This window comes from Arachis hypogaea, chromosome 7 (genome assembly GCF_003086295.3).
Source record: "Arachis hypogaea cultivar Tifrunner chromosome 7, arahy.Tifrunner.gnm2.J5K5, whole genome shotgun sequence".
NCBI lineage: Eukaryota > Viridiplantae > Streptophyta > Magnoliopsida > Fabales > Fabaceae > Arachis > Arachis hypogaea.
Window position 1 is genome coordinate 916,877 of NC_092042.1, and position 70,416 is coordinate 987,292.

The window sequence follows — 70,416 nt, forward strand, 5'->3', positions numbered from 1 at the left end:
ACAAATTTTTAAAGATTAATTCAAAAATTAAGCATTTCATTCATTCATTTGAGAAATGAGAATAATATAAAATTTTAAAATAATTTTTGAGAAAAACTTTATTTCCATACTTAAAAAAATACAAAGCTATAATATTTGTTAATAAAACTAATAATAATGTTTCGTTCATTATTTTCAAGAGAGAATAAAACAATATTTATTAACCCTAATATAAATAAATACTAAATAGTGTTACTTTCTAGCGCCGGAAAATTGAAAGTCTAGATAGAGATAAGGTGGCTGTAAATTTAATTAAATCAAAACCCAAATCTTAGGAAGAAAAAGAGATAAAACCCCACCATTCATTTTAAAGGATCCATATGATCTATCAAAAGAAAGTAGCTATAGCCAGAAGGAAAAAAAGAAATTCCAATCATCAAAGTATAAACAATTAAACATACATTACATGGTTTAAAATTATGTAGGGCCATGCTTCATTGTAATCCACTTTGATATAATAACATTTTGGAAGCATTGTTATTTTCCTCTTCCCAACTTTTCTTTTCACTTCTTGCTGTGGAAACTAAACTACCATGCTATAACTATATGATTATTTAATATTAATATTAATATTTAGGAAGCACAAAACACTTTACTAACTTATCGTACATGTTTTTGGGACATAACGTATTTTTATGTCTAATTATATTTTAATAAAAAATTAAAAAATAATTTTCAAAAATATTTAGATATATCCAAATAATATTACATGATAGTGTATTTAATCTTATTTTTAATATGTATTTTTAAAATAAATTTAAAAATTATATATATTATTATTTATTAAAAAAATATGTTAAATATTTTATATAATAAAAAATATTAAAATAGTTAAAAAATTAATTTATCTTTTAATATAAATAAAATATTAAAATATTATTACAATTTATTTAAAAATTATTTCATATTTTATATATATCGTGTCTTTGAATTTTATAGAAATTAAAAATTTGTGTGTTTATATGTTTCATATCATGTTTGGAGGTTTAGTACTATGTTCATGTGGGAAGTGCATAGGATTACTGTATGGGGCACATCAAGTAACATTGTAACCTCAATAATTACAAAATCCAGTTGGACATAGACCCACCACTATGTCTATTATATTATTCTCCCTAGGAAGATTTCTCTTCAAGAATATGCATTCCATTCGTAATTATTCCACCTACATAAATGATATGATTTCCTTCCTTTTTCTTCTACACAATCTATTAATTTAATCAACTAATAAACACCATGAATTTATGATTTTTTTTTTTTTACGACTACTCCTTTTATATTTATTTTTCTAGGAACATCTTTTCTAGCTTGTTTATATAAGTTTTTTTTTTTTCTGTTTTTTCCTTATATGATATATTATTTGTAATTGATGAAATCATCTATTGGACAAGAAAAAATCTTTAGATTCTTATAATTTTCCCAATTAAAAAAAGAAGGGGGATCGACAGCCTATTTTTAGTTATATTCTTAATTCTTAAATAAGATAAAATTCTAATAGCTTACTTTTTCTTGTTAAATATATTCCCCAATTATATGGGCTTTTCTGGAATAATATGAAGTTTTCAGAACTAAATACTTATGAAAAAGTCTAAATTTTCTAAAATTTAGAGTGATCATCAGCATAATTATTTCGCAAATAAAATATTTTGGATTCAAATTTTTGAAAAATGCAGAAAATTTATAATATTATTTTAAAATTAAACAAACTTGTGTTGATTCAAAATAGATGATTGAGTTATTTATTTATTTAAATTTATAATTATTTTTGTAATTTTAATTTTACTATCTTTAATAAAAAAAAATTAAAACTCATATATATCTTCCACATGTTTACAAAAAATAATTTTATAGTGAAAGTCAGAAGTCAGAATCTCTAAAGAACAATGAATTAGGTGTACAAAGCTCTTTAGGTTCAAATATTTGTACAATATTGCTGTTCATATGCATGCCAGCATTTTAAAAGGGATCATATATGCCTAGCTTAATAATTTAATGAATTTTAATCTATAGGAATAGGATGGCCAATTTTTTCCTCTTAGATATAATGTAATTCCCCAAATGGTTGAGTAATAGTTTAATCTGAAATTAAGGACCTTGATTGAAAAGTTAAGTCAACTTGCCAATGTTAAATTAAAGTAATTGAAAAGTAATTGAAGAAACTTAAGTTTATCAAAATTACATAACATTAATTTTCTATTTGACTAGTATATATTTACTTTTCTTATTTTTTTATATATTACCCTAGTTGCACATCTAAATAATACATTTAAACTTCTTAGTTGTAAATGTAACTAGTATATACCTCTCTCTATATATATATGTATTTGTTATCCATGTATATTAACAATTTTTTTTCTATTTTATTTTATTTTATTCTTCAATTGAAATAATGATAAAAATATCTTTCACATAAATGTTAATGATCAACTAAAAAAAGTAGTATGTGTTCCAAATATAATCCATTATTAAATTAGGAGAGTAATAATCAAGTTGCAAAATTTGATGACATCAGTTTATAGAAATTAAGAGCAACTAATAATCCTTTTTTGGATTTTCATTTTATATATATTCAACAGTTTGTTCCAAATAGCAGTAACTACTTATCATGTAGAATCCCATCATAAAATTCAAAGCCAAAAGAGCTTCATGGAAATTTTGTAAGGAAGAGTTTTTAGTATATTTAAAACACTAATATTCTAGTTATTTTAACCGTTGATATGAATTATAAAGAATATATATAATATATATTAATTAAAATTAATAATTAAAACAATTAAAATACTAATATTTCAGATACACTTAAAATTTTTTCTATAAGAATATAAATTACTTCTTAAGTTCTTAGATTCTCTTTCCAACTAACAACAATGGAAAATAAAAAATAACAAAAAAAAGTTGTGAGAGGATAGAAAGTAAATTAGGTAAGATTAATTGTGTGAAGCATGACCCACCTAATTAAACAATCACACTAAAAAATAAGGGAAAAAATGTAAAGAAATAAACAAGTAATATATAAGTAGGGTATAGTATATAAATAATATATAAGCATGTAAGTTGTATAAATGTAACATCACACGTTTGATGCAAAGGCAGTACCTAACAAGAGTTATGCTTGCGTTGAGCCAAGATCTGTTTGCAGCCACCATGTGTTCTTTGTCTCCATGGAACAATAACTGCTCTTTCACTCCCTTTCTAACTTCGTTTAGTAAAAATTTAGATGCAATTAACTTCATATAAAATTAATAATTAAAAATTATTAAATAATAATTTAATTAAATTTATCAACATATTTAACGACTTTTAATTATAATTTCATAAAAAATTAACTGCACATAAATTTTTACCGTAAAATTTGGTATGAATCTACCACATGCACCAACCTAGCTACCCGGCTACAAGACAAAGTGACAAACATAGATTGTGTGTTATACTAATAACAAGCTATCATATTTTTACGTAAAAATAATAACTGATGGATGAATTAACATATTTAGTATAGTATTAGTTAATTAGTTAATATTTTAGCTATTATTATTTTCATATAAAAATATTTTCACGTAAATAACTACATAATAATAATATTTAGACTAAACTAAAAATGTTTGTCGGTATCATTTGTGACATCAATTTGGTCATTTGAAAAATTACATATGATGTCAATTTATTTTTTTTATTAAATATGTATGTGACATTTATTTAGTCTATAAAAAGATATTCAACATTATTTTGTATCTCATATAAGATGCACATATATAACATATACTTAATGTTTTCTTTCTATGGGCTTACTTGATATTACAAAGCACATTTCAAGAATTAAAATCATATATGAGTATGACACATATTTTTTGGCAACTAATTAAATTAATGTCAAAATTCTTTGAAGGACTAATTATTAATTCATATCATGTGTATCTGTATCTTTTAAGGGATCAAATTGCTCATTTAGTACAATATTTATGGTGTAAAATGTAATTCAAGATGATTGTTTCATATTATATGATTGTCCAATCTATCTGTAAATCTATATATAAATACTACTAAATGTCATCTTTATCATAATTCTCTTTAATAAAGAAAGACAACTGTAACTTTTACACAAATGGTTTGAAGTTGACAAGTTAATCAAAATAGAGACAAAAGTGATAAGAAGACAAGGGACATTATAAATAAATTAGCTCACCCATCTATTTTTTCCTGACACACAAACCCCTTGTCTTGACCAAAGTTTTGATAGCAACCCTTTCTCTAACTCATATTTGTATATGCAAGACATGTGTTGCAACCCTTTTCTTGTGAACATTATTATTCCTGTAACAAGCCTTCATATAGTCAGCAAAATTTGAAACTTCATCACAAAATGTTTGTTATGTGTTGGTATTATTTTATAATAGGTGTGTGAAGCGGATATGGTGATGCAAAATGACTTTATAAATAAGAGCATGAAAGATTGTAATCTCCAAACTTGTCTCTAAATGGTTTATCACATATTGACTCTTGGTCAAATTAAAGTTTTTTAACTTTTTTTTATTTATTATTTGAGTAAAGTATCGTTTTTGTCCCCAACGTTTGAGATAAATCCTATTTGTGTCCCTAACGTTTAAATCGTCCTATTTGTATCCCTAACGTTTGTAAAAGTGATTCAATGTTATCCTCCCATCAATTACACATCATGAACGCTTTAGTTTGAGTTTTAAAAATCTCTTATTGAAGTTAAAATTCAAATATCTGGGATAGAATCGATGATCCACTCCGAAAAATAGCTCATTTTAAAATTAATTCCTACAACATTTACATAATTCACTTTTCTAGGAACATAATTGAATCTAAACACAAATAGTGGGTATAATATTAAAATCGAACACATCCAAGTGAGACTTAATTGAGAATGAATACATCCAAGTAAGAATAATTGAAAAATATAATCTGATTTGTTAGTATAATTGATAGTAGAATAACATTGAATCACTTTTATAAACGTTAGAGATACAAATAGGACGATTTAAACGTTAGGAACACAAATAGGACTTACTCCAAACGTTAGGGACAAAAATAATACTTTATTCTTATTATTTTTTGGTTTAGGTATATAGGACTTAGGAGCTAGCTATTTGGGTAAAGGGGTGTCCCCTACCTTTTTGTGGTGAAACGGCCACCACTACATCAAAGTGTCAATTCAAGTTTTTTTTTCAACAATTGAATCAATTTTAGAGCATAATAATTGAATTGACCCTTTAAGTTAGACAATAAAATGGAAAAACTAGGCCAAAAATGTTGAATTCAACTACAAGATAAAATTCATGTTAATTTTAAATGATTTAATATAAAAAAAAATTCAAATGAACAATTATATTTTAAAAGAATTCATAAACTGCTACCTAATACCCTACTAATTGCAATATACTAATAATTTTTGTTCTTATTTAAGAGCTGCTTCTTTTGCAGACCTATAATATAATAGCCTGATATTTTTGACATTAATGAATTACTCTCATCAGTCATTACCTCACTAACTAAGAAATTCCACATTTGTTAGTTGTTCACAACTTTTTTATAGGTTTTGATACTTGAGACTATAGAAAATGGAAACTTTTGAAACAAAAATAGATGACTTTTTCTTTCTCCAAAAAGAACAACACACTTCATTTCATTTGTTGATGATTTCATTATGTTAAATATTTATTTAAATGTTGTACATAACATTTGATTTATGTATATAATCTTCAAATTTTATCCATTTTACTCAAATTCTGAATCAATCCAATCCTGCTTAGTGAATTAGTGGGATTATGTTCAGGGTGGTCCAAGTTCAAAAATTTAAGCAAACCAAATGATCAACCCCATAATGGTAAATGAGGAAATGTGTATATCATGAATATACAGAAGGAAGATTCATGATTAGATTAAGTGGGAATTTCAGGTTAAAGTCATAATGATCACTCTTTTGATCTTACCATTGACGTGAAAAGAGTAAAAGATACATATGCAATGATAATAGATTATGCATGCATGCATGGAGGCTCTACTTTCAGGATTATTAACAAAATGGCTTCATTATTATTGCTTTTCTCAACCTATTTCAAAGCACAGTTTCAGCTTTTAGTGCTAATAACTAAAAAATCATTATTATACTCTGCTTTTTGTTCTGTTCAAAAGAGATAAGAGCACCTCTTCATGCACAACCAGCTTACCACCTACAAAGGGTTAAAAGGTGTGTGGCAAAATAGGTGTGAGTTATTATTAACAAGGCTATAAATACCTAAGAAAGTGAGACTTCACTGCATTCCATTTATTAACACAAACTGAAAGCATTGAAGCATAACTGCTTCATCTTTTGACCCCAATGGCTATCTGGCTTGTGGTCTTTATTACCCTATTCACAGTTGGTGAATCTCAGCCCACGCCGCCTTTCAACCAAACTGATTTGCAGGAAGCCATGGCTGACATGAGAAGTAAGTCTTACTATGGATTTGTGATCCTCCTCAAAATCCTCAACAGCCAACCAAACTCACTGCAGACCAATGATCTGACATTCCTAATGCCAAGTGATGAAGAACTATCTCAGTACACAATAACTCCAGACCAGCTTCATGATTTCATATTCAGTCATTCTATTCCAACATCACTGGTGCTCAATCATCTATTGCATTTCCCAAATGGCTCTGTGGTTCCCTCAAGTCTTCCAAGCAGGGTGATCAGCATAACCAATAGTGGGAGAGCAGGTTTGTTTGTCAACAATGCAAAAGTAGTCACACCAAATGTGTGCCAAACCTCTTTCATAAGGTGCCATGGAATCAGTGCAGCTTTGACATTCGAGAATGATGCACCTTTTCGCCGAGTTCAAGATCCTAAGAATCCCCCAAAGGGTAGTGATGTACCAGTCCCAAATCATTCTGTCAAAAAGATGAGCATTCCGCCTCTCTATTAAGGCAGAAGATAACCCCTTTAGAGTAATCTTGTGCACTTGTGTTCTTTATCAATAATAACATTTTACTTTCACGTACAATCTATCTCATCAATTCAGAGGACACATAAAAAACAGCAGTAACTAATTTCAGATGCATAACATAAAAAAGGGATCCCAGATTTCACAAAGGAAGCAAACGATCAAACTCATCCAAGTTTGTCAAAGCATATTTATATATATACTACATAAAACAAGCCAGTTTCAAACTGATTTAGAGCCTTTACTAGTACCTCTCATCCACAAAGGCTTTGGCGTCTTGAATCTTAATGGAATTAGACTGACTTTTCATCAATTGTTTAACAAAACATTGCTACAATTATAATTATCTAATATATTACGACATACACATCTTAGTACTCTCATGGATTTGTTCGGAAAGGGTGGCACTCATTAGATTGACTGTCTGCCTTGGGAGGAACACTGTACAGAAGATCATGGATTTTGGAATACATCAGCATTGAAGAGGGATCACCGCCGCTACTGCTCTGTGATACTCGAGAACTTTCCTGCAATTTGATCTTCTCATACAGATATTGCTTCTCAGCCTCAGCCTCACTTAATTTTTGTTTTAAATAATTGCTAGTATATTCCTCCTCTGATTTGTCTGACTTGGCAAGAGCAATCCTCTGGAGCTTCTCAGCCTCCCTTTTAGCTTCATTAGCTTTCAGTTGGAACATATCAGATTCTGCCGTTTTAAGCCGCACAATTCTCTCAAGCTCTTCAATCTGAACCTTCTTTTTCTGCCTGTCCATCTTGAGCTCTGCTGCTTCTCTGGCCTTATCGGCTAATTCACGATCACAAGCCTCAAGAGCCAAGCGAGCCTTCTTGAACATCCTCATCTTCTCATCAGCGACTATTTCCATCTTTCTTATAGCCTCCTGCACCACTTCAGCAATTCTATTGCATGCCTCTTGAGGAGCAATCAGCCTTCCACCTTCTGAATTTTCCAGGCTCTTAGGAGAGTCCATCTCAAGCTCTTCAATTAGGAAAGGCATTGGTTATAACAAGGAATGGGATAAATAATTAGAAGTAACATCTAAATATCCAACTAAAATTATATATCATTAACTCCATTTTCTTAATGACAACACCCCATCCATACTAACTTCGCATGTAACGAAAAGCATCCATCAGGGAAGAAATATCAAGACTAGATTTTGCAGGTAAATTATAAAATATGTACCTTGGAAAACCATCAAAATTGCTCTGCATGCTGCCTTAGCATCCACCTTTCCAGTCTTAAGTTTTTCCTTGAGATCATCACACTTCCAAAATAGTTTCCTTCCTCGCTGATCCTTACTGCCATGGAAAATCCTACTAACAAAATCAAGTTCTCGCATTAAGGCTTCCCCATCCCATGATGGTGCACAATGTTGGAAGACATCTTTAACCCAACCCAACAGTTCTGAAGTCCTGTTACAGGCTTGACACCTGAAAACCATTTCACTAGCTCCTGCTCCACTCTTCACAGAAGGGCCCATGCAAATAAGCTGCTCACGAATGGCACAATCCGTGTGAGTCCAGTGAGAACACAAGTCACATCCAATCCAGCGGCATGTATTTACTTCAAAGTCAAACTTGCTGCAGACTACACACATGCAAAGATTGCAGAAACCATTGCTGTTAGTGCATGTTTCACAGGTACAATCTTCAGCTGGAAGCTGGCTTTGGCAAGCTATGTTTCTACATCTCTTGTACACAAATATCTCAATCAGGGAAGTCTGTGATAGGCTGATGCTTGGATGTAAGAATCCCTGAATTCCAGTATTTATGGCAACAAGGATTTCAAGCTGCACTCGATGTGCTCTAATCAATGTCTTGGCTGTTAAATCAGATCTGCTCTGAACAAGCTTCTGCAAAATGAAAAATTCTTCCCGATGCTGTGAGCCATTACCTCCCTCAAGGATGACTCTAAGTCCGTTTTTTAGCTCCTCTAGAAATTCTTCGGGTAGATGATGCATTTTTTCACATATTACATCAACTCTTTCTCTTGCAATGTCCTGAAGACTAATTTTGTCTGCACTAGAAACACGGTGAATAACAGACTGCTCAGGACAATCAATCTCAGCTTTACCATTCTCAATCTTCTTTGATGCGATTGCATCAGCTGTAGGCCAAGTTTCTCGAGAACTGGCACTTTCAGTAGGAGATTCACGGAGGTTGTCAGAGTTTGATCTAGGTTCCTCCGGAGAAAGACGAGTATCCAATGGAACTAGAGACAGGGATGTTTGTGGTCCACCAGCCCGGGATTGCTGTCGTGGAGGAAGCATCTTTCTTCCAAGGCTTCAGGTTGATGTTAGAGACCGGCTTGCCATACCCATGACAAGATTTATTATGTCAGAAACTCAAAAGAGATGCTTTATATATACACACCAAATAAAACCAAACAAGTTAAATGAAGGAGAAACGTAGTTTTAAGCAAGGGATTTCAGTGTTCAACTCAAAAAACTATCTTTAGCTTTGTATCATAGGAAAGAAGCACAGAAGTTACATATGCAAAATCTGACTAAAATTCTTATATTAAAGAAGTTAACTCATCAAGTCAAAAAGCAGATCAAGTGATAAAATATGCAACTTGAATAATACTCATATGAAGTTGACCTAGAAATTCAGCACTTAAGAACCAAAAGTGAAAAGAACAGTGCAGCAGATTCACAGAGCAAAACAGAAGCTAAAAATGAAGTATCAAGTGTTTGCACAGCTCAATTTGAAAATTATGCAATCACAGAAAAAGTCTCAGTTTTCCAAAGTAGATAATTGAAATTCAAAGGAGAAGAAGCTCACCAAAGGAGAAGAACGCAGAAGAGAAGCCCCGATTGAAGTATCTTCGACTTCGATTGAAATGGGATCGAAAAAGAAAGAGAGAAATGATTTAGGTCAAAATAAGAACCAACAATGTTCCCATTTTGCCCCTAATCGGTGGTATACGGTTCAGACCGGTAGAATGAGCGAACCGGCGAAAGATGACAAGAAAGATGGAATATAATAAGTTAATAACAAATTCTTCAATGTATTTTTTCAATAATACTTACGTGAATTCTTCAATGTATTTTTTAACAAATTCAATGTTTTAAAAAACTTACAAATTTTATCATTTTATTAGAAGTTTTCTACTTTTCGTTAGCAAATTTTATTTCGGTATTTATATATATAGAAAAAATCAGTTGAGAGGGTCGTCATTTTCAACGCCTGAGTCACGAGTGACCGGTTCAGCAGGCTGACTAGCTATTGCTTAACGCGTTCGCTCTTTGACTTCTGCAATTTTCTCGTTTTTCTATTTCACCGGAAGAGTGTAAGACCGTTAGGCTTTCTGTTATGGTTACCGTTTCCGTGGAATTATGCGGATTCACTGTAACGCTAATGACTGTTTCCGTTTAAATTACAGGATAATGTGACCACTTCAGTCTGAATATTTTGATAAGAATAAAATCCCATAACACTAGAGAGCATGATATATACATGCTTATAATACCCGCCAGTTATATAACATTATAACCTTTCCAACAAACAATAAAAATCATTGAAATGTTGAAACAGAATTACTTGGAGACGGTGTGCTATTGACTACTTATAATAGCATATCACCAAGAAAGGACGAACTCAGTATCCGTTACATTGAAAATCGCTCATTGTATTTGTATGTGAAGTGTACTACTCACTACTATTACTACTCAGTTGATGCTGTCAACAATACTAACTTGGCCCATAAGGAAAAGCTAAAATGGAAAAATTATAGAGCGCATTGGGGGAAGAAAGAGCAAAAATCTTGATCATTTCTGAGTGCCTGCCTCAGCAGGTTCAACCACCTCAGCTTCTACGGTTTCAGGGACATGGGGCTGGGTTCCAGTGGGATGAAACTGACCAGAAGAGGCGGACCATTTACCGGTCAGAGCCATACCCATCATCTCGTATATCTTCCCTCCAAGCTGTGCTGGATTATCAGGCTGCGCGCAGACACGCACACCAAGAAATAATGTCACACGTAAAGTTAAAATAGCCAATATATGCAGATCAAAACAATAGTATTAACCGAGCCAATGAACTTACCGTAAATCCACTGGAAACCAAAGCTGCATCATAGAGAAGGTCAATAGCTCTGAGGGCATCTTGATCATCAGGGTTTGTTTTGAATGCAGCCTGAAAATTACACAAGATAGATTTGCATTTAACATTATTGGACCTATTTATTGATGATAAAAAAAAAAGAAAGTAAAAACACTATTTTATCATACATCTAAGTTCCTGATAATAGGGTGGTCAGGATTGATCTCAAACACCCTTCTGCTTCTCATGAAATCCAAGCTAGAGGCATCGCCCATAGATTGTGCCTTCATTAGCCTACAGTGAATTCAATTACATAGAGCACATTGTTAATTTGTTATGTAAAATCCTCAAAATTCGTCATTAAGTACATGATAGAAAGGAAGACCCACCTTTCCATGTTTGCAGACCAACCAAATTTTCCTGACACCAGAACACAGGGTGAAGAGCTTAGTCTGTTTGAAATTTGCACACTTGCAACTTTATCCCCCAAATGTTTCTTAATCCAGTCACAAGTTTGGCCAAATTCCTGTTTCATCTCCTTTTCCCTTTCTTCATTCTTATCACCTGTAGAAACAACAAATCAAATTTAACTAAGCTATAAAGGACCAAGCCATGATGAATCCACCGAAATATTAAGATTGCCTCTACAAACAAGGACTACTAAATATTTGGTTGACGAAAATGCTGATACCATTGACTAAATGAGCATTTTCCCAAAACATGAAGTATATCAAGCATTCGGGATATGTTATTCCCGTACACAATGTAATAGGAACATACCTAGATCCAAGTCTTCCTTGCTAATATCAACAAAATTCTTTTCCTTATATGACTTGAGGTTTTGAATAGCAACCTCATCAATTGGATCCACCAGAAACAGTACCTAAAAGAAAAAATCGCAAACACCAATATTAATAAATGATATAATTAATAGGTACAAAATTATAAACTTAGGAAGGAAAACAAGCTTATACTTCAAGATCCTTCTCTGCAAGTCTCTCCAAGAAAGGTGTGTTCTTAGCACTATTCACACTATCGGCTGCAATGTAATAAATATCTTTCTGATCAGGCTTCATGTTCTCAACATATTCATCCAAGCTGATCAGTTCTTCTTCACTTTGGGATGAGAAAAACCTAAGCAATGGAGCGATGCGTTTGTGATTCTCACGATCTTCAATACAACCCAGTTTCAAATGTTTGCCAAAATTCTCCCAAAACTTCCCATAGTCCTGCATACAGAGCAAGACATCTAGTCAAATACTAATGAATAAACATATATAGTCATCCGGATAATATTAGTGAATCTAAGATGAAGCTACCACAATTTATCCTATGTAGAGTGGAATAATGGCAGAATGTGTACAACTAAAATTCGTCAAAATATGAACATACCTCCCTGTTATCACTCATAGATATCCCCAAAATCATGTCAAAAGCTTTCCGAACTAAACGTTTCCTCATAATCCGCACCTTCATGAAACATGGAAAAAAGGACAAGCAAGATGAAACTAGTTATGAATTCTGCATATCCAAAACAGAGTGATAGGTTTAAACTTTATACACGCATAACCTCCTACTACTTACTACGCGACTTTCTTGGAGAATTTCACGTGACACATTGAGTGGAAGGTCATTTGAGTCAACCACACCCTTGACAAAGCTTAAGTATCGGGGGAACTGTCAAAGAAAACAAGAAATTAGCACAGGAAAAAAAGTTATGATCAGACGGTCAGACCCACCAAGTTGCTATTACTCATGGTGATGGACAGTAAAGGGACTATACCAGCTCTCCATCAAAGTCATCCGAAATGAATACTCTCTTAACATATAGTCTTATATTCTTTGTCTTGGGATTGATTATGTCATCCTTCCCCGTAGGAGCAAAGGCAGGAACATATAGTATAGACCTAAATTCTACTTCACCCTGCAATAGCAAATACCACCACCACAAATGTCAACAAAAACAACTGTCCAGGACATCAGATTCCAAATTAGTATTAAAATCTCATCATTATATGTTTGGAAGTCGCAGAGTATGCTTTACTGCAGAACTAAGAATTTAATGTTTATGAACAGGTGAACATTACACATACATATATAAACTTACCTCTGTGGTAAAGTGTGATGATGCTAATGGTTCCAAATACTCATTAAAAGTTTTCTTGTAAAACTCATTGTAATCCTCCTTAGTGACTTCTTTTGGGTTACGAAGCTGCACAAGCAGACTGGCATTTAATCTCCATTCAAACAACAATTTTCAATTAAAGTAGAAAACATGCAAATTAAGATCATAAGACTCACCCAAATTGGTTGTGTCTCATTTATGAGCTCCCAATCCCAGTAGCGCTCAACAACAGTCTTAGTCTTCTTCTTCTTCTGCCATAATAAGGTTTCAAAGTCATAATTGAGTGAGTAAACATGCAGAAGCCATACGACCTCACACATAAGAGGTGAGAACAAATACTTGGTTCACGTAACAAGCAGAAGATTACCTCAGTCTTCCCATCTTCTTCGTCTTTTTTTGCTTCAGCTGGATCCTCATCAACCTCGACCTGGAATAAGCATATATTTTAATAAATGCAGAAAACATTCATGTTTTCTATCAAATTAATCCAGGAGGAGGCAAAACCAACCCAAGTATACATACAGTGCCATCATATCAAACAAAAAAAGATTTGTGGAAAATAATGACATACTTCTTTGGTATATCCTTTTTCCTGCCAAGTGTATATTGGGAACGAGACAAATTGTGAATAGTTTTTCACAAGCTTTTCAATTCGCTCTGGATGAGCAAAACCTTTATCATCCCTCTGAAATGAAGTCACAGATAATACCACTCCGTAAGATCAGGCCAAAAAAAAAACATTGTTACCCCGGAAAAAATAAAAGACTATCAATAATCAACATGCCTTAAGATGCAGTGTAAGACGAGTTCCCCTTGGAATCAACTTCTCAGGATCTGTCTCTTCCCTAATGGTATATGAGCTAGCATTTGCCTCTCCTTCCCAAACATATTGTTTATCAGATTTCGGGCTCTTGGTCGAGACAGTTACCTTCAGAGTTCAAACATCAGAAAATTAATAACTTGAGATACCAAAAATGGACACACTTATTTTTGTTAAAATGCATACCTTATCAGAAACCAGAAAAGCAGAATAGAACCCAACACCAAATTGACCAATTAAGTTGTTGTCACCAGCAGCATCCTTGCTATCCTTTTAAATGATAAACATTTGTCAGCCTATAAGATATATAACTGTAAAAGAAATAAAGATAATAAAATCATAAAACATCTAAAATCATAAAGCATCCTTCAGAAGATGTAAGACCTTCAATGCCTTCAAAAATTTTGCAGTACCACTCTGTGCAATAGTTCCAAGACAATCAACCAGTTCTTGTCTTGTCATACCAATACCTGTATCACTGCATAAAGCAAAAAATTGCATTACCAACCGAAAATAGGAAAATATTAGTCAAAAACAAATTAAAAAAGCCATTTATCTTACGTGATAGTGATAACCCCATTATCTTTATCAGCTTGGATTCTGATATCAAAATCAACAGCATCCTTCAAAAGTTCAGGCTCTGTAACACCCAGAAACCGCAGCTTATCCAAGGCATCACTTGCATTGCTGTATGTAAAACAGTAAACAATCAAGAGCTATACATAAAAGTGAAGATTAAATGTTACTCATATATAAGCAGAAGTGGAAGAACAAACCTGATAAGTTCCCTAAGGAACACTTCCTTGTTACTATACAAGCTGTTAACAATGAGGTCCATGAGCCGGCTAACCTGCAAAACGATGCATACATACAAAATTATGATCACGATATGATATATTATTCACACTATAAGGATAGGAAACATGGACATGAAAAAAGAGCCATATACCTCAGCTTGGTACTCATATCTCTCAGATGGTGTGGAGTTGGATTCAGCAGACTCTGCAGCAGTAGACTCATATCGCTTCCCCAAAAACAAATCTTTCTTCAAGTTTTGATAATTCCTAGATTTCTCTGAACTTAAGACGGAATACCATCTAGCTTTAGCATCTTCCTCACCTACCTGCTTCCAACCCAGGGAAAAAAAGGTATTGGTAACACACAACTACCTCAAAAAACGCCACACTTCTAAAGCAACAGAACAAAGAAAGGTAAAGCAGCTGGTTCAATGCTTCTACCATAATATCAAAATCTCAAACTACAATTAAAATTGCAATTTCTAACAGAAAAAACAGAACTGAAGAGAAACGGATGGAACTTGAAAAAATTGATAGGAAGTAGATAGTGAAGCTAACATGGAATTGTAGGAGAGACAATTAGTTCAATCAAATGAATTCAACGCGAGAAACACACAAAAGCGATGGATTATACCGAAGAAATGGAAGATAGAAGTGGAACAGCGAGGTGACGGCGAGGAGCGGCGGCATGGCGGAGGACGGCGGATAGAGAGGAGCAGCGCCTTGATAGCCGGTGCATTTTGACGGTTACGATTGAGTGAGTAAGTGAGTGATAGAAATGGTAGGGTTTTAGAAGGGCTTTGTGATATTAGCTCAAATAGTGGGGGTTTCCGTCTTCAGAAGCTTCTCGATGCTCCTCGTTTCCTCACTTCGCTATTTGCACGTGACGTAAAGATTTTGCAGTCAAAGAAAAACTAGGAGTGGTAATTATTTGAAAACCTCCCCTGTAATAATAATGATTCAAGAGTTTAGTTATAAAATGTAAAAGGAAATTGTTATTTTAATAACTAAATATCATAATACAGCCATAACTTTGAGCTGTTTTAAATAACAATCCCGTAAGATTATGCAAATTAAAATTCTACTGCCTTGAAGACACCACGTATTTCGTTTTCTGTCGCTAATTTTATTGTTTATGGACCATTTGGGCTTTGGGGTTTGTAGTTTGGCCCATATCCACTAAATCCTTTTTCACATCCAAAAATAAAGATCCATTTTACATAGCTACCAATTATAAAAGACCTTCCTCCATGTCAAAAAAAAAAAAAAAACCCTTCTCCCTGTAACAAAAAACAGCACCCCTTCCCTTCCCCACATATAAAAACTAGTTGCCAATAAGCCATAACTCACACTGTATTTTGTCCCCTCCCTATCTTAAAAGTTTCGAGCTCAAGTCCTATCAATTATAACCGAAAAGAAAAAATTGGTAAGTATATAAGGAGTGTGTAGATGTGTATTGTGTACTTAAGATTGGAAGTTGTCCAATCCATCGAAATACCTAAAATTGGGAGTTGGGAGTTGTGAAATCCACCAACAAAAAAAAGCTAGTTTAAGGTGCATGCACAATTTTAATTGAATAATTTTTATTCTGAATTGAAGAGAGCATAAACCTCATTTTCAACAACAAACTCAACTATAATAATTTTTAGCAACAAAAGATTTAGTTACAGCAACAACAAAAATTTAGCTAAGCCATTATTTCAGCAACACAATCAATTATTTAATAGCTATTTCATGGATACTGAATACCAGTTTTATTCAGTGTTGATTTTCCTTCTTTTCCCCTTTCTTACAGGTTTAGAAGATTTTCACTATTAACCTTCTTCTAAGCAGCATTGAAATTTGGGCATTTGAGGACCTTTCTAGCTCTAACTGCACTAACTCTGGTTATACTAAGCATGGTTGCTGAACCTTTACTAACTATAGAATGAAAAAGAAGGGGTTCAAAGTATCAGCACTAGTCACTTTTCATTCCATGTGTTATGGAAGTGCTGTTTTCACAGGGTATCTTAGATTAAGTTTCAGTATCCAAACATTATGCTCGAAAAATTTTTATAAGGTGAAAAAGGCGTCAGGAATTGAATAATGGAATCTATTTCATGTAGTGTAATTTATATGGGTCCAGGTTAATAATTGAGTTCATTGATAGATCACTCTTTCTTTGTGTATTGTTATCAGAAAGTATGTTCTTTGATGGGGACTAATTGAACTGCTAATGATAACTTTCCTCTATTTTTTTAATTTACTTTGTGGCATTTCTGATTTTTTCTTTTCTTCACTGATGAGTGATGAGAAGGCTATACTTTTAGGACAATTGAGCCCCTAAAAGTTGACTATATGAGAATATTTTAACCACCAGGAAAAAGGAACAGATGAAGTTTTATCCTTCTTTATGTCAAATGTTTCCATTTTCCATGTTATTTGTCCTTGGAACTTGGAAGTGTTTATTTATGATGATAACTTGAATGCCTTTCATTTTTGATTGTCACACAACATTGCAAATGCTAACTTGATGCACTCTTTATGTTCATTGGCATGACATGTGTTAGAAATAAGAGACCAAACTAAAGAAAATGTTTTGTGTATATTCAGTCTGATGAAAAGTACAATATACAAGGGGTATTTATAGGTGCTAAATGAATCAAAATAATAAAGACATAGAATCCTATAAATAATATACATATATGCTATATAAATATAAACGATACTGATTGATCTAAATTGTTTTCTAACGATTCTCTAACAACATGAATCTAATAAGGGTACCTCTTCATGTATGTTAATCAATTACTTAGTTCTCTAACAACTGAAAAGCTTCTTTGACTCTATGTTTCTCAAAAGCATAAAGAACATTATCATTGATGTGAAAGAGGATGCTGAAAAGAGAACAATGTTGTATGATGGTGATGAAGGAATACATAGTAGTGGGACCCAATTGAACATATTAGATAAACTTCCAGTATATTAGATTAAGTTATAGAGATAAGATTGAGTGATTGACAACAAATCATAGAAAATAGTGATGTGTATGAAGTTGGCTCGTGACCCTTTTTTTTTTACCCTATGCATATACCAAAATGAATGCGAAAGATCCAAACTATAACAAACAAGTTTACAATTAATACTGGCAAGTAGAAACAACTATGCTGCTAGTGCAATAGGAGAATGAAAACAAGAGACCATTTTATCAATGGATATAACTATTGATTTGTCAATTCTACAAAACACAGAAGCCTAGGTCAAGCAAGCCTGCATAACTAAACAAGAATGGTAATCATGACAATGTGGGTTACATACAGCTGTTAAAGTAGTTTTATGTTTGACCAAAGCTCAAGCAAGCCTGCATAACCACTGTTAGTGTAATATATGAAGTTTAGTTTCTCACAAACAAGTCCTTAACCACGTTCTGTTTCTAACATCTATGTTCTGTACTAAACATTGAAAGTCATGTAGAATGAGGTTCATTGGAACATTGCTAATGTAACGAAGAGCAAAGGTAAATTTAAAGCCCCCAATAGTGAAATTCATGGGAAGAGGGAACCTCACTTACCACATAAGAATTCCAAAGTGACACATTTTTTATTATATATATCATTTTTTTAGACATGTGTCTATTTTTTTCAAATTATAATTTTTAATTGATATACACAACATTAAGTGCACCAAAACAAAATTTAATAGCAATCAATAAAGAAATAAAATTGAGTAAGGACAAACATACTCTAAAAAAATTGAAATAAAGGCTTCCAATTAAGATCATTCATCATAATCATATATATTTATTTCAAGATTATTTATACTTAAAAAATTTAAAGTATTAATATCTTGTATTTTTTATTTTTTTATTTTAGACTATCATAAATATTAGTGGCTATTTAATAATGATAATCCTTTTAAAAAAATAAATATAATTAAACGATCTTAAAAATATACAATAATTTTTAAAATAACAAAAAAATGTATAATTACCTAAAAGATAATATTTGTGCAATATATTTATTTGCTAATATAAAAATTATATATAATATCATATTCTAATCAAATGATTGTTTATTAAAAAATTTAATATTTATAAGTCGTATTTTATTTTAAAAAATTTTATTTATATTTTTAAAATTTTTTTCAAAATAAAATAGGACTTATAATTTAAAAAATCTTTGTTAAATATGCTTTATTCCGGTGTACTTATATATTTCTGGAGACGATAATAATGGTTGTCATTGTTAAATGACTTATTTTTTAATTTATAATTAAAAAATTCTTGAAGAAGCTATACTTATTGTTTGTGTATTTTTGTATACTCCTATATACTATTTATAGATCTATATACTATTTGGAGATAATGATAATATTTTAAAAATGCGGGATTGAAAAAAATTAAAGGAAATTCGTCGAGTTAAACAAACTCTATAATTTTTATAGAATTCGACTGAAATTGATAATATAATTTTTATTAACGGTGAACTTGCTTTAAATAAAAAAATATATTTAGAGAATTAAAGTTTTAAAATAGTTTTGGGAGAAATATAAATATTTTTTATTTTTTAAAAAAAACCCGTTAATTGTGTGATATGTCCAGTATTCAGAGTCAGAACAAAATGTGTTGGTAACGTACTTGAGATATATCTAACATGGAGACATAGAAAGCTTTATCATGTGTAAGAAATAGATCCTATAAATTAAATATTTAGCACCAAATATTTTTAAGTGCAACGCGTTTAACTAAGTACAATTTTTGGAGAATACATGATATTTCAATTCTACTGTATGATGACATAATTTATTTATTGGTTTGACCTTTTGTTTTTTAATTAGCTATGAAACATATAAAAAGATATATGACAAACTATAAAAAAAATATCAACAATGCTAAGGAATCAACTCCATATAAGCCAAGAATCAGTCAACTGGTAATCGAATATTGCTACTAAGAGGTATACGGATGTTTCTTTTTCTTGTAAATTGGATGGTTTTGGATATAATTTCTATGTTTCATGTGTTACGCGTTAATAAAACATAATTAATTATATAGAATCAACTAATGAATGATCAAAGCATCTGTTCCGTGATTCTCTCCTAACACTAACGTGGTCAATAATAATTTAACAAACAAATTAAATTATAAATTAATAAAACTAATTATAATTAATTATATTGTTCTATTCTTGGCTGATTAGTAGTTGGTTCCATATACTTTTCCAAAAAATATATTTAAGGAACAGAACAAAAAGCATAGTATAATAATGATTTTTTAGTTATTAGCAATAAAAGCTGAAACTGTGCTTTGAAATAGGTTGAGAAAAGCAATAATAATGAAGCCATTTTGTTAATAATCCTGAAAGTAGAGCCTCCATGCATGCATGCATAATCTATTATCATTGCATATGTAAAGATTATGTACTGATATACTATGAAAGAATGAGAAAAGAAAAGATGAAAAAATTTTATTGCTAATTGATTGAATTGAATTATAATTTATATAAGTAAAATTAAATATATATAGTTATATCTAAATATAATTAATAAATAAAAAAATATTTTTATATAAATTATCTAAACATAAAATTATTTTTTTTTAAGATATTTAAAAAAAAATAACTTGAAAATATATCTTTTTTAAAAATTTATCCAAATAAATTCTAAGTCATTTTATGAATCAAGTCTAATCAAGTTAAACAATAAGATTTAGAATAATGCTAGTTATAACTGATTTTTGTTATGTTAGACTAACTATCAGAAACACGGTAGTTTACCACGGAAAAATACTCACGAACAAGAAACAGTGGCAAATTTCCATGATCGTCGTAATCACTTGCAACGTTTTGCTTTTCCGTGGTTAAATTGTGCGAAAGTTTCCCACGTTCTTGTTTGTCTGTGGCCAATTTGAATTGGATTCTCTCAATTGCCACAAAACCAATGCTCACTGTGGCGAAATCAAACGATGTTTACTTTCAAATTACGCGCTTCTAGTGTTTCTTTCCATCCCTTTCAAAAATTTTATATGCAGTTCCTCCTTTTTCCAAATTTAAACCTTAATAATAAATTTTAATTTTTAAGGGTGCAAACTTATCTAGTTTGTCGATAATTTTTTCTCTCTCATTCCAGCCATTTTCAATTGATAAGATATGTATTAGTTGGAATAATATAAAAAGAGTACATACTTATAACTCTAATTAATTGAGAATGAATGATAAAAGTATAAAATTCATGATAAAAAAAGTATATTTTTTTGTTCCTAATTTATAATATGTATTAATTTTTTAAATTTTATTTTTTTATTTTTTTATTTTTTTAATTAACTTAATAAAAAAATATCCGACATAAGCTAACGTAGGTTTATTTTTGAAATAGTTACAAAATTTTAATTTTTTTTCTCCGGCAATTTTTTTTATTTTTTTAAATTCGAGTCAAAATTCATAATCTTAATTAGTATATACTGTCTTTGAAATATGATATATAATTATAATTTTATATTTTTTATTATAGTTAATCATTAATTTAAATTAAAAATTTCAATTAAGTGACTGAAATAAATTCAAATGAACGTTTACAATAACACAAGTGAAATTTTGGGCGAAAAAAAATAACTTTCACTTAGCACTAAAGTAAAGCACACTCACTAAAAAATTGGAAGAACTCTTTCACATGTTCAGACTATTGTTCAGTTTTTCCGTATCTTTAGTAAATTTAGCATTGAGTAACCGAAGATGCATTAGTTTTTTTTGTGACCGGAAGATGCATTAGTTGAAATAGCATAAAAAGAGTACATATTTATTGCTTTAATTAATTGAGAATAAATGTTAAAAGTATATATAAAATTCATGATAAAAAAGAGTACTCTTTTTTTTTTTGTCTCTAATTCACAATATGCATTAGTTTTTCTAAATTTTATTTTTTATTTTTTTATTATCTTTTTATCAATTTAGTAAAAAAATATCCAACATAAATTAACGTAAGTTTATTTTTGAAACAATAGGTAGTATGTACCGTCTTTGAAATATGGTATATATTATAATTTATATTTTTTTATAGTTAACTATTAATTTAAATTAAAAATCTAATTGCTGAAATAAATTCAAATGAACTTTTACAATAATACAAGTGAAATTTTGGGCGGAAAACTTAAAAGTAATTTTCACTCAACATCAAAGTAAAGCCCACTCACTAGAAAATCGGAAGAACTCCCTCACAGGTTCATACTATTGTTCAGTTTCTCTGTATCTTTAGTAAATTCAGCGTTGAGTCACCAAAGAAGTTTCCAAAATAACGGAAATCAAGATTTTGCAAGCAATTCTGAATTACAAAGAAGAATAGAAGGAACCCTAAGCAGCCCCTTTTTATGTTTATTTAATATTCTCTCGAATCTTTATTCTTTTTTTATTTAAAAGACTATTTTTTTGACTATTCACTAAATTTTCTCCAATATTCCTGTATAGGAACTAGATCTAGATCTGCGTGTATCAATGCTGCAACTTTGATTCTTGTCCATGCTGAAATCTCCATATAAGTTTGTGTTTTCTTTTAAATTGTTCAAACTCCCGAGTACATAGTATCTAATTATCTATTTCTTTGTATTATCAATAGCATTTTTGTTTTAGTGTTTGTTTCAATATTTAAGCTGCTAATGGATAAATATGTTAATAATGGTAACTTAGAGTAACAGATGCATGTTGCCGGGGAACAAGGTACACTTCCCTAGGAGGTCCGCATGAAAGTTTTATTCGATAGTTACCTGGTAAGCTCAACTTTCTACTTTAAAATATTGACCTTGGTAATTTCTAACACATTTTTATTTTTACTTTAAGTTCTTTGTTTCTAAATGATTTTGATTGCAATTCAATATCTGGTTAATAGTATTCTTTTGTCTCGTTAAATAATACTATAGTTAGGTTTTAATATGAGAAAATATCATTAATATCACTCTCTATTTTACCTTTATTCTTGACAGGCTTGCTTATTTACTTACATGAAGCAATTGAATTGAAAGTTGTTCACCAGGATATTCTAGTATATATATTGATTGATGACGAGTTCAATAAGATGTTTTATGTTGTGAAAATGAAAACTCAGCATTATTGGGTATGCATTCCTACTTTTTTATTTAAGTACATTAAAATATTATTTTAAATAATGTCTTGGGACTTTTTTTTCATGAATTAAGAGATAACACAATCTTATTTGAATGTTTTTGCAGGTATTCCAATGAAGATGTTAGAGATCTAATAATGATACATTCTGATACTTGATTTTGTAATAGTTTAAACTCATTTAGTTCAGAATATTTGCTTTTTAACATTGTTACTTAAATTTCATATTTTTATTACTAAAAATACTACTTATATGGATATGGCTAATCTTTTTAATTTTGTATGATATAATTTTGTTCTAAGTATTATTATTATTATTATTATTATTATTATTATTATTATTATTATTATTATTATTATTATTATTATTATTATTATTATTATTATTATTATTATTATTATTATTATTATTATTATTATTATTATTATTATTATTATTTTTTAATTTATCTTTTATGATTAGCCACGGAAAAACCGTGGCTAAATAACCCAACAATGTTTAGCCATAGAAAAAATGTGGCAAAAAAGCCCAACTTACTAATATTAGCCACGGAAAAATTGTGGCAAAGCTATACTTGTTGGTTACCATGTTGTCATTTAGCCACGGTTTAGAGTGTGGCCAATAACGTAAAAACCGTGGCTAGTCAGATGTCTCCACGGATCATAAAACTGTGGCTAACCGGCCGAAAACCGTGGCTAACTGAAAAGGCGTCGCCCTTGTTAGCCACAGAAATATATTCGTTGCTAAAGCTTAATTGCCACGGAATTTCTTGATTTTAGCCACGATTTTTTCCGTGGCTAATCACCGCATTTCTGGTAGTATTGATTGGAGTTGATTAACAAAAAGACTTGAATGTATAATATTATTATTTTTTTATATTATATATTGCATGAATTTACAAAAAAAATAAATGGTATATTAAAATTGGAGTGATAATATCTATTTTCTAAATTTAAAACTAAAGAAGATAAATAGATATTCTTTATTTGAGAGTGAACACAAATATAAATAACAAAGAATCTTCACAAATATAAAAAACAATTATAACTTATTTAATATTTATTAATTATTATGATAATTAATAAATATTAAATAAAATAAATTTTAGTTATTTTTTTATTTTTTTATCATTATAAAAAAATTTTCAAAATACAATAAAGGATGAGATGAAAACGAAAATTTTGTATTGTTTGAAGAGTATAATGAAATAGCATTTTGTCTTTTTCTTTACTCACATAATAAAAGATAAAATTACAGTTTTATCCTCTAATGTTTAACTAATTTATATTGGAAAGGGCTTAAAGAGTGAAAGTTGTGATGAACTAACATAAGTAAATCTTTTTTCAACTAGCATTTTTGTTACATGAGCTCATGGTGGGGTTGAGACTGGTTGTATACTTGAGAAGTATTGATGATTTTTGCATTGTCTTTATGAGCCAAGTTGAAAGCTTATTTAGACTAGGTTGCTTTGTGTAGATGTGTTAAAAATGGGCCTAGTCATTTTTTTGGTAATTATGGAAGAAATTCATTTTCGTTAATAATGGTTTTGATGAGAAAAAAATTAAGGTAAGTTATGGTAAAATAGAATGGGTGTAGTTTAATATCATATTTGGGTTAGTTTGTTTTATTGTCCATTATGGATTCATTATTTATTTATAGGGATAAAATTGAAATATTTTAATATATCTGTATACGTAATATAAATTAAATGAAAATTTTTTAAGTTATGTAATATCATGCAACAGTTGTATATAGAGGCCACACATGGATCTTCAATACACTTTTTAATTTAGATATGAAAAAAAGAAAGGTATAGAACACAGTTATGCAGTGTATAAGTATTTTATGTAGTTATGATGTCAAGAGTAAATTGAACGGTTTGATTTATGTTTAAAAAATTAAAAAAAATTGTAGTACACAAATCAGACCGTTCGATTTGTATTTTAAACAATTAAAAAAAATTAATATTAAAATCGGACCATCCGATTTTTGTTTTCAAAATAAAAAAAAAATTTAAAAGTATAAATCGGATCCTCCGATTTTTCCTCCCACACAAATCGAATGGTTCGATTTGTGTTCAAAATTTTTTTAACAAAGAAATTGTACAATTCAATTTTTTTACTCCATGATTCAACAAAAATTATCTCACATTCATCTTTAGCATCACTCACCTCTATATCTGTACACAACACACATACAAAATTTACATATCCAAAAAAATTAGCCTAGTAAATGAGAGGAGATTAATATTATTGGAAAATATATCTCTGAAAACTCATAATCAAATTAGTTTGGTGTTTACGCCTTTACGGTAATGAATAATTAAATTGACCATGTGATATGAAATTTGTTTTTATTAATGTAATTTTGAAAACGGTAAAATAAAAATGTGTCGCTGTCGTGTATTTAAGATATATCTAAACATGGAAACATAGAAAGCATCATCATGTGTAAAAAATATACGTATACATTAAAATATCAAAAATATTTAATAACAAAAAAAAATCAACTAAAAACAGTCATAATTTACTTTATTTAACATTTATTAATTATTACGATAATTAATAAATATTAAATAAAATAAATTTTGACTTTTTTTTTTATCTACCTAGTATTATCGTAAAATATTTAACAGCAATATTTTAGAGGGCAACGCGCTTAACTAAGGTCAAAAGAGGATATTACAACTTTTGGGGAATACATGATGTGAGAGTGAGAAAGTGCATTTTCTTCTCCACATGTTAATTAATTCCTCGGATGGTATCTCCAAGAGGGCATTATCTACATTTTCTTTATTATTTTTCATTTTTTCTGTATTTATCTGTTATTTTTATATCAAAATTTAATTACTTTTTCGAAAAAAAAAAAAAGAGAGGAAGAATTGGTTGGTTTGATTCCTAGTATAACCAAATTTGGTTTGTGTTGTTTCATCAATTTTCCATTACGTCTTAGGAGGACTAGCCACTAAAACTCTGTTCATGACTTCATGTCTATCTATTTCTTAACTTATTTAGTTATTTATACACACTGATGCATTGCCAAGATTTATTTTTCAAAATTAAAGTTGATACGGGTAAACGAAAAAATACTCGTAAAAATGCGTTTCAAATTTTTTTTCTTGCTCAAAGAATATTTTGTAGTATGTAATCTGTAAAGATTTTCATCAAGGTTTATTTGACAATATTGACTTGGGTGAATTTTTATATAAAACGAAAATTTTAAGTGATTTAAAAAAATAAAAAAATAAAAAAATTTATGTTTAAATATTTTATGTAAAAATATTCTTTTTATTTAATAATTATATTTAGATATAATAATATAAAAATATTTTTTTATTTATTATGTGAAAAAATACAATAATGATATTTGATTTTTTTATTTATCATGTGAAAAAACACATTAATTTAGCATTTTTTTTTAAAAAAAATTGTATTTTCTTTTGTTAATATCCTCTTAATTCATCCGAAAATCGAACTTGTTAACTAAAAAAATTTAATTGACAAATACACGTATTTATATTGCATGTATTTAAATAGCATGTTTGTTTAATTTCTATATATTCATAATGTCTTATTAATTTATAATATCATCTAAGAAATAAATTTAATTAAATACTAATATAATTTTTTATATAATTAGTGAATAAAAAACAAAACTAGATTTTGTTTTAGACGTCGCTCTATTCACTTTTTGGTGATTGTGGCAAGTTGGAAACCTTTGGCCGTGAAAAAGATAAGAGATACGTACAATCAGCTTAAGTTTATTAGTGTTACTTTCATTATATAAATGGTATAAATATATCATTAATTTTTTATTTTTTTTAGAGATATAATTATTAGTGTTATTTTTTTTATTAGTTTAAACTCTTAGAATGAGTGGTATCATGAATTGAGTCAAATAACTCATTATATACATTATATAAATATATAAAATACACTATTTTTATAAATTATAGAATTATAGAAATACGCGTACGTGCCTAAGTAAAGGATAATAGTAACCGGAAAAAGAAAAAAGGGGACCAAAAAGCCTATGCAAGTAACTAAGTAAAATAAAGCCACTCTATAAAAACTAAAATAAAATAATAAATTTGTGAGAGTTTGATATATATTTCTGAGAAGAGTAAACTTTGTCACCATTTGTGCCAAATGTGTTTTTACACTGGTCAATTTGGGAGGTGATACAGCTTTTCTCAAAGTAAATTTTTTCACTACATTTAACGTTTTATATATTTCTAGATTTAATTGCATAATGTCTCATTTTTATTTAAAATATCACCTAAAAAATTTAATTAAATGCTGATTAATATAAAATGTTTATCATAATGAATTTATTAATTTTTTGTTAAATAATGTCTACATTTACTGGGTTATGCTATGTCTAGTTGTCTACATGTGGTAGGTGGAAGGAAGCCATGCTTTATTACTTATTAGTTTATTAACATAGTTTCCTTATTTTACAACATGATTATCATTTTCATTTTCTTTTTCCTTTTGTGGTAATAAATAAGTAAAATGTTAATTTTTATTCACCGAAAATATCCTTGGAGTGCAAAAGAGAGTCACCTCCATAATGGTGAAGTTTCAATCAGCAATTGATATAAGGTGTTGTCTATGGTACCTAGTTGTGTTCTGTGGCTATGGTGGCTATTCTGATGAAAAAATAATTAAAAAACTAGATGAAAAAAGAAAATGAGAAAATTAAAATTAAAAAATATCATCAATAAAAATTAAGCAACACAGAGATATCCTCTTGAAGTCTTGAATAGCACTTTCCGTTTTCGATCGTGTCCGGCGTAGGCAACTTTATTTCGAATAGTTTAAACAAATACCTCATCAATCACAAATTATAAGCCAAAACCCAAATTTATTTTGACAAAAAAAAACTTAACCCATTTGAACCAACAAAGATCCATCTTTCATGTCCCAGAGAAAAAAAGGAGACATTCTTGTTCAACCTGAAAACAACTTCAGAGCTCCAACCACGGTCACTTTTAACAATTATTCCCTTTGCTTCGGATATTCAAACAGATAGAAAAAATTCGATGACGCCGATCCTACAACACAGAGAACTATCAAACGCCTTTCACAGAAGGACCAGTGCCACCTTCTTCCACTTCTTCAACCATTAACACACACTGAGTATAAAATCAACTTTCACTTTCGGCCATGGCTACTGTGAATAAAGTCACAACATTCGACACATAACCAGCGTATCCTTCCTCCACTTAAAGCTAATTTTGTCTAACGATGTCGGCTGGGCATCTCGTCATTAATTTTTGGCCGATGCAGACCACGCCATTTCTTCTTCAAAGTTATTTCACAAATTGACATTCTTATCCTTTGGAACATTACTTATTTACAAAAATATCCTTCCAGTAAACAAAATATAATTACTGTACTTAAACATTTAAATACAAGTTAAAGACATCACTACATACTCCATCTATCACTATCTTATTGGTTAGTCAACCAATAGTCACCATTAGTCACCACTACCTCAGCCACCAGAGTCGTGGCCTTGATAAAATTGCAAAAAATTGAATCCTTAACTTTTCTGGTTGGGCCAAATTTTATCCTTGCATGGTACTACAAATTGAACATGCCAACAAGGGAACAACTCTTGAATGCTCTCTGAGCATCACACATTAGTACATAGTTGTATTCTTCAAACCCATTAACAGAAGTACCGAACCAGAACTAACACATTATTTGGATATAAAATAAAAAATAAAAAAATAAAAAAAGATTAAAAAAATTTAAAAATAGATTTTATTGTATATTGTTTAAATGAAAAAAATAAATAAAAAAATTGGTTAAATAAAAAAAATTATACTAAAATAAAATTACAGTAATATCTTTACTTATATTATATATAAATTATAATTTATTAATATATTTAAATAATTTTTTTAAAAAATTCATCCAAATTAAAAGTTAACAAAATTTTAACATATTATATTTGTGAATAATTAATATTTTTTAAAAATTATCCTTCTCTATTATTGGCTAGACACGGTTTTTGATTTTTGAAAGAGAATGAAATCAGACATTTTTATTTCTTTGTTAAGTAGAGAGTAAATTTGTAATCTTATCATTATTGGTTCCTTTTCCATTAGTTGTCACTTGTCAATCCATATTTGAAGAAGAGAAAAATTTTAAATGAACCCATACCCCTTTTTTCCTTTCCATTAGTTGTCACTCTTTATTTTTTACCGAAGAAAACTAAAAAATAAAATTACCAAAAAAAAAAAAATAGAGAGCTAATGAAATATTTGTACAATACAATGGAGATTTATTATCCCTACTACTATTCTGGATAGTATAGGTGATGTTCATTTTATAACTCAATAACTCATTGTACACATTATACGCTTAGACCATTGGTTTCCTAGCAGTGGTCAGAAGAAAAATATACAGCAACATAAATAGAAGCTAGAAGTGGTAGAAAGATAATGATGTATAGAAGCTTGAAGCTTTCCCTTTCATTCAAATTGATAACTTCATATGCTATAATCATCACCACAATGAAACCCATCCATTATCGTACACGCATTGCATTCCCCATCAAGTTATTAAATTCATGACTTAATCAAGTTTTTTGGGGGTGTAACACTTCTTCTCTTTATAAATACACCCACACATGGAGTGCATTGGAGGTGATGGGTGGTTTAGCATCGGAGGTGGCAGGTGGCTGAGCACCATCAGTGGTGGTGGAAGCGGACCAAACGAAGAATATGCTTTTGGTATCCCTTCTTCACAAATGTAATGGAAAGTGGTTCGAACTCATGACCTTTTGGATCTAAAACTCTAATACCACGTCATGAAACCACTCATTCTAAAAATGTAATCTAACAAGATAATGTAACACTAATGATCATATCTCTAATATTTTCTAAAGTATAGGGAGCCAATGACCTAAGTGTACAATGGGCTAAATATTTAGTTTATGAATAAAATGAACATCACCTATATTATCCAGAATAACCATCCGGATACCAGAATAATAAACATCTCATGTTATAAAAAGCTAATTTTGAGTTCACCAAGATTCAAACTCTTGACCTTCCGGATTTGAAACTCTAATACCATATCCTGAAACCACTCATCCCAAAAGCATAACCTGATAGGACAATGTAACACTAATAATCATATCTCTAATACTTTCTAAACCTTCATTGTACACATTGTACGCTTAAGTCATTGGCTCCCTGTACTTTCTCGTTAAGTATTATATATTCTTTTAAAATCTATTTTACATAGCAACCAATTATAAAAGGCTTTCCCCTTGTCCAAAAATAGCTTCCCCTGTGACAAAAACAAAAGCTCAATCCGCGCTTTCCCCCAAATAAAAAAGCCTACTTTGTTCAACAAAAAAAAAAAAACGTATTTTAAGTGGATTAAGATGCCTTGTCTATAAAACAGAATGGATTTCTGGTGTTATAATAAGTACGCTTGGATTCATTACCAAAAAAAAAAAAACACATTTGGATTCGAGACTTTATTGAAGTTAATAATAGATGAAAATTCTTAATGTTGAGTGTATGAGTGTGTATGTGAGTTAAATCCCAAAATGGTTTCTGAGATTGGCGTTTTGCACTGAAATTGTCCCTGAGATTCCAATTACACCAATTACGTTCATGAGATTGAAAAAAATGCACCATAGTAGTCCCTGACCCATTTTCCATTAACGACGTGATGACATGGCATGATGACGTGGACTGTAAGTGACACGTGTCACTTCATGATTTGGCCACGTGTAATGGTAGGATGATATGGTGACCAGTGACACGTGGCATGCTGACGTGGATAGTTGTGCCACGTGTCACAATGTTATTTGGCCACGTGTCCAGTTGTGCCACGTGTCGCAACAGTATTCGTTCACGTGTCATCCATTATGCCATCGTTGTATATGCACCAAATTAGTCCCTCACTTTGCATTAAGTGACTCATTTTAGTCCCTGAAATTGAATGTCGTGTACCAAACTAGTCACTTCACCAATTTTTTCTCATTTTTTTCTATAAATTCAAAATTCTCAATATTTTTGAATGCATTAATTTCAATTTTATTTTTTCACATGTTCTTCAAATAAAAGTGTTTTTATAAAATATTTTTTCTCTTGCGAATACCCTATTCGCCGACTTGGAGTTAACGTGAAGGCTTTTCAAGCACCTTCACTACCATCTCCAACCTCTTTTAATACTTTTATAAAATATTTTTTTTCCTTGTGGATACCTCTAATAGCCGCCGTCTTGGAGTTGACGTGAAGGCCTTTCAAGCTTCCCTCATTATCATCTCCGATCTCTTTCGTCTAGACTGCAGAAATCAAAAGTGGTAGTGAGGGTGGTTGAAGTGCCTTCAATCTAACTCATTTATACATAACGAAAATGTGTATTTCATAAGAAAAAAATATTTATTTTAATTATTAATTTCTTGTTAAAAACACATGTTTTTTATGAAAAAAATGTGTCTAATCAATCATATAATTATTTTTTTTATAATAACATACTTATATATTACAAAATTTACCAATATTAAATTATTAAAAAATTATATAATTAAAACTAAAATCTTAAATTTTTTTATAGAAGCACTTGTATTTAAACGATATATGAAAAAATAGAATTGAAATTAGTGTATCCAAGATATTAAATTTTAAATTAAAAAAATGAGAAAAAATTGGTGAAGGGACTAGTTTGGTGCACGACATTCAATTTCAGGGACTAAAATGAGTCACTTAATGCAAAGTGAGGGACTAATTTGGTGCATATACAACGATGGCATAATGGATGACACGTGGACGAATACTGCCGCGACACATGACACAACTGGACACGTGGCCAAATAAAATTGTGACACGTGGCACAACTATCCACGTCAGTATGCCACGTGTCACTGGTCACCACACCATCCTACCATTACACGTGGCCAAATCATGAAGTGACACGTGTCACTTACAGTCCACGTCATCATGCCATGTCATCACGTCGTTAATGGAAAATGGGTCAGGGACTACTATGGTGCATTTTTTTCAATCTCAGGAACGTAATTGGTGTAATTGGAATCTCAGGGACAATTTCAGTGCAAAACGCTAATATCAGAGACCATTTTGAGGTTTAACTCGTGTGTATGTGCATGAATATTGTGATTTTGGAGGAATATAAGCATAAATTTATGTGACAGCCTAAGATCAAAACTATAATTGTGTTTAAAAAAGCATTTGTCTATGATTTTTTTTGGAAGACTCTCTAACAAGTAAATCGTAAGATATGAGGTCAAGAAACCTCGTCAAAAGAAAAGGTCACCAAACCAATTAAAAACTATTTAACAATATGATCATAAAAATATGGACTTGCTTAAATATATATGGTTATATATATTGATTTGCAATTCCTCTTACTAAAATGTTTGATAAGACATATGTATTTTTAAAAATATTATTTGTATATTAAATTTAGTCATTAAAATTAATTATTATGTATTTATATATAAATATATGTATAATTTAATTTATTTTTAATATATATTTTATATTTTTATATTTTATACTGATAATTAATTTTAGTGACCGATTTTAATATACAGTTGAATTATTGATATTTAATATATTTTGCACTCCTTTGCATTCGTCGCGACTATTGATAATTTCTTTTAGATACAAAAATCTAAATGAAACATGCTCTTGATTTTCAATTATCCCCTTGATTTTTTGTTTTCTTTAAATGTTTTTTACTGAATCTAAAATGTTACTTTCACCAAAATTGATATATATAATTTTGACGAGACATGTCAACCTTTTCTTTTTATTACTTTAGGACAAGCGAATATAAAGAAATGTCTTATCCACATAGATAGGTAATTGCTAAATAATAAAAACATGCAACTTGGAAAATTTTTTATTGTGGTGTACTATGATGCACGAATACTGACACGAATATAGAACACGACACGACACGATATGGGATACGTCGACACGCGAATTTTAAAATCTTATAAGATATGGGGACACGTATATATATAAAATATAAAATTTTTTATAGATAAATCGTAATGATATTTTGATATTTTATTAATATTAAAATGTAAATTAATTTTTTAATTATTTTTAATATTTTATTTTAATTATAACAAGTATTTAAAATATCTTTTGGTTTTGATAAATAATAAGATATATTATATTTAAATTTATTTTAAAAATATATATTAACAATAAGACTAGACACGCTGATACATGTTGGTATTTAGGTATGTTCAAATGTGTCTGAAAAAGAATTTTTTATTTTTTATTAAAATACGGTTGGACACAGCAGACACACCTGTCAGATGAGTGTTAGTGAATATCGTATCTGAAATATGTCCGATACACGGCAAAGTATCTGTGCTTCATAGATAGTGTAAAAATTAACATGCAATAAATGATTAATCATAACTCATATAAGTCTTTAGGTTTCTTAGTCTCTCATTGTTTCAATTACATATCCAACATGTAACAAATTAATTTTCATTTTAATATCGACAAAAATAGTAATGTTAGGACGAGAAAAAAAATTTAAATTTATCTTATTTAATATTTATTAATTTTAACAATAATTAATTAATACTAAATAAAATAAATTCTAACCAATTTTAATTAATTTTTGTACAATAATAACAAAGCAATAATAAAAAGAGTAGTGTCTATAATCGAATTATTACTGCATTCATCCATTACAAAATACCAAAATATTATTTTCTGGCCTATAAAATGCCATGTAATTTCTGTTTTCTTTATATGAATTATATCCATACACTGATACATGCTGCCCCCTTGGATTTCTGCTACAAAACGATGGAGAACACATATAGGATTATTAACTTAATATCATACAAACATATAATATATATATATTGGTATTAGAGAAGAAGTACATATATATTTACAGATGAAGGGAAGTATCAACATCAGAGCTCTCAAAATTTCTTGATGACGATGATGCACCTTGTGGTGATGACCATAAACTATAGGAGGAGGAGGATGATGGTGATGATGATGATGATTTCATGGTATAGTTATGATGATCATAATAACCTTGCTTGGAATTCAAGTTGAGACCAAGAGAAAGAGAATCATCATGAAAACCTGGCCTATGTGATGGAACCATCAACCTTGGTTGTAGAGAGTTATTCTTATTCCTCTGTGATGCTTGTTGGTTCTGCATAGATGATAAATTACCTCTCAGATCATGAGTTTCTGAAGAAGAGGAAGAAGAAGAAGAAGAAGACAGCAACTTAAGAAGTTCTTTCCCTTCTCTTCTTTCTTTCACTTTCTCCAATTGCCTAAACCTCTCTTGGAGAAGAGCAATGGAGGAATTCACCATTGTGTGATCATTATCTTGCCTACCCATTTGGCAATGACATAAAAATTTTCAATCTTTGGGGAAAAGTTTCAAACTTTAGGACTTCTTTGATGTTGGGGTAAGTGGGGATGATTATGGGGTGGTCTATATTTTGGTGAATTTGTCATGTAGTGGCTTGGAAGTGGTATATAATACAAGAGGGTGCATATTAGGAGATCATCATTTTTTTTTTTTTAGCTGTTGAGCATTATTGTTTAGTGTTTTGGGGTCCTTCTAATTGGATTCCTGATGATAGCAACAGAGATTAGAATCGACTGCTGTTTGAGAAGATGACAAATGGATACAAGTTAAAAAGTTAGTAATAGGGTAAGGCAAGGTCACAATGATGTGTGGCCAAAGGGACTTTTTGAATGAGGAAAATGTTAAGGGTTTGTGTCCAAATTGATGATGCAATGTAGCATTTGGAAGGGAGTGTTGTGGAGAATAAATGGTTAGGTAATGCTTATCTGGGCTTGTCATTTTTTTCCACTGTTTGCTTGGGAGAAGATGGTACATCTTTGTTTGGTTTTGATGGTATAATTCCTTCTCTTTTCATTTTTCTAAAAATAATTTTATACAAACATTTTCAAAAACAAAAAAAAAAAATTTAAATATAGTTATTATCGTATTTTGTGTCAACTAATAATTTGTCTATCATAATAGTAAAATATACGGTGTCTCGAATCATAAGATATTTAAATCATATCACATCTCTCTAAATTTGGCTAGAATTTGATATAAATCTGTTGAATTTCTGAGAGAAGAGCAGAATAAAAGAAGATAATATTATATGAACTTGTTGTATTGAAATTGTGTTTTACATGATACAAAAGTCATGCTATTTATAAAGATACTTTCAACTAACTTCATAAATATCCATCTACTAACTATTAGCTATTACTGACTTAACTCCCAACTACTAACAACTCTAATAATATTTTAATAAAATTTTTTCATGAATTCATTTATAATACACTATAAATATTAAGTGAAATATCTATAAAATAAAATACTCTTTTATTATAATTTTCATATCTTTTGGACTTTAACTAAGTCAATCATCCGGATTGAGATCATCTCCCTATAAAATTAACCTTAGGAAGTTACTGCTGAACAAATTCAACTATAGATATATTTTAAAAAGGAAAAAAAAGAAAAAAAACCTTAAAAAAAGAAAGAAAGAAAATGTTGAATTGTTGAATTGAATAAGCCCATTCTTGTTTTGGAGCTTGGAGGTTGGAAGGTTGGGGCTACGAAGAAGAGACAAAAGGAATTGAGAAGGAATATTTTTGGAGTTAGCAATCAATGATTAATTAGTCCATTGTGTCTATGAAGGGAAAGATAGAAAACTCAAGTCATAGCACTGTGTAATGTGTATACATCTGGTTTGTTCAACGATACTATCTAACTACTTTTAAATTGTAGCTTAATAATCTTTTTGAAACCACAAGCATCGTGACAAATGATATACTATTCATAAGAAATGGCCTATAGTGGGTCGTTTGTATTCTTATAGTGGTTATTCTAACATTACTTTTATTATATTGTTGCCAATTACAACTACCGAATCATGACATTTGCAACAACTGATAAACTAAAGTCAAAACAGGTATGATTAATCTTCTATGTTACTATTATGCATGCCACTTTCAATTCATATCTTCTTCCACTAATATTAACATCAAATTTTTTCTTCCTTAATTTATTGAAGAAGTAAATATTATTTTTATTGGATATAGAATGGCAAGATCAGTAGTTGTAGATATTTAGTTGATAACATAAAAAGCTTTTTCTATTTTTAACAAGTGCCTTTAAACTGTATACAAATTTTACGAAAAATATTCAAATATTATTGAATAAAAAATAATTTTGGCTCTATTATTATTATTATTATTATTATTATTATTATTATTATAATAAATGAAGCGACTAAATACTTATTTTCGTCATTGAGATTCACACGGTTACTCAATTTGATTTCTAAAATTCAAAATTACCTATACTAGTCCTACATATTTAAGTCCGGACACCAATATGATTATCGACTCTTTTCCACCATGACTTGGCAAACAGAGTGTTGATATAGCACCCTCCCTATTATGCTGAATGATGAGTAAATAACGTCATTTATTCTTAGTATCCAAACAAGTCAGAAATGAAGAATAGTGGAGGTAGATAAGAAGAAGAATACTTTATTTTGAGTCTCCATTGTTTCTTCTTCCTTACTATACAAAGCGACGATATTTCTTATTTGTTTGGGTGCCAATGGTAAACGACGTCGTTTACTTATCATTCAGCGTGGTAGGTCTATTTGTACAGTTATCACCAGAAAGAGTTGAAGGACCATATTAATGTTCGAACTTAAATTTCAAAAATCAGTATAAATAATTTTAAATTTTAAAAACTAAAATAGATAATGGCATGAATATCAAGATCATGGCTATTTAGTCAAATGAAGCTTTCTATTAAGAGGAGGAGTAATCAAAATAAAGTTGGTTAGTGACAAGGGATAATGCAATGTGTATGAAATGAAATTGAATGAAACAAACGAAACAAAACGAAATGAAATTAAGTGAATCAGAAGAAGAAAGGTAATGAATGCAATGCAGAACCTTGCTCAATCTTTCTCTCTCAATCCATTTCTCTTTCAAGATCGTAACTTTACTCAATTCCCCCAAACCCCACACCAATTCCACGCTCTCTATCTCAAAAGCGGCACCTTGAATCACCCTTCTCTCTCTTCTCGCCTTCTTTCCCTCTACACGGACCCCAAAATCAATGACCTCAAAAGTGCCCTCTCCCTGTTCGACGCATTGCCACAACCCTCTCTGCTTTCGTGGAACTTGATCATCAAGTGCTGCGTTCAGAACCACCGTTCCAATGATGCTGTTGCACTCTTTCGCCGAATGGTTCTTCATGGGGTTGTGCCCGATGGGTTCACGCTCCCTTGCGTGATCAAGGGATGTGCTCGCTTGGTTGCGGTTCACGAGGGAAAACAGGTTCATGGGTTGGGATTGAAAATTGGGTTCGGTTCGGATAAGTTTGTGCAGAGCAGTTTGGTGAGCATGTATGCGAAGTGGGGTGAGATGGGTGTGGCTAGAGAAGTGTTTGATCGAATGGAGGACAAGGATTTGGTGTCTTGGAACTCTTTGATTGATGGGTATGCTAGAAATGGTGATGTTGAGTTTGCGATGAAGCTGTTCGATGAAATGCCTGAGAGGGATGAGTTTACTTGGACTGCTTTGGTTGATGGGTTATGCAAATGCGGCGAGGTTGAGACTGCAAGAGAGGTGTTTGATCAAATGCCTAGTAAGAGCTTGATCTCCTGTAATGCTATGATTAATGGGTATATGAAGTGTAGGAAAGTCCATCTGGCTAATCAGTTGTTTAGCCAGATGCCGGTGAGGAGTCTGATAAGCTGGAACTCAATGATAGCAGGTTTCGAGCTCAATGGGTGGTATGTTGAAGCTTTAGAGTTGTTTGATGCACTTTTGAAAGAGGGACTCATGCCCAGCAATGTTACAATACTCAGTGCTCTTTCAGCAGTTTCAAGTTTAACTGTTCTCAGTAATGGAAGATGGATTCATTCGTTTATGGTTAAACATGGCTTTGAATTAGATGGCGTACTTGGTACATCGCTGATAGCAATGTATTCCAAGTGTGGCAGCATAGAGAGTGCCATGAAAGTTTTTGAAGCAATAGCCAATAAGAAGTTGGGACATTGGACGGCTATAATTGTGGGGCTAGGAATGCATGGCTTAGCTGACCAATCTCTTGAGCTTTTTCAGCGAATGCGCAGAATCGGAATGAAACCACATGATATAACTTTCATTGGAGTGTTGAATGCTTGTAGTCATGCAGGATTGGTTGATGACGGAAGCCGGATTTTTCACATGATGATAGATGAATACAAAATCAAGCCAACAGTTGAGCATTATGGTTGCTATGTTGACATTTTGTGTAGAGCTGGACATCTAGAGCAGGCAAAGATGATTATTGAGAGCATGCCAATGAGGCCGAACAAAGTTATCTGGATGAGTTTGCTCGGCGGTTCTAGGAACCATGGAAATTTGGAAATTGGCGAATATGCAGCTCATAATTTGATCGAGGCAGATCCAGATTTCACTGGGTGTTACACCGTGCTGTCAAACATGTATGCCGCAGCTGGGAAGTGGGATAAGGTTTCACAAGTAAGGGAAATGATGAAGAAAAGAAGAGTATCCAAGGATGTTGGATGCAGCTTCATTGAGCACAGAGGCCAACTTCATAGGTTTATTGTGGGTGATAGATCACATCCGCAATCTGAGGACATATATGCAAAATTGAAGGAGATGAGGGAAAAACTGAAACAAGCTGGTCATGTTCCTGATACAAGCCAGGTTCTACTGAATATTGAAGGGGAGAAAGAAAAGGAATCTGAATTAGAGAACCACAGTGAGAGGTTGGCCATATCATTTGGCCTCATCAATATGGAAGGCACAACTCCTATTCGCATCATAAAAAACCTTAGAGTCTGTAATGATTGCCATGAAGTTACTAAACTCCTGTCTGTAATCTACCATCGCGAAATTGTAGTTAGAGATAATAGCCGGTTCCATCATTTCAAAAATGGATCATGTTCTTGCAATGATTTTTGGTGATTGCATTTCCATTAGCATTATAGTATGTCATGGATTCTTGGGCAGCTTTGAACATATTTGTCTGAGTTGTTTCCCTGTCTCCTTGTCTAGTTGTATATTGATCTTAAAAATTGATATAGCCATTGAAAACTTGAAATTCATCGGCTTCTTTTCACTTGTTAAAATGCAGATGAACGTCATCTCAACAAATTGGTATAATATCGCACAATCAATGATGATTGTAATTACTAAAAATGATGTAAGATGTAAACATTATCCACGCATTTGATCATGGAATGATACCAATGTCAAATATGTATCCACCCAAATAAGTGTTACATATTATGGAATTATATATTTCTTTCACAATTATATATTAACAGGATCTCTTTCAATTATGTTAATTATATTATAAAAATGAACATATTTAAGTGCTTAAAATAAGACATTTTTAAAGATGACATTCTTCCCTTGTTATTTTCTTTGAGTAGAATTGATAGCCATTTAACTATAAAACACAGAAAAGGAAGTTTAATAGCTTAAAACTCTAAATTTAGTCAGGTTATCACTTTTAGGAGTCCTTGAATTTCTGTTGATATCTAAGTTATTCACATATAAGTAGAAACCATGTAAACTAACACATTCCAATCAGTATTACAAAACCATGCATAAGAGCTGACATATCTAATATATCATTGTTCTCATCATACAGATTCTTCTGCTCAATTACATCAATGTCAATGAGAACTAGCAGAAGATTTCAGCATAACAGACACAAGTTATCCTTATTTATTGTCCAGGGACAAAGTTAGTGGCATAAGCCCAAGCATTGTTGGCAACAGGGTCAGCAACATGGTCAAACAGGTTCTGAATAGGTCCCTTGCCAGTAACAATGGCCTGAACAAAGAAACCAAACATGGAGAACATAGCCAACCGGCCATTCTTGAGTTCCTTCACCTTTAACTCGGCGAATGCTTCGGGGTCATCGGCCAAACCAAGAGGATCAAAGGCACCACCAGGGTAAATTGGGTCTAGTCCTTCACCAAGAGGCCCTCCACCAACTCTGTAGCCTTCAACAAATCCCATGAGCACAACCTGGACAGCCCAGATTGCAAGAATGCTCTGAGCATGGATCAAATTCGGGTTCCCCAAGTAGTCGAGGCCACCCTCAGAGAAGATCTGTGCTCCAGCCTTGAACCAAACAGCCTCACCAAACTTGACACCATTCTTTTCAAGGATTTCTGGGAATGTGCATCCAAGTGCACCAAGCATGGCCCATCTGCTGTGAATCACCTCCAGCTCACGGTTCCTTGCAAAGGTCTCTGGGTCTGCAGATAATCCGGCAGTGTCCCATCCGTAGTCACCGGGGAATTCTCCGGTCAAGTATGAGGGGATTTGGTCGGAGAATGGACCCAAGTACTTGGGACGGTCAGGTCCATACCTTAACAGGGACAATCAAAGTTAGATTCTTAAGCAAATTAGCCTGCTAAACAAAATGTTGTATTTCAAAAATCAGCTACTAAATCAGTGTATTTTTTGTGTATTTATACATGTGCATTTTCAATATAAATATTTTTGTGACTATTGAGAAATATTACAACATGAAAAGTTACATGGTTACATAATAGCTAGGTAGTTATTTTCTGTTATTTTATTATTCATAGGTATAGATTCACCTCTTGACCCTTATAACAACAACCATATTGTGACTATATCATGAGATAAAACAAATAACATTGTATATAATATAATATATAAAGTTTTCTGATATGAAACAGAAAAATGTTACAAATATTTTGAATAAAGTAACTAACTAACTAACTAACTAGTGGCAAGTATAATGTTTAATTTGCAAACAAGTTTAATTTCTTACCAAATGCTTTGAGGGGTACTCTTCACGGTACGACGCATGTTAATGCGGCCTTTGCCGGCGCCGCCAATCTTGCGGATAAGCTCATTTCCTTGCTTCAAGGCAGTTTGGCCGGTGAATGCAGATTGCTGGATGGCAGAGGTGGCCATGGTTATGTTATGAATTCTTTTGTTTTCTTTTCTTGTTGTTGTGGAGAGTGAAGGTTGAGAGTAGAAAGGTTTATAGAAGGGTGGTGGATGAGGATATGCACAACTCAGCAGCTTCTAATTGGTTGTTGAGTTGCATGTAGATTCCCAAGCTGATATTTTCTGATGGCAATGTGTCTCTCCTTCTGCCACGTGGATGCAAAGATCTTCTTGCTCAGATGTTTTCAAGAGGGTCAATCTAAGCCACACAAATTTGGTGCACCAATTAAAAGCTATGGTTAGTAAAAGGGGTTGGATTTGGATTGGGCGAATATTACACTAAAATATTGCCCATCACATCTTTATTTTTTTTTATATATTTTTTTATTGAAAGGAACAAAAAGAGACAAGCTTGTTGTGAACACCTCAGCCTCTAGTCACAATGTGTTAGATCATCTTTGCTACATTCCAAAATTAGGTTTTTAAGAAGTAAGAATTACAATTTTCAAGACCCAAAAAGAAAAGAAAAAAAAAATGTTTAATGGCCTTAACAACTTCACTTGCTGAGAATATTTAACTTTAGTTTAGACTTTAGATAGCTATTTTCTTCTTCTTTTTTGCTTTATTTATTTTGTTTTACATGCTGGATGCATCAAAAAGCCAAGGAACACAACTATAAGAAAGTCATCATATACAAAGAAGATTTAGCAGAATCAAGATTTTCTACAGAAATTTATTGTACTTGCACATTCACAAATCACAATCACAATCACATGAAGTGTGATGGATGGAATGAATATGAATAATGAATAATACACACAATGGTAGCACCTACAACTGCGTTATTCAATATTCTACACATACAAGTGCAGGTTGCATTTTAGAGACTAAATTGCAATCTGCAAATGAATTATTATACACAAAAAAGTGAAAAACTATACACAAAGGTACTACCTAGAACTATAAATTACTGAAGTGGTGTGTTACAATGCTACACATGAACATGTTAAGTTCATCCACTATCTAAGTATCTGTTTCATTTGGTCAGGGAAGAAAAGCAACATCAGAAACGGAAATCCCAAAGGGAGATAAAACCAACGTGACCAATTAAACAATACAGAGGGAGAAGTACTTGTTTCTGAAGCATTATTGGTGCTAAGAATCACTACTAGATTCTTCAGGATCCATTCAAATGCACATGAAGAGAAACCAACAAGGACACAGATAGCCCAGTGTGGAACATTCAGCCTCATGCAATAATATGCTAGGCATTTTGCATACTCAATCATCAGCACCTGCACAAGAATGCAAAAAGCTAAAGCCACCAAGAAAAAGTAGCTTTTCAGAACAACTTTGGCAACTTGCTTTTTCAACAAATTCATGGTGTTGAGTAGATTGAAGACCTGGCAAAATAGGAATGAGTTGAAGATCATGGTTTTCCTAACTTCTTTCTCTTCATTAGTTCTATGGCCACTGAATTTGAGCAGCATGGATACCCAAGTCTGGTACAAAACCTGAACAGATATGCTCTTCAAGATCTCTCTTGTTATAACTGATTGACTCCTTGATGATTGAATAGCAAGAAGCTTTTCCTCACAACTCAACTCCATTATCATCATTAGGCCACCAAGAAGGCACATTACAAAATTCACCCAAACAAATTGGAATGCTGTTAAAGGTGATTCTCCTGTGGAGATTGTAGTAATCAAGGTTATGAGTGAACCTGATATGCTAAAGGTGAGTTGAAGTTGAATGAACTTCTGAATGTTTCTGTAGTTATTTCTACCAGCCATAACAATTGGTTTCAATGCACTGAAACATCTGATGGTTATTCCAGAACTATCTGTGTCCACTACTGTGCCTAGAGAATCATGGATTATGCCTACATCAGCTACTTGCAGAACTGAACTATAGCTAGTTGTCCTTTTTCCAACAAATGCAACCACATGACCCTTTTCTTGCAAGCATTGTACCATGAGAATCTTGTCTTCAAGGCAAAAACTTCCCATTATGAGGGCCAGGTCCACCTTATCCAATCTAGCACTTTCATTCAAATCTTGAAGTACTTTTCCTTCAAGAAAAAGGTCAGCTAATGTCAATTCAAATCCTAGTTCCTGAGCTATGTCCTTCACTACCACAATTGCATCCTCTGAAACCAGTATGATCTTTAATCCAGCTTCTCTGAGCTCTTCCATTGCTAGTTTTCTGGATTCTTGACATGTTCGTTCGAGACCCATCAATCCTAACAATATCAATTCATCGTGTTCAAGTTCTTGCACCGTAGTTTGTTTATGAGCAAATGCAATTGGCTTCAGACCACTATTTTCCATCTCCTTAATCACTTCTTCAAATTTGATTTTCTGATTCCCTATGGTGTGACATTCCCCTTTGCTATCATAGTACAGTGAACACATATCCAATACCGCAGATGCATCACCGCTCCAGTGCAAGTGCAGATTTTGATCATTCTCCCCAACTTTTTTCAACAAAACTCCACTGCCTTCTTTGTCAGAATCCAGTTTTCTGTGCTCTAGAGTGTCAAAATTTGTTGTAAAATACTCTCTATTCATTCCCGATGTTGTTTCAGCCCAAGAAATAAGTGAACTTGATATTGGAGAAAGCTGAAGCTCTGGTGCAACAGATAAAACAACTCCATGTTGAAGCATACTGAGAACAACTTGATTAACTTCTGATTCCTCAACCTTGCTAATATCTTTCTCCCCCATCCAAACTCTGCTAACCTTCATCAGCTCGGATGTCAATCCACCAGATACATCAATGCAGATGACAGTAACTAGCCCCATTGTTGTACAAGCTGATAAACCATTTATGACTGCATCTTTTCTGGACACTACCTTCTGGTAATAGAGAGAAACTGTAACCATAAGTGGCACTCCATGTTGCACACATAGTACTACAACAGTAACAAGGCCTGTTAAGATGGAAATCCTTCCATATGGCCTCAAAAAGTTTCTCTGAAGAACTTCCATCACCAAACCAACTGAGACATTACCCTTAAGCTCTGGCAAATCACCACTATCCCCATTCGATTTGCAGATCAGGCGAATAAGCACCACAAGAGCAACTAATGCTGAGACCAAAAGAACAAATATGTCAATGTAACAGATTGGCTTCTCGATTCGCCTCTCCAACAAGCCCTCCCTTTCAACTGTGAATATCATTTTCTCCTTTCTCTTTGACAGTTTCATCATCTTCCTTTCGCGCCAATAGTTTGTTATGGAAGGGAATGCAACAATCAGGATAACAGCAATTATTATGGCAACACCATCATGCCAACCATATTTAGGTCCCTCCTGCTTGAACTCTGTGGCAAAGGACAAACCAGCTGAGCATAACAGCACTGAAATTGCATAATTGTTGCGTTTGAAGCAATTCGACAAACACTTGGTGAAGCTTGTTCCATCATGCCCTGGCAACACCTTATCGTTCCCATTGCCAACAAGGCCCTCCTGTTCATCATACAACCAAACTGTTCACATAACACTACTATAAGAAAAGTAACAATCCAAATAGTAATGTATTGATTGATACCTCAGGGTGTTGATCAGAAAGTGGTGAACAAAGAGGGCCATCATGTTCTACTGTCTCCTCTTGATCAATATCAGAGGCAATCTCAATTTCATGGTATGATTTGGATCTAGCAGGAGGCAATGCAGTGTATGGTGTTGATTTCTTGAGATAAATGAGAATTCCAATGTATTTGGTGGTTCTATGCCAAATCTTGATGTACCTGCTGCTAGTTATGAGTAAGCTAGCACCAAGATTATTAATGTTGGCACCAACAACAACATCATCATCACCAGACATGCTTGCAGTTAGTTAGTTGGTTGGTAGTTTTGTAAGGTAACTCAGGATCAAAATAGCAATAAGAATGAATGATTGAACAAATGGTTCCTTGTTCATTTATGGAGAGAAAAAGCTAGGCTATGATATAAATGATAGTGATGATTTCTAAATAAAGAGAGCAGGAAGAATATCTGAAGAATCTAAGATCCTATTTTTCAATGCACAAACCAAATCATTTTGGCTAGTTGAGTATTGATTACTGAGTAGGAAAACAAGAGAATGGTCCTATATTTATATACAAAATAAGTGTATAAATGCTATTTTTTATTTTTATTTAAAAAGTTTGAAATTGCAATAGAATTTACAAGGTAGACATTAAACTCTTCGCATGTGTTTGATTTTTAGTTTTTTACTAATATTTTATTCGGGCACTTCTAGATACCTGCCACGTGTCCACGTTTACGCGGGGCGGCTACTGCACTCACAATCACAAAACACTACACTAACTGACTTTTGCGGGCAGTGCATTGCCGGCCAGTGGAGTTTGGAAATTTGGCCCAAATTTCCTCATACATCTTTCCTTTACCTAACTTTTATTATTACTTTTTTCAATGAATAATAATTAATACCATGAGACTTGAGCTATATTATGGATTTACGGCATGCAAAACACTGGAAAAGTCGAATTGATAATTCAAAATTAATAAAAGAGCAAGTGAGCAATCCGGGTATGGTGTGGTTTATAAAAATGACTAATTTTCTCCCAATTAAATATTGATGGGTTGATTTTTATTGACATGAAAAACTTAAAATTTTGAGCTACTTGTTAACTTCTACTTATAGTATATTCATTAGTTAAAAAATGAGCTACAGTATACTACTATACTGTAATGTACTAATGTGTCAGTTTTATCAGTTAGGCAGTTACTATATGTGTCTTTGTGATACAACGAAGTCTGTGTAACTGTGTTCTGAAGGGTGTGCCCGTAAGAAAAATAAATTTAAAAAAACAACAGCATTAGATTTAGATCAACCAAAAAAAATGAAAAAGATGTCGCCTAACCCAACCTAATTCAATTAGCGTCGAGCCATTTTCATTATACAATTTTTACAAATAAAAAAAAAAGCACACGCAACGTTTTGTTCCCGCAAAACAAGTTGTAAGGAGCAGCAATGGTAAGTAGAAATGAAGTAAAAGAAACATTTCTCTTTTAATATTGGCTCACGACTCCTATCATTACCTATGAAATGCAATGTAATGGTTAAAGGGGGAACGAAACAAAAGCTGCATTTCACATGTCATGCTACCTACACTAGATTGTAATACACTATTCCATAGGTGAAGGCCCTTCTTCGTATGTGGTATCACCACCTTCCTCACAACCCAACATGATTGCCATTAGCATAAGCTTGCCTGCAACGGGGAAATCCTTGTGTTGCATCAATATTGCTTCAACTGAAGAACTTGTATCCCCAGGAGTCTCCATATTTTCTTGTCTCAAGGGCAATACTTGGTCGAACCCTTCTTCGAAAGTTACAGCTCCAGGTCCATAACACCTGCTTGAAGCCTGGAACAGTATGGTACTCTTCAAGTTCTGCAGGGTTTCCTCATCACTCCATCCTTCAACTATGTATGAATCATGGAGTTTACTCCAATCATCTTGACTAGCAGCTTTTCTCCAGCAATCTTCCAAAAGCCTTCTGTATACCTTGCGAAATGAGGCACTGGTCCATGCAAACACATCAAAGGCCCACAGCGAGAATTCTCGCCCTTCGCCTTCCAGGCACAACTTAATCAAGTCTTCTGGATGAAGCAGCTGGTGTTCAACAAGTTGCATATCTTTAATCGAAGGGAATCCTTCCATTACTTGCTCCTGCAGGTCAAGCAAAAGTGTATGAAAAGGACGCTTAAAAGAGTGAAGCGCGGCTTACTTTTGGTGCATAGTTCAATAAGTTCTCATGAAAACAGAGAAAATATCAGTTTCATATCTCAGGAGCCACATAGAGGGAAAAGTTAAACTACTTTTCAACATTGTTATTCAGACAATTTTGTCACCAAACACATCATTGGAAATTAATCAAAGCATGCAAAATCATTGCGCAGCCACCTGTTACTTTCCCTTCTTTTGAACTGAAGAAACTTCAGATTAGCTTCAATTTTTTTTTTATCTTCTCAAATTATGTGTTAAATCTTTAACTTAGCAGCTTAGATCTCATACTTCAGGTTTATTCAAACACGACCTTAAAAAGTTATCATGCAAGCAGAGAAAGGTGATTTAATTTTATTCACGCGTAATGTTCATGACAAAGCAACTCAAGAAAATTTTCAGGAATTTCATTTTGAAATTGACAATTGATATAAAAACCTTATTTCTACCTGTAATTTTAGGATCTTCAAATCAGCCTCAATGCGGCCCACCTTCACTTGAGTACCAGCATCTCTACCAGCTGTTAGACAGGCAAGGGAATTTTACTTATCACAAATATATTTTAGCAGGCATCGTCCAAAAAGTTAAGGCAGTTAGCTTTAAAACAACCATTTAAACCATTAACAGATAGGGAAACAAATAAACAAAAAAAAAAGAAAAGAAGTTCTGAAAAACAAACAAGTTCTTTTCCAATGTTCTAAAAAAGGATTGAATTCCTCTAAAGTGAAAAAGTTGGTAAAGTAAAGTGAGAATTTAATCACCATTAAATCAAGATAGTGGGACTCAAATGATGTAAGTTACAAAATTAATGATGATTAAACCCTCACTTTCTCCCTTTTACCATGTTTCTCATTTTAAAGAATATTTTTCCCTAAAAAACAGGCTGAATGCATACAAGATACGAGGAAATGAATCACAGACAAAATGGCTAGATGAATGATATGAGTGTGAAAATGTTGCTTAACTTGCAATACCTGAGGGTGAACAGTTAATAAGCTCGCAGTTGGAAAATATCTAAGAAAAAGCTACACGGTGGCAATACCTGCAAAGGCAGCTATCTTTGAGAGATATAAAAGATTCTTTCTGTCACTTAGTTTTAGATTCAACTTCGAATACTCTTGTTCTCCTTCTTCAGCAACCGAGGTAGATTGAACATTTTGTGCTAGAGCCAATTCATGAAGTGTTTCTGAAGCAGATGAATATTGATGAAGGAACAAATCATGAAGCCAAAGAAGATCTGGATGCTCTTTTAAGAAAACAGACAGCTCCTCTGGAAATTCTTCACCAAGCCTCAAGAGCTCAGAGAATTGTCTGCTTTCATGAAGTTTCTTAAAGACATAGTAACTAAAACCCCCATCAGGACCCAAGCTCTCATGCTGCAAACCACAGAAACATTATTGGGGGAGGATGAGGTTAAAATAACATTAATGCTAATCAAGAATGTCCTTCCAATAAAACTGGAAACACGTTACATATAAACCTTTGGTTGCTACAATACAATCATCATCATTGGAAATGTCTGGGGAAAAAAACAAGCAAAGGATAAAATCATACTCATACCATAATATTTCTCAGCAATTCTGAATCATTTACATCACAGCATATTGTCCACATAACTTTGTAGCATCCATGACGTTTAGCAATTGATAGCAGATGTGACATAATCTTCAAAATTGCATCTCCAGTCATCCCTTCGGATCCTTCAATTGAATCCTGCGAACGTAACCAAGTGAACAATATACTTGTATTCCAAGCAAGAATTGCAAAGTAAGCAAAAGAGTACTAACCTTATAGGTAGCCTCAAATTCTTTAACCTGTTGATAAAGAGATTCAAGAAGCGCATCCCGCCTCTCCCAATATTCATTTAATAGACCTTTATGTTCTTCTCCACACTCAATTTTAGCTGTAACAGCACCTGAATATGCCTCAAGTAGCACTTCAGCTAGAGCTTCTAAATGACTATACAAATCTAATTTTGATGATTTATCAAACCCAGATATTTCACTTAACAACCGAAGCAGAACAGAAGCACCACTCCAAATACCCTTACGTACAACAGGTTGACAATACCAAGGTGTTAAACCTTCAGGAGGTGGATACCATAGATGATTCTCATTCTTATAGTTTAAGCATGTCGTAATTATGGTAACACATGCATTTGAGAGTTCACACGCCCTCTGAAACTGGATTTCAAACGGGTGTTCTGGTCTTATAACATATTCTATTTCTGCATCTAAGCAGTAAAAGAAATCTTCAAGATCTGAAACCTTACTGTAGAATACTTCAGCATTATCTCTATCCATCAGAAGGACAGTATTACGCCGAGCTCTCTCACCAACCAATTGTATCAGGTCCCAAAGAGCACCTGACATCTGTATATCCGAACTAGAACCCAAGGAGTTAACACTAGCTGAACGATTCTGGCTAATCATATTTTGCAGTTCCCTAAGCTGAATCATTGCAGATAGCTTTTCACCATGTTCCAATATAATTTGCAATGCGTGTCCTGGCAAAATAATATATATAAGATTTAGTCATGACATGTTCACCTGTTGTTCAATATGTACTGTTTTTATTCCATTTTGCTAAACCTAAAACAAGTTATTTACCACCTAACACATTTAATCAGTTTTTGAAAAAAAAGGGAAAAAAAAGCTGGGAAAGGGAAGGAACTTTTGATCATACTCTGTCTAGAACACAGCTCCTCATGGCACTTGGATAATGCAAGAAACTGAAGGAACTTTTGATGTTTCTGCTGCTTTTCCAAGAGTTGGGTGGAAACAACTGCCATAGCCAAAATCTCAGCTCCTCTGGTTGTTGTCCAGTGTTTAGCTAAGGTGTCAATGATTGATTTGCTAGTCCGTACAAAAACATTTGTTTCTCCATCCCTTTGAAATGAACCAGAAGTTTCCAGCTTTTCAAGTGCCCTGTCAACTTGGCCAGATGATAAAAAATCATTGAAAAGAAGATTTAGTAAAGCTTCTGATTCTTCATCTTGTGCAGTTCGACGTGCAACCCCACTTAAAACAGCCCTCTGTCTGTCTCCAGTACCCCATGCTTCAGAGCTAGCCCTTCTGGGAGCAAAATTACCTGCAACTGTAAGATTTCTTATCTCTTCTTGGGCAGATCTTTCATTTGAACTGCCCTTCCGTGATAGGCTCCGCTCAGGTGGTTCTACTCCACCAAGTATGACAGCCTTCTCTGGTATTGCCCATATTCCTGCTTTCTCTGTTAATACAACCCAGGCACCTTCTTCATAATCATCTGCAGAAGGAAGAACTGAGGCATCTAGTACCTTTCCAGCATCATAGGGTAAATCAAATTTGTAGAGGCGAGTTAAGTTTCTATGATAATGGGAAACTGTTGCTGTTCCATCCCCAGATATTACGACCGTAGACCCCGAAGGCTTGCCTCCAACTCTAAGCCTCATGGAAAACAAGAAATCTTCATCTTCATATCTAGCTTTTGGGATTATCACCTCCATTGGAGACTTTTTCTCCAAAATCCTGTCATTTGTAGTCTCAGAATCCAACCCAGATTTATATTGCAGGGTTAGAATAGAATACTGCATGTAGCTTGAACTGCTAATCCGGTCATTACATAAGGTTACAACAAGAATGGTGATCACTTTTCCATGATCATCCACCTGCACATCAAGAGGCCAGATTTTCTTTTGACCAGCAAGATCTTTCTTAATGCCAACTTCAGCATCTGTTCCAACAATTTCCTGGGACCAAAGCTTTGAAACATGCATATCAGAACTGAGTTCTACCTTAAAACACTGTATCTCATGGTCTGTCAATAGGAAGAATTGCCGATTTGATTCCTTAGGAGAATGATGTGGAAAACGCCATGTCAATGACCTTGGATACCATTTGTTGCTCACATTTTGACCTGATTCACCTCCTTGCTGAGGCGAACGCGTAACATTTTCATATACTTTCCTTCGACGAATGCCATCTGGACCACAGTGAAACTGCCAAAGCTCACCATTTGAGCTACATGCAAGAGCAACACACACAAACTTACAACCAGGAACCACAGAAGCAATCAAAGAGTTGAAAGTGTGCAATCCATTCAAGCTACCACCCACCTTACTTTGTCGCCGGTGCTTGCCAAAGGAACTTCTCCTATCAGGAGTCAAAACAGTCTCCAACTCATCAGAGGATGCAACGCTAGTGACTGGAGGATTGTGTGATTCAGAATATATATCAGGCCAGTAAATAACAGCCCGAGTTTTCCAATTACACATAATAACAGCAGCAGAACTGCAATGCTTAGGGACTTTATTCGTCCCCTTAGACGTGTCATCACAATTAACAACACAAAGCAACCAGCTCCCAGCATCACTTTTGCCAGTGTCGCCGTCTTCCAAAACTTTCGAGGGAATCTCAAGAACAACACATCTCATCCCCGATGCCGGCGACAAGTAACTCCAAATGAAGACCCTATTCCCACAAGTAATCCAAGCAAGGGAAGTGTCTTTGTCGATCCCACCAGACCCTAAACCTTCAACTGCAGCACAAGTCACAGAACACCTCAAACATCAAATCTTCAATTTTTTTTTCCTCTTTAAATCTGAACAAATCATTAGAGATACCAATACCACACAAGAAAAAACAAACACTAATGCAATAAATTAAAAGAAATTCGAAATCCGCTGTCACCAGAAACTCGTTTGTGAAGCAAGGTAGCTTGCTCATCGCGAACCAATTGAGGAAACTCCGCAACGAAAACCGGCTTAATTGGATCTGTGTCATCACCTTTTCCACTTCTATCAACTTGAGGAACCCTAAACAAACAAACAAAAAATGGAGAAGCCGAGCGCGATTTTAGCTGAAAATGAGCGTTAGAAGGTAAAATGAAATGAAGGTGTGAGAAGGTTACCTGGCGAGGACGGATAAACGAGGAGCCCAGGGAGCGGGAGTGCCGGTAGAAGGGCGGTTAGGGACGGCGTTTTCGTTGAAGATGAAGGAGCTTCTTTGTCGAGACTGAGGTGTTGCCGGAGAATGGAAGAGGTTGGCGGCGGCGGCGGCAGCAGCACCACCGTGATCTCGGAGTGGAGTAGCATAGGTGTTCTTTTTCTTGGGTGCTGAGGAAAACATTCGTTAAGGATGCGCCACGTGTTAGGGTTTATGAGCGGAGTGGGAGGTTTAGGCTTACTTCCACACTTACAGTCACAGACTCAAAGGAGACAGCATTTGAATCGGAAGAGGGAAACGACTATGCAGAGACGAAAGTAAACACAAATTGAGAAGAGCCCTTGTTCAAATGAAATCATAGTGCAGGTTTAAATTTTCAAAAGTACATTTATTAAAAAAAAAAAAAAATAAAGTATCGATTTTGTCTCTAACTTGGGTAAGTCCTATTTGTGTCCTAACGTTTAAATCGTCCTATTTGTATCCTTAAATTATGTTGAAACTAATTCCTACAACATTTACATAATTTACTTTTTTAGGGACATAATTGAATCTAAACACAAATAGTGGATATAATATTAAAATCGAACACATTCAAGTGAGACCTAATTAAGAATGAATACATCCACGAGAGAATAATTGAAAAATATAATCTGATTTGTTAGTATAATTGATGGCAGGATAACATTGAATCAATTTTACAAACATTAAGAATACAAATAGGACGATTTAAATATTAGGGACACAAATATAATTTACCCCAAACATTGGGACAAAAACGATAATTTACTCTTTAAAAAAAATAGCGAAAAGTAAAAAAAATTAATTTGGTTGTTTTGCATATTTAATATCTTTAAAAATTGTCTATTGTTCAGTTTTTAGAACAAAGAGAAACTAAAAAAACAATTATATTTCCATAAGAATAAAATATCGTTTTTGTTCTCAACATTTGGGGTAAGTCCTAAAGTTGTCCCTAACGTCGTCCTATTTAAGTCCCTAATGTTTTAAAATTGACTCAATATTGTCCTACCATTAAGGATTCGTTAACAGAATTGACGGCGGGATAAAATTGAGATGATTTTGTAACGTTAAAGACTTAAATAGAACAAAAACGTTGGGGACAAGAATGATACATGAAAATAAATTTTAGTTTTATCCTTCAATAATATCAATTTTTTACCATACATAGTTTCAATTATTTTTTAATCACATCTAAGTAAATTACATTTTATCACATTACTTTCATTCTAAATAAATTTATTTATTTTTTATAATTTTACACTTAAAGTTATAAGTTAATATAAAAATATAAAAAATTTTATTTGGAATGAAAGTTGTGTGATTAAGTGTAATTTACTTAAATGTAATTAAAAAATAATTAAATATTATATATAGTAAAAAATTGATATTATTGAAGGATAAAATTAAAATGTATTTCTATGTATCATTTTTGTCCATTTTAAAATCATCTCAATTTTATTCTGTCATCAATTCTGTTAACAGATTCCTAAGGGCAGGCAACATTAAGCCAATTTTAAAACTTAAATAGGACGATTAAAATGTTAGGGACAACTTTAATACTTATCCAAAACATTGGAGACAAAAACTATACTTTAGTCTTCCCATAAAACACAAATAACTTCTTATAAAAATAGGTATTTAAATTAATTAAATAATATTATTTAAATTAAAAGATAGATTAAAGACTGAAAATTTAAAGGACAAAAGAGCATTTTTCTAAAAATTTATCTTCGCGTAAAACATAGTCAAACCTTTTTTTGTCCCTTGAGGTTCATGCGAGTGTGGAAATACATGAATCGATTAAGGGTGTGTTTGGGAAACACGTTAAAGAGGATAAAAATGCGTTTAAGTACTTTGAACGTTGTTCTTTGATGTTTGGCAATTTTGTTTTCTCTGAACACTAACGTGATTTTACATCCCAAAAGCTCGTTACTGGAAGTGAGAAATTGTAGCTTCTGCGTTTAGCCAACGTACGTTTAAGTTTGTTGCTAGCTATTATTGATTTTTTCATAATTTTTTTAAATAAAAATATTAAAAGTATTAAAATAATTTTTCTAATTTTGATGCACTGTTTATTATTTTAATTTTTTATAATATGTATTATTGTTCTTATTAGAAATGATAAGTTAAATAAAAAATTAATTATAAATAATAATAAAAATATAACTTGTAAAAAATTAGAGTCTAAAATAATAATAAAAATAAGATTATTAAGAATACTTAAAAAAATACTAAAATATGTTATTTTATATATTATTTTTAATTTAATAAATAAATATTAATTTTTACTAAAAAAATATTGAAAAAATTGTCAATTTTTATATGTTATTTTTAATTTCATAAATAAATATTGATTTTTATCATAATAATAAAAAATTATAATATATTAAAATAGAATATTATAAAAAAAATACTATATAAAAAATACTAAAAAAATATAAAAAAAGATTAAATATACTTAAAAAATAATATTATAATTTAATATTATATTTTTTTTAGTAATTAATTAATTATTTATTTAAAAGTGATTTTAACTAATATTATCCAAACAATATTTATTTTATCAAAATCAATTTTAGTAAAAGTTGCCAAACATAAATCACATTGGTACAAACTCACTTCTACTCAAAATCAATTCTACAAAATCACTTTATTCAAACTTCAGTTTGCCCAATGTAAATCCAAACACACACTAAGAAGATCTGAAAATACATGGAGCTTCAATATTTTTTTTTCCCACTTGACTTCTCAGGAAAACAATGTACTGTTCTAGTATTGTACACATTGTCACATTATTCAAGCTATTTGTAATGTTGTATCTGCATGATAATGAATTGAACTAGTAGTTACCTAAGTAACTATACTCACTCGCTGACGTAGTAGTTAGCTCTATATTAATTTGCAAAAGATGACGTCAAAAAAGAAGAAAAAATTGCGAAAAGAAAACTGTAATATTGATCAATTCTGTATAAATCCGTATCTTCAGGAAGATAACAAGAGATTAACTCGGTATAAAGATATCAATCCACAATATATTTTGGCCTTCGGAAATGTATAAGCAATTGGGAATGAACATGGGACATGGCCAGTGACTCTTGGATCTCACACAAACTATAAAGTTGGTCACAAAGGAGTTTTTCTCTTTTTTTTTTTTTTTTTTTTTCATTTGGGGGTACATGACAAAAGAGTAATTGAACTTGAAGAGTAAAGGCATATATAGTATTTTTCGTTCATATAATATGAGAGAATACATAATTACACAGCACCATAAATCATTACACAAGGACCTCGTTCTCCAGAAAAGAAACATACACCTTGTGGAATCATGAAAAAAAAAAAGGCTAAACCAAAAAAAGTGAATTCCTACCTTCTGTGCTCTAGGCAAAAAGAAAATTGCTATAAGTACACGCATGGCAGTGGTTGTGTTGCATCTATGGCTCCAGCTTCAAAGAAACCACTCTTGATTGTCTGTTGGATTTTGCAACTTTTAAGAACACTGTGGATAGGCATGCCGGTGCCCACCACGGCCGCCGCACCTTTTGCTCCCCTTTCAGACAAGCCACTACAGAAATATGTACAAGTTAGCAGCACATAACAGATGCGGATATTTGTCATTTAACCACAACATCTTGCTGATTTTAAGATTTTCATCATCTTCCTATTTTAGTGTTGCGATAACAACGACGTCATCTTTTAAGAAAAAGTCAGAGTACAAGACAATGATACAGAAGGATATGCACATTTCATGTCTCCTTATATATAAACATATCATATGCTTAAGGAAAGGATGTTTTAACTAATGAGCTTCACATGGTCAGACTTTTGAACCAACAAATCAGAACATAGTTGTCAGTTGTCACATCTAAGGAGGATTGCTGCAAAGAAACTGTCATTTGAATATTACTTAGCTAAGAAAATTATCTGATATGATTAGACCCTATTGAACATTGATTGCAAGATATCCATTGATCATTAACTCTAGCATGATCATGTTTCCTTAGACTGTTCAAATGGTGTGAAACAAATGATTGCAACAAAGACAACCAAGCCTTATCTATGTGATGAGCGCAAGGAGGAAACAAGAAAAAAGAGATTTCATTTTCATGTGTTTGTATGTGTACTGTTTGAAAGAGATAGATTGAATACCTTTAATCCGTCTCAATTCCTTGCACAATGTAATGAAGTCTCCCCACCTCATGTGGCAGCGTCTTATGAAACGAAGGATCTGCTCAGTTGTGAACATAGACATTCCTTCCAAGTATTCGCCATTAACACCATGTTCTTTAAAAGTTTGGCGGTAACTGCCAAGATTTATAGTCTCCAGCCACAAGCCAACATCCTGATAAACCAGACCAAAACGGATCAGCTAGAGAACTTGTTGTTAGTCAATTAAATTTATAACTGCCAATGACCTACATCATAGATTTTTACACCAGCTCAAGAAAGAAGAAGAAGAAAAAGGTATTCATGAAGCTTAGGTCTGCTTCAACAAAACTCTCTTGTAAAGTGAACAATTCCAAATAGAGTTAACATACATGAATATATATATACCCCCCTTCGTGAGCTTGCTGCATTATAGAAGTGATTATAACAATACGACATTATGTTGCCAACTTTAAAACTAGCACAAAGCACCAGCCAACAATTAATGCTGCAACATCATGATCTTGATATGCTTAATGCAACATCAGACAAGTTCAAACTATAAAATGATGTTATAGCTCTAACAACCTACTTAACAACGCAACCAGTCACAACTCACAAGCACGAAGCCTAAGCTTGCCCTGATCCTACTGAGAGCAAAAATCAGAACAACAGACTTAGAAGAGTATCCTAAAAGGATGCACCTAGATAGCTTTGCAGTTGCAGCTGAAAATCATCAAAATGAAGATTTATTCCCATAAATCTGTTTGAGAAAAGGTATAAGCATTCAGCATGACCAAATATTTGGACAGTACTTTGATGCTTTGTAGAGAAAAATATCATATAACCCCTCACTCTATGAAATATCAAACTGAAGAATTGAACAAAATTTCCTTACACAAATTAATCGAACAAAGCAGATACATGCCAATACAAACATTTCTTACAGTATCAATAGCTTAGTTAGCAAGAGCCTGGCTTCTCATTAAGAACACAAAGTTTTCCTACTTCAAATTTATCTGAATTTCTGAATTGAAAAAGAGACAGAAAGGGAACAGCGATACACAAGAAATGATATGCTAAATTGTTAATCTTACTTCTAATAACATCATTGGTATCAAATTCAAACACAAGTTCCTTAGGTCACAACCAAGACTACCTTAGAGATTAGAGACTTAGAGAAAATTAGCTCATCCACCCATAATTTAGTTAAATTAAATGTCACATAGATCTAACTACATATTAAAAAATTCAAATTATGAAAAAACAGTATCAAAAGGCAATTTTTATTTTTATTTTTTTAAGTCTTAAAACTTGAGGTAAATATAAAACAATAATTGAAATAAATAAATCAAGTGAGTGAGAGTAATTGAAGAAATGAATAACCTCAACAGTCCAGATGAAGAAATCTAGAGGCTCCGGTGACTGTCCCTTGTTCATTTCCCAAATCAAAGTTTCCCCAAATCACCTAAACAGAGCACCAAACACACAATCAGAAACCATCACAAACAATAACAAGAGCGAGAAAATTCATATAAAGATAAAAAGGTATAACTAACAAGGAAAAAGATCAGATAAAGCGGCTAAAATGGAAGCTGAAAATCGCAAGATCTCAAGTAATTAATTTTGCGGGGAAAACTAAACTAGAAAAAACAGAATTAAATATGAAAATTAGAGAGAATATATAAGCTTACCACTTTGGGCAACTGAGAAAACAGAGTTAGAATTATAGAAAAGGAAAGGATAAAAAATAAAGAAAGAAAGAACGAAATTATAGGTTTGGAGAAGGAGAAGAAGACAGAGAGAAAGAAATGAAAGTGAAGAGTTGAGAGAGAAAGAGAGAGAAATGGGAGCCAAGCTTTCTTTTTTTTTTTGTTTGAGCTCAGAAATGCATGTTAACGTGGTAGATGGAGTCCACGCGAGAGCATGGGGTGAGTGAGGACACGCGCCAAGTGTGACACTCAGCTCCATGCCAATATCAACCTCTTTCTTTTTTTTGAATTTTGATGAGAATATTTTATTAACAACAATGCTAGGAACCAACTTTATATAAGTCAAGAATCAGTTAATTGGTAACTGAATATTGTTATTAATAGACATACAAATGTTTTTTTTTCTTGTAAATTAGATGGTTTTGGATATGATTCCTATGTTTCATGTGTTACGTATTAATAAAACATAATTAATTATATGGAATCAACTAATAAATGATCAAAGTATTTGTTCCGTGATTCTCTCTTAACACTAATGTGGTCAACAATAATTTAACAAATAAATTAAATTATAAATTAATAAAACTAATTATAATTAATTATATTAGGGAAAGTCTTGGGGCCAGCAGTTTTTTAAAAACTTGGCCAGCATTTAACCATCAAGAGAAAATTGAATGATCCCACACCATTGGATTTAATCTCACACCATTAAAAACATTCTTAATGGCTATTTGATGGTTAAAAAACACAAAAAATACTGGCCCCTAGCATTGCTCATTATATTATTCCATTTTTAACTGATTATTAGTTGATTCATATATTTTTCCTTTTATTAATATAAGTTTCGTGAAGTTACTATTACAACTACGCATAGCTAGTAGCTACTACATTCTAGTATTTTGTACGTACGGCCTACGGGTAAAAAGTAAATTCATTAGCTCTGGTAAGTTGACTTCAAAATCTTTATGCAGATTTTTTTTTTTAAATACGAAGATAAATTTGGTGTAATTATTCGGCTAATTTTTTTTAGGATGAAGTATATTTTTTTAAAATTTGATAAAATTTTTAAAAATATTTTTAAGTTTTATTTTGATTTAATTTTGTTTTAAAAATTTTTTATTTGTATCAAATTATACTATTGACAACTAAATTTTTAAAAAATTTAAGACCAATTTAACAATAATGCATTAAAATTATATTTAATTTGTTTGTGTTGAGGGTTGTTTTTATGAAATTATTGTTGAATTGGTCTTAAATTTTTTGAAAAATTTGCTGTCAGGAATATATTTGATGCAAATCAAAATTTTTTAAGATAAAATTGAAACAAAATAAAATTTAAAAATATTTTTAAAATTTTTGTTAAACTTCAGAAACAAAAAAATACTTTACCCTTTTTTTTATATTATACTGTTAAAAGTGATTTAAGTTAATATTACAATGTTTTTGAGTAATGCATTGATATTGATATGAAGTATGAATAAAATTCTACTAATCAAGTATAACTATGTTGTTATAACAATTTTTTAAATTATATGTCTTTTTTTTTTCTTCTCCTTTTCGTGTTTTTTTGTCTCCTCCTCCTTCTCTTTCTTCTTCTTTCAAATTTGTATACACTTCTTTTTTTCCAATGTTGCGTCTTTTTCTTTTTATTTTTTAAGTAATTTTTTAAATGTTTGTTCAAATCTAAATTGAATTACTAATAAATCAGAAGCAGGACAATTTTTGATTCATTTAGTATTATACAATAGTTTCGTTTTGATAATATTTTTAGTTCCAAAATTATTTAATGATATCACCGATGTTAATAAAATGTTAGTGTTGTTGGTGATGACGATAACGAAAGAGAAAGATAACGAAAAAGAAAAAGAAGAATAAGAAGACACAGTATGCGCAAATTTAAAAGAAGAATGAGGAGAAAACGGAGAAAGAGAAAACGAAGACGAAAAAATTGCGTTATTAAAGCGCGTCTGTGATACACGTTGATGTGATGAAAGTGATTTTTATTATATTTGGACCAACTTAATTGCAAAAAATACTTAAATATATAGTTGAACGGATGAAGTATTTAAAAATAAAAGAAAATATATTAAATAACAATTTTAAAGGAAAAAAATTATGTCATTTATAAAGTAGATTATTTTAAAATTTGGAAGAACCAAGCACAATATTAGTTGAAATGAATATGAAATTTATTATTTGATTATGAATTTGTTAGCTTATCTTATATTAAAACTTAGTTTCACAATTTTTTTTAGAAGTAATATAATTTATGTTTGATAAATTAATTACTTATTTTAAAAAGTTAGGATTGTTTTTAAAATTCTACCATAAATACTTTTAAATTTTAATGTAGTGTAGTACCATTTGTGTTTAAATTTAAAACGGAATATCCTAGCAAGATTTATATAAATATAGAAAGAGAATAATTTTTGTTTAGGAAAATCATGTAAATTTATTTTATTTTATTTTATTTATGTACAAAACCCAATTTATACGTTCCAATAACACATTTTTATATCTCCAATAACATGTGCTATTTGTTTTCAATATATAGTACATATTCATCATATTCGCTACTTTCAAATAATACAACATTTTTGCTTTCAAAGAATCACGATCTGTTCAGAACTTTTTATATCAGACTACATATGATTGAAGGTCATCATGAGTGACAACTAGTTTATTCTAATCCAAATTATGATATATTAATGAATAAACCATAAATATGTGATCGACTTTTTATCTCGGAGACAAATAAATTATTGTTTGAATTAAAAATATAAAAATATTTTTTATTTTTTAAAAGACAAGACATTTAAATTCTTTTAAAATATTGAGTTGTCTTTATATAATTTAGACATAAAAATTTATTTGTTTTATATTTTAAAAGGTCAGTAATATTTTTATATTTTTTTATTAATCATAAATTTATGTGTCTTGGAATTAAAAGATTAGAATCTTATTTTTTTTTTCATTTCTTTTGTGAGGAATATTTTGGACATTGTGTGAAAAATGTTCTAAATTGTTATGTGGAGCCACAAATAATGCTAGATCAAGTTGATCAAAACATTCAACACTAAGGTTAGGTTTGATTTAATTAAGTGCATATTGCATTGCTTCGTATGATTGAAAAAGAAAAAGAAAGAAACCATTAATTATTAATGTAGATTATCTCAAATATAAAATTATTAGGATAAAATATATTTTTTGTTGTAATTTTTTTAAAATATATGTTTAATTTTATTTAATTTTGTTACTAATATTTTTTATTTATTCAACTTTATTTTTAATATTTTTTATTTATGTCAAAATTATCTCTAAATTTTTTTATCCGAAATATTTTATATAAAATTATCGTTTAAAAATAATTTCAACACAAATAAAAAATATAAAAAATAAAATCAAATGTAACTAAATATTAGGAATTCAAAATATACTTCATCCAAATTATTATTAGTAATTCTTTGAGAGTTTGAGTTTATGTAATTTTTCCTTGCACGCAAGATACACATGGAAGGGCTAATAGTGAATCTAATTATATAAAATCATGTTGCCAATAGGGTAAAATGGAAAATAGAAAGATTACACTATAGACTATAGAGTAATATTTAACTATATGGAAAAAAGAGAGAAGAAAGAAATAAATTAAACTAGATAAATTGCTTAAACTTTATTTCTATGGGTGCAATTATTAGACAAGTTATAGTATATATAGGCAACATATAGCAAAAAATAAGAATAAAAGAAGAAATTGTTTAGTCAAATATCTTCTTTTTCTTTCTTTGTGAAGAATGGAAAAGACATGAAAAAAATTGTTAAATAACAATTAACTAAAATATTATTTATGAATGCTCTTCTTCTCGAGTAATAATAAGTTTGCCTTTAAAAAAATTTATATTTATGAATATGCATAAAATATTATTTTCTTTGGACTCCTAATGATATTTTCAAACAATATAAACAATTTACGTTTTTTTTATGTAGAGAGCACTTAGATTTGTGACTTTCAATTTTTTTAAAAAAAATCCAAGATTCGAATTTTTTATTTTAATTTTTTTAAATATATAAATTTAATTCTTAGATTTGTATTTTAATATTAAAAAAATTTTAAATGTTCAAATTGAACTCTTTGATTTATTTTAAGGTAGATGTTAGAATATATTTAAGATCAATTAGGATCAATTAGTATTATTTAGTATATTCAAGTTGTCTATCCAAATTTTTTAGAATGATATACTAATTGATCAGATATACTAAATAATACTAATTGATCCTAATTGATTCTAATTATATTCTAACAGTAGAAAAAAATTTATTTCAATATATATAAATCGAATCCTTTGATTTATACATTATAAAATCTGGTTCTCATATTTTTCTAGTTCTTTAAATTTAAAGGTCTGATTTGTTACTTAAAATTAAAAGAAAAATCTATATTAAAAAATATACTAATTATCTATGATGATGAATTACATATAATTTTTTTAATATAAAAAAAATTAGGCCATAAGTGATACATATAAATAAAAAGTTTATAAATCTCTTAATTGTTGTAGAAAAATCAAGAAAAAAATGACACGTAGAAGCAGTAGATAACAAAGGGAGCAGTTCACTTAGACTTAGACATCAACTCAGAAAACCAGGCACTTATTTCAGACCCAAAAAGTGGTCCCAGAATGTCTTGGTTCATTACAACATCATCATCTTAGATTTGGGACCCACTCAAATAATCATACTCCTCCTAAGTACATTTAAGTAGATCAGATGCATGGTCAAAAAGTCCTCCTTGTCAACCACCATGATATTGAGATAAATAAGGATTTTTTTTTATAATAAATATCTTTATATCTTTAGAAAAAAAATAAGGATGCAAATAGAAATTTGATGACTATTGCAAAAGAGAGATTTTGAATATAAAAAAAATCCATATACTGTAAGACATATAATCAAAGTTAAATTACACCGTTAATTCCTATATTTTCAGTAAAATTACAAATTAATTTTTACATTTTAAAAATTTGTAATTAGATCTTTAAAGAAAATTAAAATTTGTAATTTAGATCCTACTATTCAAAAAGTATTTGATTTAACAAAATATTCTCTATTTTAACAGAATATTTTTAGCATATGCTGAAAATATTCTATTAAATCAACACTTTTTGAATGGTAAAGACTAAATTACAAATTTTAATTTTCTTTAAAAATCTAATTATAAATTTTTAAAATGTAAGGACTAATTTATAATTTCACTAAAAATGTAAGATCAATTGATTGAATAATAAATGTGTAAAATTATTATATCAAAATTTAAAACTCTTTGATTCTGCTATGATATTTATTTTACGTTATTTTAACTTTTTCTCATGAACGATGGCTTCTCAATAAACATATTCAAAGGATTTTTATTATCACATGATAGAGAATAAAAATATCATATTTTTAATTTGGAATTGAAAGATGAAAGGGCACATGAAAATGGGCTTGACACATGAAAAATTGAAAGATGTGATTAAGAAAACGACAGCATAACATCATACATATCAAATTTAATTTCATAGTTCAAAGAGAAAGGAAAAAAAAAAAAGAATGAAACACGTGACATGAATATTTATTATTCTTCTTACTAGTTAAGACAGTAAGTATTTTATATTCTACACTTTAGAAATAATAAAAAAAATAAAAATATTGAGATGAGCAATTTTTTGTAATTTTTGTTATTATTTGATTAGTATAAATACTAAATTATTTTTAATAAATAAATTTTATTAATTTATGTATGCAAATTTTAAAAGAAGTAAGTATAAACTATATTGATTTATATGTATAAATTCTAGTAAATATAAGCGCAAATTATATATTTTTTGTGTGCAAAATTTTTTAAATATGGAAACAAATTATTGCTAACAAAATGCTAACCAAATGATGACAAAAAATGATAATATTTACTGGTTATATAATATTGTTCATAATAAAATATTTTTTTATAAATTATATACCATAAAAATATTTTAGAAAAGTGGTTAGTGTGCTGATAAACCAAGTAGTTTTATTTTATATATTCTTTTTGGGTAATAAATAATATACTGAGGCAGAGAGAGAGAGAGTGAATGCAGAAAAGCAACATAAAGTAAGTGAATAATATGTATCTTAAGAAAAAAAATAAAAAGAAGTGGGATCATATATCATACAACAGTATATCCAAATAGGAAATCAAAACATTTCTTTTGAGAAATCAACTAAGTCATTGAGATTATTTTGTCAATTTCAATAAAGAGGAAGCTAAATTTTTTAGTGCAGCAATTTCTGCATCACAATTTTGCTATGATCAATGATAGCACTGAGTGCTATGTTGTTATTACAAAACACATGCATGTAATTGAATGCTTTCTTGCACAAGAAACAATTCAATAAATCAAAGAAAATCAAAACATCTTTTGTGAGAATCAACAAATTCTCTGAGACTAACAATTTCTGCCTTAATGCTTTGAAGTTGCTCAGTTAGATGATCATGCTTCTTAAGAAGCTCACCAAGTTGTTCTTGTGCATGATCCACCTTATTATTATTATTAGTATCCTTAACCATAACCATAACACGTTGATGCATTTCATGAATCCATGACTTGTCAAATCCCAACTGAATAGCTTCATCACAGAGTTTCTGGAAGTCCTTCTTCCCTTGAGGAGTAACGCTGGCCGGAGATTCGTTTCGAAGGAAGAATAATATATCTACCAAAGTCTTCAACATCCAAGCTTGAAAGCGCATGCTGAAATCCTCAACAACTTTCCAAAGATGAGGATACACAGCTATTGCCTCATCAAGCAGTGCAATTTGTGCATCATCAAGATCAGAACACTGCTTAAATGCTTCCAATTTCGTTATCATCGACGAATCTGCACATGAAAAATGGTAGTATTAATAACATTTTCTATATTTTAAAATAAAAAGAAAGAAGATTACTAACCTCCATGAACCTCAATATTGCTATTAGAGACAACTTGCTTATCTGATAAGTGAGGTTGCTCTTGCTCTTGGATACTATCTTTAACATCCTGCATTTTTTGGCCTTCTTTAATCTTGTCTTCAACATTCTACACACATCACAGAATAGAACAATTTCACTATCATGTGTTTGAAAATTGAAATGAACAGAGAACTTACCATAGAGGGTATTTTATATAGAGGTTTTGCTACTACTTCTGAACCAAAAATTGGTGATATTGGCTTCAGTGATGCTGGAACTTCTCCAACACAGGTTTTCTCTATTCCTTCAATACTCTGCAATTTCCATATACAAGACATATTGTTCAATTATTTAACCTCATTGATAATACTTCAGTGTCTGCTAATGTTAAGTTTCAATATTAGTAGGTTCATTTAATGATAGGATCATCAATTCATCATTCACAAGGTCTTTGATATTTTATAAGATGGTCATCTCTTTCTTACTAATTGAACTCTCAATATTTTGTATAACATTGAAAAGTAAATACAGTTTATATGTCATATTATGTTATTTACCTGTGGAATTTGAACTGTCCTGATTTCGCCGAGAGGCTTTTGTTGATTTGTGAAAGATAGTTCACTCACTGATTGGCCATCCATCAACTCCTGTAAGAAGTAATGAAAAGTGCACAAGCCTAATTGTTAGAGCCACTCATTCTCAGATTCTCCAATATTGATTCAGAAAAACAGTAGCTTAGAGCATTATTCTCACATGTGAGTGTGCTTTATGTACAGCAATGTCCAAGGGACTTGTAGATGTAGATGGTATATCAAAATAAGAAGATTTTCCAACAATTTTGATCTCTGCTTCTTCTTCTTCAATCTGGAAACACCAAATCATAATATGGCTTTGTTTGATAAGAAAAATAAGCAACAAGGAATCAGAAAAGACCTGATCCGATTTATTAATCTCGCGAACCCTGTCGAGTACTTTCCATTGATCAATTCCAGCTATTTCCAGATCCTCCAGATCTTCCATTAGACAGGGAAAATTTTGTAGGAACAAAAATGATTAATGTATAAACTTGTACATTAAAAGACTAATGTATATACCACTTTATCCAAATAACCAGTTTTTAAGACATGAGAAAATACTAATTCACTACAGAGAAATCATATGTGAAAATATAAACAGTTAAAATCCAGTTGCACAGACTTACCTATATCCAATTCAGAGATTTTTCGTTCAAACTCCTTGAAGGTAGCAACCGATGAAGTCAGAGGGAATTTTGGACATTCATCGATGACACAAAGTGCTGCAGAGGACAGTTCAATTTCTTGGCAAAGATTAGACATGGACATCAGCATTAGAAGTTTAAGCTTTGGAAGCTTAACTTGCACGTTTCTTATTTGATCGCTTTGTCTTTCTTCACATCTGATCAATTCTTTTAGCTTACCAGCTCCAACTATGATGAGCACTTCTAGATTGGAAAGATCATTCGATTCGGGGACAAGGAATAAACTCTCCAAGTTCTGGCAGTCTGTGATAATCAGTTCAGACAGCTTTGGGAAGCATGGCTGTGGAGGAACACAATTTGATAACCTGTGATTCTCTGCATCACCCTCTTCAATGATCAACTTCAGTTCCCGGCATTTTATAATCTTTAGATGCTTCAATTCCGGAAGGCATCTCATAACAGAAGCAGGAAAGGTTACCTCCAACTTTTCACATCTTTTGATCTCTAATGTCTTAAGATTTTGGAAGACAAAAAAGTTTTTCAATCCTACACAAATATACTTCATCTGACGTAGATGCGAAAGTTCTAGATGTCTTAACTGTAATCTCACCGGTTTCTCAATGATCTCGGCCTGTTCGAGGCTAAAAATAGTTTCTACTTTGGACTTGTGTATGCATATGGTTTCCCAAGAGAGGAAGTCCTTCTCAATGGCCACTGTGTCCTGTAACTTGTAAGACAAGGAAACAAATGAATGAAACAGAATCAGGATAATATACAAGGAAAGTAATTTCAAGTTAACTATGCCTCATCACTTTGCTCACCTTGCATTCATTAGCCTTGAAAGTATTGATGGACATTATCTTAAGCTTTGGACAATATTCCAAATAAAACTTATGCAGAGATGGCCATGCTGCTCTGTAACACTGGGGGAAAATGCCAATCATGTTCCAATTATCAGTAAGTCGAAGCACCTGAAGCGCAGGAAACTCAATGTTGATTCCATTTTGATGACTTGTATCACCATCTGTGCTGCATTCTCCAAACACATATTTCAACTCACCACAATAATCTATATCCAAAGACTCCAATTGCACAAGGCCTTGAGAAAAAGTAACTGGGATTACATATTCTAGCATTTGGCACCCCATAATATGAAGTTTTTTCAATTTTGAGAAGATCACCCTATGATCCTGTCCACTTATCTCCTCATCTTCAAGTATATGCTTCAGTTCATCACATGAAAATATCTCTAGCTTTTCCAACTGTTGCAGACCTCGAGCAATCGCAGGTGTGAAGAGACGTGTTTTCAGTGGACATTTGCTTATATATAGATGCTCTAGCTTCTCAAAAAGGCCACTAGGAGGCACACCATGGTATAAAGCTCCAAACTTCTTCATTCTTTCGAGTCTTAGTTGCCGCAACCTGGAGAACATATTTCTCAGCCTTTGTTGGGGATGATTGCTGTTTTCAACCAAACACTTGATCTCATCAGAATCACATAACCAAAGCTGAATCCATCCATAATCCATAAATCCTTCTCTTTCAATTTGGAATATATCAGGTGTGATATTTTGTGCAGCTCCAACAATATTTGCTAGAAGTAGAACCTCTGCTTTCTCTGCCAAAGCCACAGCTGATGCATTTGATGTATCAAAACAGCTAAGAATTAAGGTTCTACGACAGCTAAGGATTTTATCTCCATGGCCCTTAAATTTGTGTCCTAGTTGTATATGGTACCTTGCCAATGCTTGAGGGACTCTAAAATTTCTGAAGAATTCAGTTTGGTCTCCATTACCATTGTCCCATTTAGATGTCTCACCATCAATGTAAAGTTCTTCCAACGATGGCCTTCTTCCGATTACTTGAAAAGGATTTCTCTCCATTTTGCATTCTGACAAATGTAGCAGCCTCAATTTTGTTAGTTGTGTCATTACATCTTCAGTTAACTCCAAGAATGAACAACCAAGCAGCGTAAGGCTTTCGAGCTTTGTCATATATCCCATGGAAGAGATGTCACCTAGTTTCCACATCTTCAGCCATAAACAACGAAGGTTTATCAACCACTTAAACGACATGGTTGATAATGAGCTAGTACCAAGGCCTTGGCAGCTAAGAAACAAAACTTGAAGCCTTCCCATTGTTCTGAACATTTCATCTGATACTTCTGAATTTGTTTCTAAGCATAGAAGTTCAATACTTGAACAGTTTAGTTCACTTGGAAACTCCTTACACAACAGATACCTTATTGATCTGGATTCCAAAATTGCACTCTTTTCTAACACACACTTGATCACCTTGTTGTCATTGCTTGCAATGCAAAGGGCTACATCGCGAACCAAATCATGCATCTTGACACGCTTTCCTCCTCCCATATCTGATAGCAAACAAGAACTTATGAGTTTGTTCTTAGCTGCACATACTTCACTCCTTGCCTCCTCATATGACCAAACTTCTCCAACCATGCCAAGTCCTATTGCAAATCTGATTAGAGTTTCAACCGGGATTTCATAACCTTCAGGGAACACAGAACACAACAAGAAAAGTGACTTGGCTTCTTTGGTATCCAAGTTGTCATAGCTTACTCTGAAGCATTTATAAGGATCTTTCAGACCTCTCTCAATATTCACCGGAATTGAATTCCTCAATCTAACCAATGCAACATTCCAATCATCTTCAGCCTTGCCTTTCAAAGTGCTAGCCAGAGCAGCAATAGCAACAGGCAATCCTTTGCATTCATCTGAAATCAGTCTTCCCAGATGCTTCAAGTTATCCGAAGTGCTTCCGGATAGTTGTGCTTGATTCTGGAAAAGCTCCCAGGCTTCTTCATCAGTTAAGGTTGATAAGTAAATCATTCTTTGACAATTCATCAGACTACAAACTGTTTCATATTGTGTAGTGATGAGAACCTTGCAGTTTCTATGGTTTTGACCTGATGGAATTCCTATAACACCAAAATCAAGTGATTGCCATAAATCATCTAGAATGACAAGAGTTCTCTGGTCATCAAGATTCAATCTCGCGCGCAGGCGCTGTGCTCTCTCCGATTCTCCTCCTTCTGGAAACTGAAACTGCAAAGCACTGGCAATTCTATCTTGAATCTTCCTGACATCTACTATATTAGACACAGACACAAAAAGCACCTTATCAAATAGATTCTCAGCTTCTGCAGTCCTCATAAGTTCCATAGCCATGGTGGTTTTACCACAACCTCCCATGCCATACAATCCAATAGTAGTAACCTCATCATCTTTTAGTGCCTCTAGAAGCTCCTCATAGTCACCTTCTCTGCTATCAAACTTCAAACAATTTTCCAAGAAATGTTGCTTGCTTGGAAGTGAAGCAATCCTTTCATATTGTATATACATTTTACCTTCTTGAACACACATTTCAACTTCCTTTCTTCTTTTTGCTAACTTCTTGGCTAGATGATACTTCCAAATCCAATTTGGACAGTAGCCAAAACAACAACTCCTGTTTGTTCTTGCTTTTCTTATTAAGTCCTCTGCTTTATCTTTGAGAGGGTTAGATTTCTCCAACCATGCATTCACAACTTCAGCATTCTTTATTACTTGTTTTCTGGCATGTTTAACACGGTCTTCAACACTGTTCCTTGTTGTGATTAACTTTTCTTCCTCTTGTTCAAGGTCTTCAATGAAATCATTGAAGCAACAAGGATAGCGCAATTGATTTGTTGTTCCTACCACCAAATCTCTTGAAATGGAAGAGGCAAAACCAGAAATGCAATCCATCATGAGTTCATAACTCCACTAAATATTAACCTGAACACAAGAATTGATGAGATCGACTTAAATCACTTAGTTTATACTAATTCATGCAAATTCTTATTTCTATTAGATATTTACTTTTAACTAAAACTACATGGGATTAATACATAAAAAAGAGAGTACTATATTCAATAATTTCAGTGCCATTCCATAGTCAATTATTATATATATATATATTTTATCAAAGATAGGGAGACTCGAACCCGCGACCTCTTAGGTGAGTATGGAGAGATTATGCTATTTGAGCTATAACTCATAGGTCAATTATTATATTTTAAATGCAAGTAATTATTACATTTTGATAATAGATAGAGATATCATTGAAGTAATTTAGAAAAATGATTTAATTACTTTGTATTTCTCTATAATTGTACTCAAATTTCAATCAAATTCCTTAAATTTAAACATTTCTAATAAAATCAAATCTCTATATTTATAAACATTTTCATTTATGTCCTTTTTGGTTTGGCAATCTAGTCTATATATTAGATGATAAATACTTACTTGTTTCCAAAAGTTTTGGTTCAATATGCTCAGTGGAATTGTAACTTCAGAAATAAGAAGCCTTTTTCATGATTAACTGATTTGTGTGTTAAAGTTTACCTTGTTTTGTTGAGTTTCCAACACAAGCTTGAAGGTTCGAGATAGATCAGAATGTTCCCTCTTCAGTTCACTCTCTTTCATTCATCAAGTTCCTCCAGGTTAGCAATGATTGTGTTTGTGAAGTTCATTGAATGATCCATTTCTTACTCAAATTAACAACCAAACAAAAGTAACATAATAACTACAATTCTATCTTCATGCAAGACCGTGGGACAGCGTTGACTCCTTACTCCTTAGTCAATGCAATGGTTTGATTTTTCATTTTTCTTTTCTTTTTCTGGTGGGCTTGAGTCGTGTTAGGCCCAATACTAACATAAATGGGCTTATTTGTTACCCAGTCTTAGGAGGTTGTGTATTAGCCCACTAGGCCCAATATTAAACCATGAAGCTAGCCATCTTACTCATCCTGAACCCTCCACAGTCGAGAGTCCAAGAAGACAGTACACAA

General features: G+C 31.8%; 10 protein-coding genes across 16 annotated transcripts; 2 read left to right on the forward strand and 8 right to left on the reverse strand.

Moving 5' to 3' along the window:
* The first annotated feature begins 6,382 nt into the window (after positions 1–6,382).
* LOC112703845 (fasciclin-like arabinogalactan protein 19) lies at positions 6,383–6,967 on the forward strand. The gene has a single exon (XM_025755476.1). The coding sequence runs from the start codon at positions 6,383–6,385 to the stop codon at positions 6,965–6,967; it is 585 nt and encodes a 194-aa protein (XP_025611261.1).
* Positions 6,968–7,125: 158 nt separating this feature from the next.
* Positions 7,126–10,133, reverse strand: LOC112701744 (OBERON-like protein). Of its 2 annotated transcripts, none has more exons than XM_025752492.3 (3): positions 9,791–10,133; positions 8,190–9,363; positions 7,126–7,982 (listed from the first exon to the last, which is right to left on the reverse strand). In XM_025752492.3, exons 2-3 carry the CDS (start codon positions 9,274–9,276, stop codon positions 7,366–7,368), a joined length of 1,704 nt encoding a protein of 567 aa, XP_025608277.1. In that variant the 5' UTR covers positions 9,277–9,363; positions 9,791–10,133; the 3' UTR covers positions 7,126–7,365. The 2 variants fall into 2 exon arrangements, with proteins under 2 accessions (XP_025608277.1, XP_025608275.1); XM_025752490.3 differs by having other exon boundaries at positions 8,190–9,313; positions 9,791–10,129.
* Positions 10,134–10,462: 329 nt separating this feature from the next.
* LOC112701743 (heat shock protein 90-6, mitochondrial) lies at positions 10,463–15,810 on the reverse strand. Its single transcript, XM_025752488.2, has 20 exons — positions 15,427–15,810; positions 14,945–15,118; positions 14,772–14,845; positions 14,557–14,682; positions 14,380–14,473; positions 14,182–14,265; positions 13,960–14,103; positions 13,747–13,860; positions 13,543–13,602; positions 13,352–13,426; positions 13,158–13,262; positions 12,834–12,974; positions 12,635–12,727; positions 12,443–12,520; positions 12,025–12,279; positions 11,831–11,933; positions 11,440–11,614; positions 11,239–11,344; positions 11,054–11,143; positions 10,463–10,950 (listed from the first exon to the last, which is right to left on the reverse strand). The coding sequence occupies exons 1-20, from the start codon at positions 15,529–15,531 to the stop codon at positions 10,777–10,779; spliced, it is 2,370 nt and encodes a 789-aa protein (XP_025608273.1). The 5' UTR covers positions 15,532–15,810; the 3' UTR covers positions 10,463–10,776.
* Positions 15,811–33,587: 17,777 nt separating this feature from the next.
* On the reverse strand, positions 33,588–34,817 carry LOC112701747 (uncharacterized). Its single transcript, XM_025752493.3, has one exon. It carries the CDS (start codon positions 34,262–34,264, stop codon positions 33,797–33,799), a length of 468 nt encoding a protein of 155 aa, XP_025608278.1. The 5' UTR covers positions 34,265–34,817; the 3' UTR covers positions 33,588–33,796.
* Positions 34,818–36,849: 2,032 nt separating this feature from the next.
* On the forward strand, positions 36,850–38,895 carry LOC112701748 (pentatricopeptide repeat-containing protein At3g62890). Its single transcript, XM_025752495.3, has one exon. It carries the CDS (start codon positions 36,850–36,852, stop codon positions 38,893–38,895), a length of 2,046 nt encoding a protein of 681 aa, XP_025608280.1.
* Positions 38,896–39,526: 631 nt separating this feature from the next.
* On the reverse strand, positions 39,527–41,404 carry LOC112701750 (chlorophyll a-b binding protein 215, chloroplastic). The gene is made up of 2 exons (XM_025752498.3): positions 40,748–41,404; positions 39,527–40,315 (listed from the first exon to the last, which is right to left on the reverse strand). Exons 1-2 carry the CDS (start codon positions 40,891–40,893, stop codon positions 39,664–39,666), a joined length of 798 nt encoding a protein of 265 aa, XP_025608283.1. The 5' UTR covers positions 40,894–41,404; the 3' UTR covers positions 39,527–39,663.
* Positions 41,405–41,572: 168 nt separating this feature from the next.
* LOC112701749 (putative calcium-transporting ATPase 13, plasma membrane-type) lies at positions 41,573–45,066 on the reverse strand. Of its 2 annotated transcripts, XM_025752497.3 has the most exons (3): positions 44,422–45,066; positions 42,273–44,339; positions 41,573–42,164 (listed from the first exon to the last, which is right to left on the reverse strand). In XM_025752497.3, the coding sequence occupies exons 1-3, from the start codon at positions 44,695–44,697 to the stop codon at positions 41,889–41,891; spliced, it is 2,619 nt and encodes an 872-aa protein (XP_025608282.1). In that variant the 5' UTR covers positions 44,698–45,066; the 3' UTR covers positions 41,573–41,888. The 2 variants fall into 2 exon arrangements, with proteins under 2 accessions (XP_025608282.1, XP_025608281.1); XM_025752496.3 differs by having other exon boundaries at positions 41,573–44,339.
* A 610-nt stretch (positions 45,067–45,676) lies between these two features.
* On the reverse strand, positions 45,677–51,930 carry LOC112701751 (nuclear pore complex protein NUP133). Its single transcript, XM_025752499.3, has 8 exons — positions 51,492–51,930; positions 51,272–51,396; positions 49,290–51,119; positions 48,392–49,110; positions 48,165–48,317; positions 47,647–47,980; positions 47,054–47,124; positions 45,677–46,550 (listed from the first exon to the last, which is right to left on the reverse strand). The coding sequence occupies exons 1-8, from the start codon at positions 51,707–51,709 to the stop codon at positions 46,005–46,007; spliced, it is 3,996 nt and encodes a 1,331-aa protein (XP_025608284.1). The 5' UTR covers positions 51,710–51,930; the 3' UTR covers positions 45,677–46,004.
* A 2,805-nt stretch (positions 51,931–54,735) lies between these two features.
* Positions 54,736–57,638, reverse strand: LOC112701752 (uncharacterized). The gene is made up of 4 exons (XM_025752500.3): positions 57,382–57,638; positions 57,074–57,155; positions 55,691–55,883; positions 54,736–55,106 (listed from the first exon to the last, which is right to left on the reverse strand). The coding sequence occupies exons 2-4, from the start codon at positions 57,125–57,127 to the stop codon at positions 54,976–54,978; spliced, it is 378 nt and encodes a 125-aa protein (XP_025608285.1). The 5' UTR covers positions 57,128–57,155; positions 57,382–57,638; the 3' UTR covers positions 54,736–54,975.
* A 5,979-nt stretch (positions 57,639–63,617) lies between these two features.
* LOC112701753 (probable disease resistance protein At5g47260) lies at positions 63,618–70,207 on the reverse strand. 5 transcript variants are annotated; one of them, XM_025752501.3, is made up of 9 exons: positions 69,969–70,207; positions 66,402–69,359; positions 65,563–66,301; positions 65,295–65,374; positions 65,115–65,225; positions 64,919–65,008; positions 64,559–64,675; positions 64,362–64,488; positions 63,618–64,290 (listed from the first exon to the last, which is right to left on the reverse strand). In XM_025752501.3, the coding sequence occupies exons 2-9, from the start codon at positions 69,330–69,332 to the stop codon at positions 63,812–63,814; spliced, it is 4,674 nt and encodes a 1,557-aa protein (XP_025608286.1). In that variant the 5' UTR covers positions 69,333–69,359; positions 69,969–70,207; the 3' UTR covers positions 63,618–63,811. The 5 variants fall into 5 exon arrangements, with proteins under 5 accessions (XP_025608286.1, XP_072055011.1, XP_029143639.1 ...); XM_072198910.1 differs by lacking the exon at positions 64,919–65,008; XM_029287806.2 differs by having other exon boundaries at positions 65,115–65,374.
* Between the last annotated feature and the right edge of the window lie 209 nt (positions 70,208–70,416).

What these genes read in the sequence shown, in the direction of transcription:
- LOC112701751 (XM_025752499.3), bottom strand. Translation starts at nt 51,709, where the DNA reads ATGTTTTCCTCAGCACCCAAGAAAAAGAACACCTATGCTACTCCACTC. An exon ending in AATTTGAGGCTACCTATAAG is followed by an intron (nt 48,318 to 48,391) that starts GTTAGTACTCTT and finishes TTACGTTCGCAG; the next exon opens with GATTCAATTGAAGGATCCGA. An exon ending in TGAAGATCCTAAAATTACAG is followed by an intron (nt 46,551 to 47,053) that starts GTAGAAATAAGG and finishes CTTGACCTGCAG; the next exon opens with GAGCAAGTAATGGAAGGATT.
- LOC112701748 (XM_025752495.3), top strand. Translation starts at nt 36,850, where the DNA reads ATGAATGCAATGCAGAACCTTGCTCAATCTTTCTCTCTCAATCCATTT.
- LOC112701750 (XM_025752498.3), bottom strand. Translation starts at nt 40,893, where the DNA reads ATGGCCACCTCTGCCATCCAGCAATCTGCATTCACCGGCCAAACTGCC. An exon ending in AGTACCCCTCAAAGCATTTG is followed by an intron (nt 40,316 to 40,747) that starts GTAAGAAATTAA and finishes GTCCCTGTTAAG; the next exon opens with GTATGGACCTGACCGTCCCA.
- LOC112701752 (XM_025752500.3), bottom strand. Translation starts at nt 57,127, where the DNA reads ATGAACAAGGGACAGTCACCGGAGCCTCTAGATTTCTTCATCTGGACT. An exon ending in TCTTCATCTGGACTGTTGAG is followed by an intron (nt 55,884 to 57,073) that starts GTTATTCATTTC and finishes CTGGTTTATCAG; the next exon opens with GATGTTGGCTTGTGGCTGGA. An exon ending in GGAATTGAGACGGATTAAAG is followed by an intron (nt 55,107 to 55,690) that starts GTATTCAATCTA and finishes ATATTTCTGTAG; the next exon opens with TGGCTTGTCTGAAAGGGGAG.
- LOC112701744 (XM_025752492.3), bottom strand. Translation starts at nt 9,276, where the DNA reads ATGCTTCCTCCACGACAGCAATCCCGGGCTGGTGGACCACAAACATCC. An exon ending in AATTTTGATGGTTTTCCAAG is followed by an intron (nt 7,983 to 8,189) that starts GTACATATTTTA and finishes TCCTAATTGAAG; the next exon opens with AGCTTGAGATGGACTCTCCT.
- LOC112701743 (XM_025752488.2), bottom strand. Translation starts at nt 15,531, where the DNA reads ATGCACCGGCTATCAAGGCGCTGCTCCTCTCTATCCGCCGTCCTCCGC. An exon ending in TTCCTTAGGGAACTTATCAG is followed by an intron (nt 14,683 to 14,771) that starts GTTTGTTCTTCC and finishes TTTTACATACAG; the next exon opens with CAATGCAAGTGATGCCTTGG. An exon ending in ATGACTTTGATGGAGAGCTG is followed by an intron (nt 12,728 to 12,833) that starts GTATAGTCCCTT and finishes TTTCTTTGACAG; the next exon opens with TTCCCCCGATACTTAAGCTT.
- LOC112701753 (XM_029287806.2), bottom strand. Translation starts at nt 69,332, where the DNA reads ATGATGGATTGCATTTCTGGTTTTGCCTCTTCCATTTCAAGAGATTTG. An exon ending in TCAAGGCTAATGAATGCAAG is followed by an intron (nt 66,302 to 66,401) that starts GTGAGCAAAGTG and finishes TACAAGTTACAG; the next exon opens with GACACAGTGGCCATTGAGAA. An exon ending in CAATATTGAGGTTCATGGAG is followed by an intron (nt 64,291 to 64,361) that starts GTTAGTAATCTT and finishes TTTCATGTGCAG; the next exon opens with ATTCGTCGATGATAACGAAA.
- LOC112701747 (XM_025752493.3), bottom strand. Translation starts at nt 34,264, where the DNA reads ATGGGTAGGCAAGATAATGATCACACAATGGTGAATTCCTCCATTGCT.
- LOC112703845 (XM_025755476.1), top strand. Translation starts at nt 6,383, where the DNA reads ATGGCTATCTGGCTTGTGGTCTTTATTACCCTATTCACAGTTGGTGAA.
- LOC112701749 (XM_025752496.3), bottom strand. Translation starts at nt 44,697, where the DNA reads ATGTCTGGTGATGATGATGTTGTTGTTGGTGCCAACATTAATAATCTT. An exon ending in TTTCTGATCAACACCCTGAG is followed by an intron (nt 44,340 to 44,421) that starts GTATCAATCAAT and finishes TATGATGAACAG; the next exon opens with GAGGGCCTTGTTGGCAATGG.